At 50.3% G+C, this 71,783-nt stretch overlaps 1 protein-coding gene across 1 annotated transcript; it reads left to right on the top strand.

Annotated features, from left to right (window-relative positions):
• The first annotated feature begins 17,313 nt into the window (after positions 1-17,313).
• Positions 17,314-42,151, top strand: LOC144373480 (obscurin-like). The gene is given in 28 exon segments (XM_078036530.1): positions 17,314-17,326; positions 18,296-18,374; positions 18,624-18,742; positions 19,010-19,171; positions 19,835-19,867; positions 20,092-20,190; positions 20,378-20,596; positions 21,026-21,086; positions 21,314-21,384; positions 21,916-22,038; positions 22,207-22,346; positions 22,893-23,093; positions 23,244-23,323; positions 23,710-23,789; positions 23,792-23,861; positions 24,719-24,875; positions 25,263-25,287; positions 25,290-25,378; positions 25,469-25,633; positions 25,769-25,927; positions 26,115-26,292; positions 26,743-26,856; positions 31,441-31,608; positions 31,871-31,973; positions 32,266-32,395; positions 33,170-33,281; positions 38,092-38,134; positions 40,511-42,151. Coding segments are annotated over 28 exon segments (4,134 nt in total). The 3' UTR covers positions 41,652-42,151.
• Positions 42,152-71,783: the final 29,632 nt, after the last annotated feature.

Here is a 71,783-nt window from a genome sequence, read left to right as displayed (position 1 = left end):
CTCTCCTGTGGAGTGTGACTGAGGCTGCTGGGATGGGTGAGTGGACCAGCTGCCAGGGTGAAGGTGTGGAGGGACTGCAGGGGCCTCCCATCTGAGCAGGGCTGAGAGCTGGAGCCACCAGGAAGCCACCTGGATACCTGTCGGAAATAATAATAAGTAATAACGACCCACTAAGTTGCTGAGGCTGGCTAAAAACTTGCCTCTTGCCTCAGCCTCCCAAGTAGCTTGGATCACAGGTGTGCACCACCCCACACACTTTAAATGCATGCCCTCAGTCCCCATGGTGATAGGAGATAGGTATCTACTATCTTCCTTTGCAGGATATTGATTGAGCAGATTAGCAATAATGGATCTCTTCCTTCATTTACTCATGCAGTCGTTCCCTCACACGGTGAACAGTGAATGATGACTGAATGCCAGTGGTGCTAAGCGCCAGGTGCATTATATATTGAAACAAAAATAGGCCTGCCTTCATGAAGGTTGCAGTCAAGTGTTAGAGATCCTGACGGATAAGTGGTCATTAATTAGGCAAAGAGAGGGAGGGAAAAGCATTCCCGGTAGAGGGAACATCATATGCGAAGGCCCAGTGAGAGGAGGGGGCGTGGGAGTGGGAGCAACAGGAGCAGACTGATTGATGGATTGCCAAGAGGCAGAGAGCCCAACAGTTCAGACCTTCCAAGTCTCCGACTGTGTTGGTCAGCTTTCTGTCACTGCAACAAATAACTGGGATGACTGGCTTATAAAGGGAAAAGGTTTGTTTTGGTCACAGTTTTGGAGGTTCAGTTCATGATCAGTGGGCTCAGCTGTTGAGGCGGCGCATCATGATGGAGGCCAATGCTGGAGCAGAACCCTCACCTCAGGGCTAGGAAGTGAAAAACAGGAGAAGAGGGCAGAGCTGGGCCCGCAGTCCCCTTCAAGGGCATGCCCAGGGACCAGAGGCCTCCCGCGAGGCTCGAGCTCACAAAGTTTCAGTCACCCACACCTTCACCACGCCAGGGACCAGGACTTTAACACCTAGGCCTTGGGGAGACGTTCCAGTCTGAAGGACAGCGCTGACACTTCCAGCCATCCTGCAAGACAGCTGCTGCAGAGGAGCAAACCCAAACACAGAAGGGTAAATAACCTCCCCAAAGACACACAGCACTACCATCAGTGATGTGACAATGGAGCTGGGGTAGGACCCAGACCTCTCTGGAGTCCTAAGCAGCTCTCGTCCTTAAGTGAAAGTGAGAAACTAATGTGACTCCTTTTTTGAAAATAAATAACAGCAGCTTGTACCCAAGGCCTGTCCTGAGGAAGGGGGGGGGCATGATCCTTGTCCTTGGAAAAATCCATAGAGCTTTTCTAGGCAGATAGCCACCCTGCTGAGTTGTTTGCAGGAGAGATCTGCAGTGCCAGATGTCCCTGACTCAGGTTAGGTGAGGACCCATAGCAACCTCTTAGCAATCACCAAACAGCATGAGACAGGGAAATACCTGGGATGCCAGATAACCCCCCAGTAGTTTATGGTGGTTGATAACATGTTGGGAAACCATGTAGTTTAGCACGTACTCCCCTCGTGGCCAGACCCACCAGTTTAAAGGAAACCCCTTCTTGTACTAACCAATCACCCCACCCAACTTGTTCCCACCAGTGAATGTGCTAATCAATGTTAAGAGTTGTTTGATTTTCCCGCAGTTTGGAATGATTTGCTGTATGTTGTTGTTATGCATAGAGTATCCCCCCCAAAACCTATAAAATCTCACTGAACAAAGGACTGGGACTCACTCCCTAGGACTGCTGTGTCGGGAACGGTTGTGAGTCCAGGCTCAAGCTTGCAATAAAGACTCTTGTGTGACTGCATCGGATTCAGCTCCTGGAGGTCTAATGGGATCCCACGAATCTGGTATTACAAAAGAAAGCAGATGTGGGGCAGATGTGTCGTCTGGGGACCACCCAGGACTATTACTTTTTTCTTTTTTTGTACTGGGGATTGAACTTCTGGACATTTACCCTCTGAGCCACATCCCAGCCCTATTTTGTATTTTATTTAGAGACAGGATCTCACTGAGTTGCTTAGCACTTCACTGTTGCTGAGGTTAGCTTTGAACTTGTGATCCTCCTGCCTCAGGCTCCCAAGCGGCTGGGATTACAGGTGTACGCCACTATGCACGGCCCCCATTCAGGACTTGCAGCTTTAACCACATAGGAGTTTCCATAGTGGAGGGAATGAAGAGTGCACAGTTTTCTTGGCCAAGGGAATCTTAGTGATGCTCAGTCAAAAGAGATGCCATGGGGGATGGGATCGTGGCTCAGTGGTAGAGCGCTTGCCTTGCATGTGTGAGGCCCTGGGTTCGATTCTCAGTAACACACACAAATAAATACAATAAAGGTCTATCAACAACTAAAAAATATTGAGAGAGAGAGAGAGAGAGAGAGAGAGAGAGAGAGAGAGAGAGCTGCCACGGTGAGACACAGAGGAATCACCCAGCAGAGGCAGAGGACAGGACTGACCCTGGGGGCCTCCTTCCAGCCAGGCCAGCTTCAGGTCAGATGGCTCTGCTGCTTCTTTATTCAAGCAGAATAAAAATTCCTAGAAAAAGTAAGTCTCCCAACTGTCCCTCCATCCCCCATCCCCCTGCCATCTCTCTGCCCCAGAGGCCAGGCTGTTGACTAGTCTCAGGCGTATTTAGATAGATAGACAGATAGACAGATGTGTAGAGCTGGACACGATGGCACACACCTTGTAAACCCAACTACTCAGGAGGCTGAGGCAACTTCGAGGCCAGCCTGAGCAACACAGGAAGAACCCATTTCAAAATAAAAATTTTAAAAAGGGTTGGGGAAGACCCAGAGACAAACCCACATAATTACATTTGTATTAGATAAAGGCGCCAAAAACATGCATTGGAGAAAAGATAGCATCTTCAATAAATGGTGCTGGGAAAACTGGAAATCCATATGCAACAAAATGAGATTAAACCCCTATCTCTCACCATGCACAAAACTCAAAGTGGATCAAGGACCTAGGAATTAAACCAGAGACTTCAAAGTAGGCCCAATCATCAACATAAGACTCATATAGCGCAAAAATTACAATCAAGACTCAATAAATGGGATGAATTCAAACTAAAATGCTTTCTTCTCTGCAAAAGAAACAATCAGTGAGGTGAATAGGGAGCCTACAGAATGGGAGCAAATTTTCACCACACACATCAGATAGAGCACTAACCTCTAGGATATATAAAGAACTCAAAAATCTTACAACCAAAAAAACAAATAACCCAATCAATGGGCCAAGGAATTGAACAGATACTTCTCAGAAGGAGATATACAATCAGTCAACAAATACATGAAAAAGTGTTCAACATCTCTAGCAATTAGAGAAATGCAAATCAAAACTACTTTAAGATTTTATCTCATTCCAGTCAGAATGGCAGCTATTAAGAACACAAACAACAATAAGTGTTGGTGAGGATGTGAGAAAAGGCACACTCACACATTGCTGGTGGGACTGCAAATTGGTGCAGCCAATATGGAAAGCAGTGTGGAGAATCCTTGGAAAACTGGGAATGGAACCATCATGTGACTCAGCTATCCCACTCCTAGGTCTATACCCAAAGGACTTAAAAACAGGATGCTACAAGGACACAGCCACATCCATGTTTATAGCAGCACAATTCACAATAGCTACACTGTGGAACAAACCTAGATGCTCTTTTGAGGTGAATGGATAAAGAAAATGTGGTATATATTCACAATGGAATATTACTCTGCATTAAAAGAGATTAAAATCATGGCATTTTCAAGTAAATGCATGGAGTTGAATATAATGCTACATTAAGTAAGCCAATCCCCCCCCCAAAAAAAAACAGATGCTGAATGTTTACTCTGATATAAGCAGGCTGATTCATAATGGGGTTGGAATGGGGAGCATGGGTAGATTAGATGAACTCTAGATAGGGCAAAGGGGAGAGAGGGAAAAGAAGGGATTATGGGGGTGGAAAGACAGTGGAATGAGGTGGACATCAATACTCTAAGTACATGCATGAAGACACGAATGGTGTGACTCTACATTGTGTACAACCAGAAATATGAAAAATTGTGTTATATGTGTGTAATATGAATTGTAATGCATCTTGCTATCATATGTAACAAATTAGAATAAAATTTTCAAAAAGGGTTGGGGATGTATCTCCATGGTAAAGCACCCCTGGGTTCAATCCCCAGTACTGTTAAAAAAAAAGAGAGGCATCTACATGTATATGTGTGTGTAACATGCACGCGCGTGCACACACACACACACACACACACACACACATATGCATATACTGCATTTGTTGGGAAGCTTTTGGCTACAAGTACAAAAACAACCTACAAATGTGTGATGGACTTCTCAGCAAGAGAGGAGATAATAGATGCCTGGATTGCCTGTCCAGAAGCTGTCTAATAGGAACCTCAATTTTTTTATTTGAACTTTTGCTTTCTGATTCCCCCAAACTGATTTTTTTTTCATTTTCTAAACAACTGGTTGCTTAAGCCAAAAAAAAAAAAAAAAAAAAAGAAAGAAAGAAAGAAAAACCACATTCAAATCACTTTGGATTTCTCTCTTTCGCTCACTTTTCACATCCGATCACTCAGCCGGCCCAGCTTTCCTGCAAATGTGGAAGTAGATCAACCCTAAAGAAACGAAGCTTACAAGCTTACGCCAGGACTTCAACTGGTGAGAGCTGCCAAAGCCCTAGCCAAGTGTCCTCAGGGTCATAGGCTCCCCCAGCCCCCCATAGAGGTAAGGTCCTGCAGCTGCAAGCAGACCACTGTCCCCGACTGCCCCGCACTCCCAGGACAGGTGTCAGGTGGCACTGGGGGGCCATGGGCAGTGTCACCTAAGGGGAAGCTGAAGTGGGGAATCCATCTCATTCAGTTCCGTGGGAGGGGATCATGTCGCTCACGATCTCTTCGGTATTGTTCATTGTCCTGGTGTAGAGGTGACTTGCAGAACACTCCTGCTGCACATGGTGCTCACTCACCCAGTGTCAGGATTCACAAGTCTCACTGCTACGATGGCCAGAGCAAAGGAAGGACAGAATCTGGTTCTCTGGATTTACATGCCCCTGAGTGCATCCATGGGGACTCCTTGACAGCCCAAGTACTTATGTGGAAATCATGCACATATAGGTCACGTGTGGCTCTGTGCCTGCTGCCCAGAGCATCCCAACAGCACTCACAGACCCCAAAAGTGTTCGGGGAAGGAGATGTACAGCTGGGCGTGCCTCTGAGGAGGGGGACATCAGTCCCCGAGAGGGACCAACTTATTTTTCCTACATATTTTTATTGTCCTTGAATTTTGTTTATCTTGGGCCAGTTTTCACCATTTCAAAATTAGGTAATAAAACTTCAAAAGACAGTGGAACGATTGGGTTTTACATTTCTTTTAAGTGTGTGAAAGAAATCCATTCAATCTGGCAAGACTGGCTCTTGCTGAAATAGCCTCAGAAACCTGGGAAAGTAAGAAGGCAGTGTCCTTGGCAGGTTCACTCACCAAGGGGTGGAGACAATGACGTGGCACTTGCATCTCAGAATCAAGGGACATTCAGAATTCTTTCTGCCTGCTCCTTACCCCCCATCCCATAGACTCCCCCAGCCCAGCCTGACATTTCAAAGGATTTCCAGGACGGGACCTGGCGCCACTGCACCTCCCCAAGGGTCTGAATGCCTACTTTCAATGCGACAGGCGGGACTCCTCTTCAAAGGCTGTAGAGAAAATGTGACCAGCAGCTAAGGGACCTCAAAGACAGTGTTGTCAGTTGTTTTACAAGTCAGGAGGCACAGGTCCTGGGAGGAGGAAGGGCTTTGTCAAGGTCACACAGAGTTCATTGGTGGCAGGATAGGAGTCACCAAGCCTTTTCCTGCTCAAAGGGCCTCCCTGGTCCTCAGAATGGGGGCACCAGACGATCCCCTAAGAAAAAGGACCTAGACACCCATGGAGTCAGCCCACCCAAGTTCAAGTTCTCAGTCATCCATATCCTAGTTTGGTGGCTTTGGGCAAATTGCATCATGACAAAAGAAAAACAAGATTCATGTCAGGACTGTTTCCTTGTCAGGAGCCTGTTTCCTTGTCTACAAAATAAAGATCTCGTAGGGCTGGCCTAAGGGTTGTCATGAGGATTGGTATCACAAGTCCATAATCTTTGGGCAGAAGTCATTGTTTCCAAATTTAGACATGTTTAGATTTCAGAGGGGGGGGTGAGGTTTATGAGCCACGTATCCTACCGTGTTCCATCACCATTTCTGTGACTCGTGATTATTCAAACTAGGGCTCCACGAGAGTCCAAGTAGCCTCAGAGCAGCCCGGGATTTGTCCTAGAATGAGTCGTAGCATCAGACTTGGTGGAAGCTGTTGGTTTTCATAGTCTTTTTTGGGCTTCAGAATTGAGGGATTGTAATAAAAAATGACAGCCGATCTTCACTGTGCGGTTCCCTGGAACTCGGCACCTCGTGGGTGAACTTGCTGAATCCACAGAACAAACCCACGTAGTGGATCCTAGTGCAGCCCCCGCGAGGCAGGAGAACCCTCGAGCAGGGCCAAGGGATGCACCTGGGCAGCATGGGGTTAAGTGAGATCATGATGTGAACTGCCGGTGACAGCACCCAGCCCATGAGGACAGCGCCACAAACCCTGGCTGTCATTCCCCTCGTTCAGCATCCCTTTATGTTAAAAACATTAGAAAAACTAAGGATAACAGGAACTTACCTTGACATTGTAAAAGCTATCTATGCTAAGCCTCAGGCTAGCATTATTCTGAATGGAGAAAAGTTGAAGGCATTCCCTCTAAAATCTGGAACAAGACAGGGATGCCTTCTATCGCCACTTCTATTTAATTTAGTCCTTGAAATATTAGCCAGAGCAATTAGACAGACAAAAGAAATTAAAGGCATAAAAATAGGAAAAGAAGAACTTAAATTATCACTATTTGCGGGCGACATGATTCTATACCTAGAAGACCCAAAAGGGTCTACAAAGAAACTACTAGAACTAATAAATGAATTAAGCAAAGTGGCAGGATATAAAATCAACATGCATAAATCAAAGGCATTTCTGTATATCAGCGACAAAAGTTCTGAAACGGAAATGAGGAAAAACACTCCATTCACAATATCCTCAAAAAAATAAAATACTTGGGAATCAACCTAACAAAAGAGGTGAAAGATTTATACAATGAAAACTACAGAACCCTAAAGAGAGAAGTAGAAGAAGATCTTAGAAGATGGAAAAATATACCCTGTACATGGACAGAACTAACATCATCAAAATGGCGATATTACCAAAAGTTCTCTATAGGTTTAATGCAATGCCAATCAAAATCCCAACGGTATTTCTTGTAGAAATAGATAAAGCAATCATGAAATTCATATGGAAAAATAAAAGACCCAGAATAGCAAAAGCAATTCTAAGCAGGAAGTGTGAATCATGCGGTATAGCGATACCAGATTTCAAACTATATTACAGAGCAACAGTGACAAAAACAGCATGGTACTGGTACCAAAACAGGCGGGTGGACCAATGGTATAGAATAGAGGACACAGAGACTAATCCACAAAGTTACAACTATCTTATATTTGATAAAGGGGCTAAAAGCATGCAATGGAGGAAAGATAGCATCTTCAACAAATGGTGTTGGGAAAACTGGAAATCCATATGCAACAAAATGAAACTGAATCCCTTTCTCTTGACATGCACAAAAGTTAACTCAAAATGGATCAAGGAGCTTGATATCAAATCAGAGACTCTGATCTGATAGAAGAAAAAGTTGGCTCCGATCTACATATTGTGGGGTCGGGCTCCAAATTCCTTAATAGGACACCCATAGCACAAGATTTAATAACTAGAATCAACAAATGGGACTTACTTAAACTAAAAAGTTTTTTTCTCAGCAAGAGAAACAATAAGAGAGGTAAATAGGGAGCCTACATCCTGGGAACAAATTTTTACTTCTCACACTTCAGATAGAGCCCTAATATCCAGAGTATACAAAGAACTAAAAAAATTAGACAATAAGATAACAAATAACCCAATCAACAAATGGGCCAAGGACCTGAACAGACACTTCTCAGAGGAGGATATACAATCAATCAACAAGTACATGAAAAAATACTCACCATCTCTAGCAGTCAGAGAAATGCAAATCAAAACCACCCTAAGACACCATCTCACTCCAGTAAGATTGGCAGCCACTATGAAGTCAAACAACAACAATTGCTGGCGAGGATGTGGAGAAAAGGGTACACTTGTACATTGCTGGTGGGACTGCAAATTGGTGCGGCCAATTTGGAAAGCAGTATGGAGATTCCTGGGAAAGCTGGGAATGGAACCACCATTTGACCCTGCTATTGCCCTTCTTGGACTATTCCCTGCAGACCTTAAAAGAGCATGCTACAGGGATACTGCTACATCGATGTTCATAGCAGCAGCACAATTCACAATAACTAGACTGTGGAACCAACCCAGATGCCCTTCAATAGATGAATGGATAAAAAAAAAATGTGGCATTTATACACCATGGAATATTACGCAGCACTAAAAAATGACAAAATCATGGAATTTGCAGGGAAATCGATGGCACTAGAACAGATTATGCTTAGTGAAGCTAGCCAATCCCTAAAAAACAAATACCAAATATCTTCTTCGATATAATGAGAGCAACTATGAACAGAGCAGGGAGGAAGAGCAGGAAGAAAAGATTAACATTAAACAGAGACATGAGATGGGAGGGAAAGGGAGAGAAAAGGGAAATTGCATGGAAATGAAATGAGACCCTCATTGCTATACAAAATTACATATAAGAGGTTGTGAGGGGAATGGGAAAATAAACAAGGAGAGAAATAAATTACAGTAGATGGGGTAGAGAGAGAAGATGGGAGGGGAGGGGAGGGGGGATAGTAGGGGATAGGAAAGGTAGTAGAATACAACAATTACTAATATGGCATTATGTAAAATTGTGGATGTGTAAACGACGTGATTCTGCAATCTGCATTTGGGGTAAAATTGGGAGTTCATAACCCACTTCAATCTAATGTATGAAATATGATATGTCAAGAGCTTTGTAATGTTGTGAACAACCAATAAAAAAACCAGAAAAAAAACTCTTCTGTGTTTCACATTCAATTGTTTTATTTCATTCATTGATTCATATAATAAATATCGTTTGAGCAAAACCTCATATTTGGACATGACCAGAGAAAGCTGGACTTTAGAGAGGAGGGCTGCAAGAAAGTCATGAGATCCAGGAAGAGCAGCAGTGAACACTCACATGGTGTGTCTGAGTAGGCTGGGGCGGGGGGAATCTCTTGGCTTAAGTATTAAAACTAACATTAATTGTTTTTAAGATGTGGGAAGGGAAGCCACACCACAGAGGCTTGTGTCATGCAATAGTAAGTAAGTCTTGGGCTCTAAATTCTAAGTACTTTGGCTTTAACAGGCCATGCTAAAACAGGATTCTATAAAACTGCACTTTTCATCCTGATTTTAGCTTGAGAGCCCATGGTCACAGGTCCTCTGCACTTCCACAAGTGACACCCTAACTATTTCACTAAGGTTCAGATCTGTGGGTCCCTGCTGTTACAAGATTTTCCCCTTCAGAATTATAGGGAGGTTCAGAAACTTGGTCCATGCACTGGGACAAAGAAAGTGTCTTGGGCATCTGGGGAAAGTTGCCCTTTGCCGACCTCATGGAAGCATTTTGCATTGTTGCTGAATGTGTGTCCTCCTTCTGGACACCAGGCTGGAGGAGGTAGGGAGGAAAAGGGTATGGGTTCCCTGCCAGTAGCGCTTTGGCTCTTCTGTCTGGGAGAACATTCTCCCTAGACACTATTGCCCAAATCTTACTGGACAGAGTAAGCCAATGACCCTCACTTGTTACAGAGGGGCTGGCCTTACCATTCTGCCTCTAATCCAGGGAGGCAAGGAACAGGCAGGAGTAAGTGGCTTTGGAAAGCCCCATCCTTTTTTTGCTGCAGCAGTTTGCCATTAGGGTTTGGGAAGGCACCATATGAGGCCAATCTATCTATCCCAGAGGTAGACAAATTGAGAATGAGGATCTCAGAAAACAAAAAATTCAACTTAAAATAATGCATTATATTTTGAACACTGAATACTTGACAGTACATTTCATATCTCATCTCCTGGTACTTGCAAATGCTAGTCAACACTCAGAGGGAAAATTCATGTTTCTCATGTCAAATATCCTTGCAGCTCACATCTCCTCCTGTTGTGAACAGTTAAACTGATCCCTATGAGGACAGTCTGCTCACACTATAATCTTCTGTGACACTAAACCTTAATCTGTCTTAAAATTTTCTATTGCTTTTTACTAAAATATTCTCCTGGAACTTTTTAAGTGCACATTCATTTCCATGGATGAGGATAAATTGCATGATCAGAGGTCCTCCAGCCAATGCTGACGTGCCTGCCCAGCCCAAGTCCAAGGTAATCACTCAGATTACTTGTTGCCATCTATCTAGCTAATTCAATGTCACTATTCTTCCTCTGGTCTAAGAGAATTTACCCTTTCCTAAAATGAGCTTTATCTCATATTAAGATATGAGGGGGGATAGCCCATGTGGGGGAAGTTGGCATCACTGAGGCCCACCCTTCTGCTGCCAGGCTTCCAATAAAGGGGCCATCAAAGCCTTGCATTAGAAGAGAAAGCCCACTTTTAAAAAGTGGCTGCAACCTGCTACTTAATAAATGAAAATCATGATGATTTGACTTTGCAAATGGTGGCCTTCTCTAAATACCCTGTTCTGCCTTCAAGTCTATCCTCCAACCCCACCACTGACCTATTCTTGGCCTAAATCTTACTTGCCATCCAGATGACAGTTTTGTTGTCACATCCTTCTGCAGGCCTTCTCTGTCCCCGTGGCTGGAACCCCCACTCATCCGGAGCATCCTGTAGAGTAGATACAGCTGTACCTCTTTCAAGTACAAATAGAATGTAAGCAGCCTGTGACCAGAGGTCTCTGTAGCCAAGTGCAGAAAAGCAGAAGGGAGAAGGGAAAATCAGTTTTAACAATACATCTTGTCTGACCAAACAGCGTTGACTCTCCATACTTGTGGTTTCTGCAACTAAGTTAGGATTAAAAAATATTCAGGGAAAAAATGGCATATTTATTGAACATGTGCAGATTTTTTTCTTATTATTATTCCCTAATCAATGCAATATAATATGTAAATATATAACAACATAATATTAATTTATAATGGGTATTATAAATCTAAAGGAAATTTAAAACATACAGGAGGATATGCATAGTTTATGTCCAAATGCTTTTATATAAAAGATAGAAGCATTCCCAGATTTTTAGTTTGGGATGAGTCCTGGAGCCAATCTCCTTCAGATACAGAGGGATGACTATATTCAAAGTAATGTGATTGGATACAATCAGCATGAAAAAATAGCACTGGGAATTTTACATCCTTTGTGTAATTCCAGTGAGTGTTTTATACTCATAGCATCTCTCAGTTAACACTATTTAACACTACTCATTTAACACTACTTCAGGTGCTGGGCAGCTACATATGGTCCATGGCACCTGTACCACATGGCCTACTTGGAGTACATTTGTGCTTCTAACCCACTACCCTCAAGAGTGGGGTTAGACTTATCCTTCACTACTGTACCTCTAACAGCTTCCTAAAGCCGCTGCTCGGCCGCGGGGGCGACGGGGTCGGGTGGCGAGCGAGCGCGCGGGTCTTTTGCGCTGGTGCCGGGCGGCGCTGGCCCCGCCCCTCCGCCCCTGTGCGACTGCCCGCCCCGCCCCCGTTGCTGCGCTGGTTCCGGGCCGCGCGGCCCCGCCCGCTTCATGTGGCCCGGCCCGCGGCGGCCGTCGGCTGGGATCGGCGAGGCGGCGGTGGCGGCCCGGGAGGCTCGGGAGGCGGCGGCGGAGGCCCAGGCGGCGGCGCAGGGAGCGGCAGGAGCAGGCCCGGCCCTCGAGCGGCCGCCCGGCTGCAGCATGTGCGCCCGCCGGGGGCTGCTGTGGCTGCCGCGCCGCTTGCCGCTCGCCGCGCTCTTCTTCTTCTCGCTCTCGTCCTCGCTGCTCTACTCCGTCTACGTGGCGCCCGGCATAGGTAGGAGGGGGCCTCCCGGGACCCGACCCCGACCCGGCCCGGCGCGCCTGAGGCCGCCGCACCTTCTCGCCCGTTGCGCCCGGCCCCGGGCCCCTCCCCGCCGCGCCGCGGACCCCTTCCCCCCCTCCCCCCCGCGCCGCGGACCCCTTCCCCCCCCTCCCCCCCCCCCCCCGCCCCACGGACCCCTTCCCCCGCCCCGCCCCGCCCCGGCGCGGCTCCCGGCATTCCGCGCACCGACCTGGCGCCGGCGGCAGCGCCCCGCCGCCCGCGCATCCTCCCCCGGCGCCGGAGCCCCCTGCCCGCCCGAGCCGCGCTCCCGCGCCGGGTCTCCAGTCCCCCGGTCCCCGGGTCCCGCCGACCCCTGGCCCGCCCGCGCTGCCCACTCCCCCGCAGCGTCCTGCTGCCTCTGGCCCCCGAGTCCGAGCCCGGGGAAGCGGGGTATCCGCGCCCTCCTTTCTTCCACTCGCCTGCTCCCAGCCTTGCGGGCGGGGAGGCGGCGGCTCCTCGTGTCAGCCAGCCGGTGCCTGCTTTGGGGACCGAGGGGAAGTTTGAATTGGCCCCAGAGGAGGGACTGTGAGTAGGGTCTCCGGGAACCGCTGCCAGGTGGAAGTGGCGGGAGCGTGGTGAAGACAGGGAAGGGGACTGGTTCTTCTCAGAGGCTCGTCCTCCAAGGAAGACAGCCCCGAGGAGCGCACCTCGCCCGCACGCACTGTGAGAACCCAGCAAGCGGAGGACAGAGGACATCCAGGTCAAACCTGGATCCCAGCCCCTGCCCGGGATGACCTTGGGCAGGTGACCGAGCCTCAGCTTTTCTTCTCTGTAAAATGGGGGTACGAACCCCAACCCATAAAGATTTAAGGGTGGAAGTAGGTAAATGCTTTTTAAAGCTATTATCACTATACCTGGTGCATGAGAGTTTTCAAAATAAGTAAAAACATTGATTATGTGTAAGTTTCAGAAAAGAAGGGAGTAGGTGGAAGATTTAAAGAATATCTTTACCTGTCTTGGCATCACCATGGAACTCAGATAAAACCTCAGTATTGGGCGAAAAATGAGCAGAAGATGCTGTTGGGGGGTGAGGCAAGGACAGTAAATTCTGCTAAAAAATTCTGATTATTTGGGTGTCAGAGATGATGGTTTAGCTATAGGGAAAATGCCTTTTAGTATTGTAGTAGTAATGAGTGCCATTGTCTGTTGACTGCCAATACTGAACTAGCAGAACAGAGAAATTTCCAGATAGAGTAGGAGATTCTCTCCTGATTATTTAAAGAAGCATATTTTCCCTTGATGGTTAATATTGATGTTTGGTACTGTGAACTGGATCTGGGAAGCTGGAACAGGCAGCATGAGATTACCCTAACCATTTATTTACCCAGTGTAAATGCATCCCTCTAGGGAGGTAGAATATGTGGCTTGTTGGCAATGAATGATTAGATGGTAAAAAGATAGGGATTCTGGCAGAGCAAGAATAGATGACTAATTAGTGGAATTAATTGAGAAAATAATTCATTAGCATACTGGATATTAGATTTCTTAAAAGTGGATCCAAAGTGATGGGTTTGGACCCAGAGGCAGTGGTAGAGCCATTCTCCCCCTCCATTTGTGAAAGTGACAGGTATTTCTGGTCTGGTTCCATAAGTCAGCTATATCTAAAGGGGAGACTGTGTCCCATGGAGGAGATAATCACCCTTTTGATTGGAAAGGTTTGGAGCCAAATTCTTCTACAGAGTTGAAAATTAGGATTAAAAATCCAAGGTCAAATATTTTCTCTGATCTGTAGAAGCTAAGCCACAATGGGAGAGGGGGGTGAGGGGGAAACTAGAAGTTCTGTAGATCAGACAGAGCCCACGGATGAGCTGCCAATTAGCAGTGCATCCAGTCCCTGCAGGATAGCAAGTCCTGTCAAGGAAACTGGACACGGTAGGCCTGTCCCTTCCTATCCTGTAGGCCCAGGGCTCCCCTCTCCCACCCAGGTTCTGGAGGGGCCCAAGGAACAGAATCTTTATGTCCAGGTGGAGGACCCTGTGGCTGTGCAGATAGTGCAGTCCCTCCACCAGCTGCTGGAGGTAGACCTTGACCTGTGGCAAATGCTGTGCTCAGGGAGGGGCCGTGGCCCTCCACCTTGACTCATCCTGCTTGAGTGCCCCAGTCTAGCATCTGGGACAAGCCCAAAGGGGTTGAGGAGAGGTAGCACCCTGAGCCCTAAGTGCCAAAGGGTAGGTGGCACCCTGAGCCCTAAGTGCCAAAGCCAGAGAAATCCCCAGGAACAAGCAAGGTTGCAGGAAGCCAGGCAGTGCAGCTGGGCACAGAGCCTGGGTAGCCACGGGGCCTGGGATCCAGAGAGGCGGGGCCTGGGCCACATTTGGGGCAGCTGTATCTGGGTGGGGCTGGGACCCGCATGCAGCTCAGGCCAGTGGCAGGCAGGTGCAGAGTCACCTCGGCTTCTGTCACCACTCTCTTCTTGAAGAGGCGATCCAGCAGCTCCTCTGATGAGCACCTGGGGCCTGGTCAAGGAAAGCAGCTGAGGCTGGAACCCACCAGGAGGTGGCCAGGACAGGGTTCCTGCGGTCTCAAGGGTGGGGTACTGGTGCTCAGGTTGAGGGGAGGTGCCATGGGCCCCTGGAACCCCAGACAGCATCCAGCCCAGATGAGGGGGGCTGCCTAGGGACTGAGGCCACAGGGCAGTGGTAGGGTGGGGGCACCTGGCCTGTCTGCACAAATCCCTCCTCAGGGGAGAGACAAGAACACAGGAGCAGATCCAGCCACAAGGCCCTCCACACTGAGACCCCAGTCAGGGACCTATGGGCAGTGGGCAAAGACCTGGAGTAACCTGTGTAGGATACACCTCGCCTGACATCTGAGAGGTCACCCATGGGAGGAGACCCCTGGCCATCTCCACCGAGGACATCTGGACCCTCAGGAGCAGCTCAACCACTGACCCTGCCTGGTGACCCCCATGGACAACCCTCAGAGAGAAAGAACCCCCTGCCCAATACCATCAGGAGTGTCAGGAACAGGGCTGCTTGTCACATAGCATTGGCCACAGGAAGGTGGGCTGAGGCCGTCACAACCTGCCAGGCCCAGGGAGCATATGCTCCTCCAATCCCCAGCCTGGTGGCCACTGTACCCCTCCTCAAACCCCAAGGGGCCAGGAGAAGAAAGGATACAGTTCCAAAATGAGGATGAGAGTCTTCCGGGTCTCAAACTGGTCCAGCAGCCCAGTGACCAGCGGGTGGCTGACCGTGGCCAGGATATCTCGCTCCTGGTACACCTGGGCCCGAGTTCTGCTCCGCAGGGGGATGAACTTGGCAGCACAGAATACCTTATTTCCTTTGTGCTGTACCCTTTTTACAAAGCCAAACACGCCTCTGGGGAGGAGGGAGGGGGATCAGGATGGTGACGCTGTGCCACAGGTCCTGGGCATCCCCGGGGCCAGAAGGGCTGGAGTGTATCTGCCAATCTCCTCCTTGACCTCATAGAAGGAGTGCAGCTTCCTTCAATGGCTCTGCTCTTCTGAATCTGGCTCACTGTCTCCTGTGGTCAGCACAGAAGGTAGTTAGGACGGCAAAGGCATTGCCCTGGCCCTCGTCCCCAGTACTGTGGAGCTGGCAAGCTGTTCCCTGGGCCTGGGTCTGTGGCCCATGGGAACCTTGAGCTGGGGTCCCTGTGGGGACTGGGGATGCCATGTGGAGACCGAGCGGCCCTGGGCCTGGGAGGCTCTGCGGCTTACCCCCATGGACCAGCAGTTCCACCTTGCAGAGCACCTGGCCAGCAGCATTGTGTGCGAGACAGGTGTAGACGCCTGCATCTTGCTGGGCCACATCCTTCAGTAGCAAGCAGTGAGTGGTGCCATCCTTCTGCTGGCTCAGCCGGGCACTGTCCTCCATTTGGACACCGTCCTGAAACACCAGCAGGCCAGGACGCCATCAGCCCATCCCAGCATCAGGCCCACCTGCCCTTCCCTGGCACCTGCTGTGTGTCGGCCCCAGGTCCAGCCCCATGCCCAGCCATGATGGGCTTGGGTATTGCAGGAGGGGCCACACAGCTAGGATTGTGTGGTGCGGTTTTCGTACACACATGCACACACAGGTGCCTCCGGCCTCTGAGGGTCCCACCCTGCCTCCTTGGGCCAGCTCTTACCTTGTACCATGTCACAGTGGGCTGTGGGTGCCCCTCAATGACAGCCTCAAACTGTGCCGTACCACTCGCCTGGACCTGCACATCCTCAATGGTCACCTGCATGGTTGGGGGCCCTGGGAAGAGGTGGAAAGGGGGACATGAGGAGGGATTCCCAGGCTGCACAGCCCATACATGTGGTCAGTGAGGCTCTGAGTACACTCCAGGGCAACAGGCAACAGGGCCCCCTGGTATCTGGGAAGTTCTTCCTTCCATCCAACCACTGTCTCCCTGCTTTGCCCTCAGCTGGCCCAGCAGTCACGAGAACAGTCAAGCCAAGGCAGGCAAAACATACTAGGGGGTGATGGCTCTCTCCAGGACTGGGTCCAGCAGACACCGGATCTGTAGTGCCTGCCTCTCCTGGAGGAGAGCTCCAGCCCCCACCCCATTGTGGCACAAGAGAAGGGGTGGGGAACCTGGGCTGAAGCAGGGAGGGATCTAGCGGGCCCCTCTACCCTCCAAGCAACTGCCCCCAGCCCAGGCACTGCAGAGCCACCCTCACAGCACGCCCTGACCCCTGACCCCCATACTTGAACTTGTAGCACTGGTGTCTAATTAATTAGCAAATAGACACCAATTAATTACAGGGTCCCTGTAGCCTTGGTGGGCAGGCTGGCCAGGAAGACCAAGCTTTGACAGGAAGCCTGGAAAGGGCCCCACCCCATCCACTGGGGATGGCGTGTGACACAGCTGGAGTAGGGTGCCCAGGCTGTGGGCCTCAGGGAACTTCGGCCTGATGGAAACAGAGGTGCTGGAAGGGGCTGTGCCCACCAAAGCTTGCCCGACATGATCTCACATCTGGCTGCTCCTGAGGTGTCCTTAAAACACCTTCAGCCTAGGCAACAGGACCCTTGGTTGGCTTCTGTGAGCTGCCCTGGCAGGTTAATCCTGCCCCAGGGAGACCATGGGTCCTGATTTATATCCACTGGGTCCACCCCAGCGAGGAGCCTGGGCTTCTGACTAGCCTCTGAAGCAGGTTGTCTTGCCTGTCCCCAGGCAAACAGGGTCAGAGCTGAGTTGGGCTAGAGGACATGCAGCTGGCAGGTGCCCTGGCCACAGAACTGCTGCTGGTGTGTGTGGGGTCGTGGTGGAGGCTCCCCTGCATACAGGCATGCTTGGAGCTGTGGCATGGTGGGCACTGATGGCTGGTCTCCTTCCAGAGCTGAAAGAGCTCTTCACGTGTTTCTGATTCCGGGCTGCATCAGAGGCATGACCTCGGTCTTTCCCTTTCTTGGCCATGTTTTGGGGGCACTGTGTCTGGCCTGATGAAGGCTAGGGTCTCTGCTCTTTCTTGCCTGCTTGGGCTTTGCCACACGTATGCAAGTGCTGCCTGATGTGAGTCATAAAGACCCACATGTGTGTTTTCTTCTGGAAACTTGGTGGTAGCTCTGAAGTTGAGGTCTTTGGTTCCCTTGGAGGGAATTTGTGAGTTTGAGGCAAGGCTCCAAGTTCACTCTTTCTTAACACCATTTGTAAAAGACTATTTTCTTCCATTTTATTGTCTAAGAAATCTTGTAAAGTCCCCCAATTTTACCTGAATGTCACTGAGAACGTGGCAAGAAGGGCCAGGGGTCTCGGGTCCTTGGCTAAGGTGCAGCTGCCATTCAGCTCCCACTGGCCCCAGGCCCAGAGCCCCACCTCCCAACCATCCTGCTGGGGTAGCGTCTCAGCATGGGCACTCTGGGGACTCTCGCTTGGCCCACAGTGGTGGAAGTCCAGCTTGTTGCCCCTTCTTGGCCAGAAATTCAAGTCTCTTTCTCTTGGTTTTGAGGCTTGTGTCTCCAACCTCTCATGCCCTGGTGGGATGGAACCAGAAGGTTCTGCCACTGTCCCTGTCTGCTGTTTCTGGAGATTCAGGTCATATGACATTTTGTGCTGGGCCTAAGAGGCTTGCAGTTAGTTATTGGTGTGGAAGAACGAGGCTGGGAACAGCAGGGGTGGGCAGGCCCAGGAGGACGTGTCCCCCTGAAATCCCAAAGTCCTGAGCCTCCTCCACTCACTTTTCCTCCCCAGTGACCAGCACAGACTACGACACTGCCGCAGACGCCACGGAGACCTCATCCTACTTCAGTGCCCAGGGATACCTGTCTAGGTGGGGCCACACAGACAGCGGCCCAGGGCCTCCCGGGAAGTGGTGATCTGGGCTGGGTGGCTTAGATTGACTTTCCCAAGCCTGCAGCTTTCAGTCAGACCCTGGCCGTTTTTGTCCCTCTGCTCCTCCACTCAGCATACAGGGAATCTCAAACCTATCTGCCTCTGACCTTCACCCCGTGGGCCCTCCTGCCTGGACCCTCAGCCTGCTCCACTTTATGGCTACCCCCTTATTTGTCTTTTTTGCCAGCCGGGAGCAAGAGGGAACCGAATCAGATGAGGGGCAGCTGCCCCAGGTGGTGGAGGAGCTGAGGGACCTCCAGGTGGCCCCTGGTACACGCCTGGCCAAATTTCAGCTCAAAGTGAAAGGTGAGGTGCTGGGGAGTGGGCACCATAGCTGGAGGGAGGCCAGGAGCTGTCTCCCATTGGTTACACGTGGGAAGGGCCTGACAAGTGGAGGTCAGGAGGTCATGTGTGCCTGCTGCTGGACAACAAGAGGCTGCCACCCCACCCCCACACCAGAGGCTCGCTGGCCTCTGAGCAACCTCTTTTCTGGGCCTTTGTCTGTCTCCCATCGAAAGAGTATAGTGCCCATTGAGAATGGTCATGTGCTGACCACTCTCCTCCATGGGGTAGGCTACCCAGTCCCCAGATTGTACTGGTTCAAAGATGGCCAGCCCCTGTCTACATCTGCCCACATTCGCATGGCTGACAAGAAGACACTGCACACCCTGGAGATCGTCTCTCTCACCCGGGAGGACGTGGGCCAGTATGCAGCCTATATCAGCAATGCTGTTGGTGCTGCCTACTCATCTGCCCATCTGATGGTCTGAGGTGTGTGCCCTGAAGGAGTGAGCAGTGCCACATGTACTGCATGCCAGGCCCCATCAGGCCGGGGCCCAGCCCATTGCCCTATGCACAGTGGCACAGATGGCAGAATTGCCCCACAGGAGCGGGTGCCCAGTGGGGCTTGGACGCCCTGAGTGATGAGCAGGCTCTTGGGGGAAGCGGACGAACACTGGGCCCAGCAGACCTGCACAAAGCCCCAGTGGCAGCTCTGACAAGAAAACTCCTGTGTCTTTATTTTCCCAAACGTTCTGAGCACTGAGAGCTGACTCCTAGTTTGACCCATACTGGTCCTGCGGAGAGACTGTTGCTGGGTCCTCCTCCTGCCTCTCAGGGTGCAGCCCCAGCTGCCATCTCCCAGTGCCCATGTGGTTCTAGGCGGGGCCCCAGATTCCCAGTGGGCACAGGGAGGGTGGGGATGTCACACGGATGTACACTGGAGTGTGAGTTCTTTGGCCTCCCGGCCAAAGTTTCAGGCAAGGTAATGGACCTTTGACCATGGGTGGGGCCATTCCCAGGTCCCCCCACTGGGCAGTAGGACCAGGACCTCCCCACATGTAGGGAAGCAAGGGAATCTGTGCATGCTGCACATCTGACTCCCTCTGCACTTTTCAGGTCCTGATGAACCAGAAGAGAAGTCATCATCAGGTGAGATGGCCCTGTGGGCAGACAGAGGCTGGGTGGATTGTGGGCGTGAGGCCAGAGTGGACCAGCCCTGGGCCTGGTAGCGGTGGAGGTGCAGGAAGAGGGCTCTCTGGGGCCACAGGCACAGGTCGCAGAGAACTACCTGGGGTTCCCAGAACAAGGACATCAGGTCGTGGGAGCTGAAGGAGGGGTGCCGGGTGTCTCCATGGCTATCCTTGCTCTCCCAGATGTGTGTGAGCAATTGGTGCCACCCCGCATCCTGGAGAGGTTCACCCCCAAGAAAGTGAAGAGGGGCTCCAGCATCACATTCTCGGTGAAGGTGGAAGGTGGGCATCCTCACTCCCCGGAGAAAGATCACCCCCCCAGAGTCCCCATGCCACCCTCCCACAGTCCACCCATGCCACCCTGCGTGGCCTCCTGCTCCACTCCTCATATCACTCTTGCCAAGCACCCTCTTCTGGAGGCCCATAGCCAGTGGGGCTGTGTACCCACTGAGCCCTCTCCTGCCCACAGGATGCCAGGCCCCCACCATGCACTGGCTCAAGGAGGAGGCCGAGAGAGGCGTGCTGTGGATTGGCCCAAACACCCCAGGCTACACTATGGCCAGCTCTGCTCAGCAGCACAGCCTGGTCCTGCTAGATGTGGGCCGGCAACACCAGGGCACCTACACGTGCATTGCCACCAAGGCCACTGGCCAGGCCCTCTGCTCTGCCAGCCTGCATGTCTCAGGCAGTGAGTAGGGAGCCTGGGTGTGGTGAGGGACCAGCTTGGGATGTATGGCCTTCACCCACCTGTGATCCTTCTCCTGCAGAGCCCAAGAGCAGTCTGGGCCCAGTGGTGCAGGCCAGTTTGGCCTGGAACCTCAGCCCTGCCTGCATGGTGCACAGATGGCCTGCAGGCCCTGCCCAGAGCCCTCTGTTCAGCCCCTCTGAGCGATGGTGCTTGGAGGGCAGGCCTGTCCCCCAACCCCATGGGTGACCAAGTGCTGAGAGTGGACAGGGAGGTGGGCGCTTAGGCACAGACCCTTGCCAGGGCTTCTTAGGGACAGTGCAGGCAGGGCCCCCAGGGTGGTCTAGATGTCCTGGGTAGGGGTCCCAGCCCAGGACTCAAGGTATCGGAGTACAGGACTGGTCCTGACAGCTCCCCTGGATCTCTGGACAGTGCCCAAGGAGGAGGAGCAGGAGAAGATGAAGGAGGCTCTCATTTCTACCTTCCTACAGGGGTGAGTGGGTGCCCTGACTGATTTACCCAGTGGGCTAGGGTGGTGTAGCCCTGTGGGTGGCCACCCCCTTCCCTGTGCAGCTTCTCCACACTATCAAATGAAGTTTTTATGGGCCCCTTCTGGTGTGGAGCCACTGATTGTGGTGTCCTGGCCCCTAGGCCCCCCTCTATGGGGAGCAGAGTGGTGGGGTCCAAGCTGGGCTTGCAGGACACCCCTCCTCCCCTCAGGACCACCCAAGCCATCTCAGCACAGATGTCAGAGTCTGCTGGTCTCACCGGCCTTGCTGGGCAGAGGAAAGGTATGCCCAGGTTGGGTGCAGGGGAGGCCGCCCTTTGGACCTGAGCAGCCTGGGCTCTAGGTTCCTGTCCTCTCATGGCCAGCTCCCAGCTCTGGTTGGAGTCAGAGCTATTTCTGACCTCTGTGGTCAGGGGGCCCTTGCCCAGTGGGCTATGTTAAGAAGAGCCACAAAGTCACCTCGGCCCCCACAGCCCCAACCCTGCCTCAAGCCTGATGCCAGGCTGGACCCTGCCCAGCCCTGTCCTCAGCTCCCTCACCATCTGCCTGCAGCCCTGCCTGCCACCTGCTGCCCCTTAGCTGTGCTTGCCATTCTCTGGCCACTTGCTGCCTCTTCTGTCCAGACCCGCTCCCTTCATTCTCATCCCTGGTCACAGGCTCTGCATCCTGCTGACCTCACTGGTCTCTTCCTGCTGGCACCACCTCATGGTCTCCCTGCCAGGGCCTGGTCTCCTGCTCACCATCAGCCCCTAGGAGAATTGCAGTGAACTTTTGGGGGAAGCATGACCCCACAGTGTTGTGTTTGTTCCCCCAGGGGAGGCCCTGGTGGCTGAGGAGGCCCATAGCCACCTGTCCCTCACTGAGGTGGGTACAGAGGAATTCCTACAGAAACTCACCTCCCAGATCACTGAGATGGTGTCGGCCAAGATCACACAAGGTGAGGGGGCCAGGATGGGACCTCCCCAACCACAGGGGAGGCTGGGACCCTGTGTCCTCGCATGGGGCCTAGCTAGGACTCTGTGCCTGGGAGCCCTGGAGACTGGCTGGGTGGTAGGCAGTAGGGGGACAGCCTTCCAGGGACATCACAACTCTTGTGTTCGCCCAGCCAAGCTGCAGGTGCCTGGAGGTGACAGTGATGAGGAGTCCAAGACTCCGTCCACCTCCCCCCGGCATGGCCGGTCACGGCCCTCCTCCAGCGTCCAGGAGTCATCCTCAGAGTCAGAGGATGGGGACTCCCAAGGAGAGGTGGGTGGGCTGGGACCCTTAGGAACAGGGCTTGGGGCCTGACTTGCTGAAGAGACAATGGGGGGCTGCAAGGGCCTGGTGCTACCAAGGGAGGGGCATGACCCCCAGAGACACCAAGGGACACCAGAGGTTAGAGCAGAGGGCAGGGTCTCTGCACGTGGGTTCCTGCAGAGCACTACCTCTGATGTCACTCTCACTGCCATCTGTGGAGAGTGCACCTTTGCCTCCAGAGCCCACCACCTCTTGGGTTGCAGGGGGCAGTGGGCAGCAAGGCGCTGTGAGCAACCACAGTCTAGGCGCCCATCCACGTTGGCAGGAGCCAGCCCTCTCACTGCCATCTGTGCAGAGTGACCCTGGGGGCTCCTGCCCTGTGGCCCTGGACTGGGTACCTCTTCAACCCCTGGACTCAGCACCCTCCCCTCTGTGCTCTTGGGGGTTTTAGGGGGTTGGGAGAACCTATCCCTCCTCAGAGGTGGGGGGCAATGGGGGGCCTTGGCAGGCCTCACCCCTCTGGCCCCAAGACTTAGGCCCATTTCTCTTTATCAGATCTTTGATATCTATGTGGCCACGGCCAACTACCTACCCCTGGGGGCCGAGCAGGATGCCATTACACTGCGGGAAGGCCAGTATGTGGAGGTCTTGGACTCAGCCCACCCACTGCACTGGCTTGTGCGCACCAAGCCCACCAAGTCCAGCCCCTCCAGGCAAGGCTGTGTGTCACCAGCCTACCTGGACAAGAGGCTCAAGGTATGGTAGTCCGGAGCTGGGGAAGGGTGCCAAGGCCCTGGGATCCTGGCCCTTCGCCAGAGAAACCTGGAAGTAAGGGACAGGAGCCCGGTGGCCACAGAGGAGGTGGAACAAACTGGTGCCCTGGAACAAACACCTGTTTCTCAATAGCTGTCTCCTGAGTGGGGGCCCAGTGAGGCCCCCGAATTCCCCGAGGCCGTGTCCGAGGATGAGTACAAGACCAGGCTGAGGTATGTGTTGGGGAGGGTTGAGAGTGGAGCCACAGCTGGCTGCTGGGCCTCAAGGGCCAGCTGGCGTTCTGCCGTGCTTCTTCATGGGGGACCTGTGCTTGCTGAAGCTGTGTGAGCCTCCTTAGGTCACGGTCCTGCCCCTGGTTTCTGCAGCTGTGCCCTCCCAGAGCCTCATTTGGGAGGGCTTCCTGGGGAAGAGGTGGTGCCCTTGCTCCACCACCTACCCACTTTCTGAAACTGGGTTACAGGCTCCTGATCACAGGAACCCCATTTAACTGCAGTGCAAGGGAGCAAGCTCTCCATGTGTCCCTAGTCCCCATGTGGAGACTAGGGACAGTGGGAGCAGGGCAGCTGCTGGGCACTCCCTGATGCCACTCTTCCACCAGTTCTGTCATCCAGGAACTGCTGAGCTCAGAGCAGACCTTCGTGGGTGAGCTTCAGTTCCTCCAAAGCCACTACATACAGCACCAGCAGCCGTGGCCAGCCAGAAGGCAGTCATTTTTCACAATGTACAGGACATCAGTCGCTTCCACAGCAGGTAGGCAAGGCCACACACATACATGTGAGGTGCACGCACAGCTGTGGGTCAGGCCTCGTGGAGGGTGACACTCAGCAGCTGGGGTAGGAACTCGATTTACCCATGGGCACATCCCACTTGTGTGATGCCCCAGTGACAGACGCTCGCCATATGGGTTGAAGGCTGAAGAATACCTGCCACCCATGAGCACTCACACAGGCCCATGTGCATGCACATGAATGTACATGGGCACACGGGAAGTCCCATGTGCACACCACATATGCTCACGCACCCAGCCTCAAGTGTGCATGGACATGTGCTTGATATGTGTGTGCACATAGTGTACATGTGTGCACACATACATATGTGATTCCTGTACAAAAATGTACATACATGCTGGATACACATAGATATGTGCACTCACATGCATGCTGATCTCCATGCACATGTACTCTTGCACACTCACACAAGCATTTGAGTGCATGTGTGTGCCATGCGCACATCCACAGACACATTCAGGCAAACACATGCACACATATTATACACACATGCCACACATGCATGGTCATATCTGCACACTTGTGTATACATGCAGAGCCACATGCATACACACATGCACCCACACACGTGCACATATACATGCATGTACCCACATATACATGCTCACATACTACACATCTGCACACTCATGGGCAAGTGTACATACCCATGCACTTCTGTACGTGCCCACATGTCTGCACACCCAGCTTAGTATACTCAGTCTCACAGACCCAGAACCCACTCCTGGGCAAGAACCATAGCCTCTCAAGGACAGGGCCCAGGACTGGGCTGTGAGCTGTGCCTGACCCTGTCCCTGACCCTGTCCCTCTCTGTGGCAGCTTCTTGCAGGACCTGCATCGCTGTGACACAGATGATGATGTGGCCATGTGCTTCATCAAGAACCAGGAAGCCTTTGAGAAGTACCTGGAGTTCCTGGTGGGCCGTGTGCAGGCAGAGTCCGTGGTTGTCAGCACGCCCATCCAGGAGTTCTACAAGGTGCCCATGCCTGGCTCCATGGCGTTGGCCATGGTACCCCTCCCTGGCTACTCCCAGGCCTAGTGCTGGCCTTGACTCCCACCAGAAAACTCACTGACCTGAAAGTCCCCTGAGGCTTAGCCCTTGTCCTGTGCTCATGGCCTTAGTTCATATTCCCTGATCTCTTTCCCCACAGTCCCCAGGGACCTTTGAGCCCTGTAGCTCTGTGCTCCTGGGCTGGCCACTTCACTGCCCAAGTTCTGTGCATGCGTCCGGCTAGATGGTAACACAGCCATTGTCCAGGTTCAGGGCCAGGTGTGAGAGTGCCCCTGGGATGTCCTCTACTGTCAGGATGCCCTAACTGGAGCTGTGCTTTCTTGCCTGAAACCCGCCCTGTGGTGCCTACAGAAATGCACTGAGGAGATGCTGTCTGCTGGGACCCCTCGCAGCCACTGCCACCCCCACTGCAGCACTACCTGGAGCAGCCGGTGGAGCGGGTGCAGAAGTACCAGGCTCTGCTCAAGGTGGGAAGCCCTGTCCTGCCCCAGCCCTGAATGTCCAGGCCAGGCCTTGGGGCTGAAGCGGTCTGGGTCCTGACCCTTGGTCTGCCTCAGGAGCTGATCCACAACAAGGCGCGGAACCAGCAGAACTGCGCCCTTCTGGAGCAGGCCTACGCAGTCGTGTTAGCGCTGCCCCAGCGTGCTGAGAACAAGCTGCACGTGTCCCTCATGGAGAACTACCCCGGCACCCTGGAGGCCCTGGGGGAGCCCATCCGCCAGGTGGGGGGACTTGTGTCTGCTGCCATGTGGTGGGGTGTGGCTTTTGTGGGTGCTGGGCTCATAGATGACCCTGGGGTCTGCGCCCAGGGATGGGGCCAGGCAACCACAGTCCAACCACATCTACTCACACCCCAGGGCCACTTCATTGTGTGGGAGGGTGCACCAGGAGCCCGAATGCCTTGGAAGGGCCACAATCGCCATGTCTTCCTGTTTCGGAACCGCCTGATGATCTGCAAGCCCCGACGAAACTCGCGCACTGACACCTTCAGCTATGTGTTCTGGAATATGATGAAGGTCTGTGGTGCCAGGGGCTGGGGGTGTCATGCAGGCCAGTGGAGGTTTCCCTGTTCCTGGGCTCCAGGGTGGCCACTGGAGCAGAACTTGCCATTGTTCTGGGATGACCTGGGCATAGCCCTACTGGACCCTGTCTGTCTAGGGATGCTTAGCTCTGTCCTCCCACTAATGTTGCACCCCTCAACAGCTAAGCAGCATCGACCTGAACGACCAGGTGGAAGGGGACGACCTTGCCTTCGAGGTGTGGCATGAGCGGGAGGACTCTGTGTGCAAGTACCTGCTGCAGACGTGCACAGTCATCATCAAGCACTCCTGGGTGAAGGAGATCAGCAGCATCCAGCAGCGCCTGGCCCTGCCTGTGTGGCGTGAGTGTCCCTGGTGCTGTGCTGGTGTGGGGACCTGAACATCACTTAGATGCCCAGCGGGCTGCACCCAGGCCGGGCACGTGGGAATGGGTTGCTTTCTGCACTGGTGGCTTGGTTCTCCCCTTGGTCAGATCTAGCTGAGGGACCAATGGCTTTGGCCTCCCAGGGAGCCCCATAGCAGGTGTTGAGCTGACCCTGGGACACAAGGGATGTAGTGGGGACATGGCATAGCTCCAGACTTGGAGTATCTGACCAGGTCATGTTTGGGTGTGATGGTCTTGTACCCTGGTCTGTCCCTGCCTCGTGCAGCCACACCCAGCTTAGTCAGTAACCAGGCCCTTGGATGTGAGGCCACTGCTGTTGTTGGGGGCAATTTGCCAGGGTGCACCCAGGGGACATAGGCCTGACATCCCACCCTCAAAGTCCTCAGACCCCCACATGTGTCCTCAGGTCCTCTGGAATTTGAAGAGGAACTGGCTGACTGCACGGCTGAGCTGGGGGAAACTGTAAAGCTGGCTTGCCGCGTGACTGGCACACCCAAGCCTACTGTCAGCTGGTACAAGGGTACCTGCTAGGGCCTACAGACTGACCCTTCACAGGAACCCCTACCAGGGGTGGGCTGCACGGGGGCTGAGGACAGCATGGGGTCTGGTCAGTGGGCTGGGCATGGGGAACAAGAGACAGTCCAGGCCTGTTCAAGGGCAAACATCCTGGGGATGGACAGTGAACAGGTAAGTCAGGTGGTGCCATGGCCACCCTAGGGAATGAGCAGGGTGAGGAGTCAGCACAAGGCCGAGACAGACATGCCTGAGGGCAGCCGAGAGAGCACCAGGACCACAGAGGGGGCCACAGGCAGGCACCTGGGTGCAGGAGAAGCCTGTAAACTTAATGGGCCAGGAAGGGTGCTGATCACACTGCGCCTTCAGGGTCACAGAGCACAGGCCTTACGTGGCTCACGGATGGGAGCTGCCAAGGTCAAGGGAGGTCAGGTGTCTCCCAGGCCCGTCTCACTTGACACTGCCACAGGCTTGGGGTCCCGAGACCATCCTCACTTCCTGCACCTCCATAGGCTTGGGGTCCCGAGACCACTCTCACTTCTGACGTCCAGTTCACTGGTCCCCAAGGTTGCCTTCAGGTTCAGTGATTCACCAGAAGGTCTTGGAGTTCAGAGCTATTATGCTCAGGGTTAGGGTTTACTTCAGCATAAAGACAAGACTGCATCCCCTGAGAAAAAAGAAGAGCACTTCGGGAGGGTCCAGTGTCACCACTTATGAGCTCCCAGCCTCCCGCTCCCAGTGCAGTGAGGAAGAGCACCTTCTCCTCCCAGTGACACCTGAGAACACAAACAGACCTATGCCAACCAGGAGGCTTAATGAGACTTGACGTCAGCATTTGTCACTGGAACTCTGTCAGACCTGCATGGCTGACCACTCATGTGGCTGACCTCAGGCTCTAGTCCTCCTGAAGTCAAGATTAATGGCCTGAAGCCCACTATGAATCTCACGTTAGCATAGAAGACAGCATGGAGCTCCACTAGGAAGCTCATTGTTAGTGTAGACGCCAGTGTGGCCTGGGTCATCCATCAGGAATCTCCTCATTGGTGTACATGCCAGTGTGGCCCAGGAATCTCGTTACTGCCATAGACACCAGCATGGCCCTAGTCATCCACTGGGAATCTCGTCAAAGGTGAAGACACCAGCATGGCCCAGGTCACCCACAGGTATTTTGTCATTGGCGTAGATGCCAGCATGGCCTGGGTCACCTACTAGGAATCTTGTTGGCGTAGTGCTGGCTTGGCCTAGAGCATCCATCAGGAATCTCATTATTGGTAGAGATGCCAGCATTGCCCTGGTCACCCACCAGGAATCTCATCATTGGCATAGAAGCCTTCGTGGCCTGGAGCATCCTCCAGGAATCTGTTCATTGGTGTAGACACAGCATGGCCTGGGTCACCTTCTAGGAATCTCGTTGTTGGCATAGACACTGGCATGGCCTGGGTCACCTATTCTCAGAATGGCCTGAGAATCCCCCCAGGATTGTTGGCATAGATGCCAGTGTGGTCCAGGTCACCTACTAAGAATCTCCTCATTGGCATAGATGCCAGCGTGGCCCGGGTCACCCACCAGGAATCTCCTAGTTGGTATAGAGGCTAGCATGGGCCAGAGCCTCCTCCATGAATGCCATTGTAAAATAGAGTGTCCAGTCTGGTCCTGAGCCACAAACCCCTAGGCTAGCCCATCTGTTGTGGCCCAAGGTTCCAGAAAATCCGAGGCTCTTCCCTGGCAGACTGTTCTCGGGTCCCAAGGCACCTTGCTGGTGCCAGGGATCAACATGATTCCTTTGGGCAGCATGGAGCATTGACTACATGGAAACCCCATGGTCTTGTGAGCAGCAGGGGGCATGGTTCAGATCTGTCATCTCTCACCTTGGCTGTAGTGCCAAGGGTCTGCTTAGGGACATGGCATCATGTTGGTGGTGGCCATGGTTGCATCCTGGATGCATTTTGAAGGCAGAGCCAGCCAGATTTGCTGATGGGTTGCATGGGGTGTGTGGAAGAGAGATGGCATCCAGGGAGCAGCACAGGGGTTGTGGACACCAGAGGCCACTGGTCCTATTCACAGAGGTGGGGCAGACCCACAGGGAGGCAGGCTGGTACATTCTGAGCTGGGCAGGGAGGAAAGAAACCCAGATTTGTGAGGTTTTGAAGAATCCAGGTACCCATTGGGCTCCAGGTGGTTATGGAGGGGATAGCTTGAGAATAAATCTAGAGCTTAGGAGAGATGTCTGGCTGGAGGTGAGAGATGGCAGGCAGGTCCTTGGCATATAGTGTGTCTGAAACTATGGGTCAGGTCTAGTGCACAGCCCTCAAAACATTCCCAGCAGCTCAGGAGACTGAGACAGGAGGATGCAAGTTCAAAGCAGCCTCAGAAACCTAGCAAGGCCCTAAGCAACTTAGTAAGACCCTGTCTCTAAATAAAATGTAGAAAGGGCTGGGATGTGATTAAGGCCCTTGGGTTCAATCCCTAGTGCCAGAGAGAGAGAGAGAGAGAGAGAGAGAGAGAGAGAGAGAGAGACTGAGGTCAGTTTGAATGTGGAATGAGCGTGAAGAGATAAGGCAGGCTTCAAGGCTTGGGATCTGGGATTCACAGAGTCAGAGAGGTGAGGAACATAAGTGAAGGGGCGGCAAGCCAGAGAGATGGGAGGGACCCCAGGAAGCTAGCGAGGAAGGGCAGCCAGGCAGAGAGGGCCCAGGAGTGCCAAGAGCTCTGGCCAGCCCCCAAAACAATGAATGAGTCCAGCTTCCTTTCCTGGGTGATGAGGCTAGCGAGCTGCCGTGTCAGTGGGCTTCAGTTTAGCTAGACCATGCGAACCCAAGCCCATGAGTGGAGACCCTTGGATCCAGATTCTCATGGAGTCAGCTGCCTTGCATCAGGGAGTGGAGTGGAGAGCAGAGCCCACCCTGCCCTTGGGGGACATCCACTCATTCACGAAGCTCTCTTCCTTTTGATGAATGCTGGGCAGCCCTTATCTCTTGTTCCTCAGGGAGTCCAATTGGCCTATCCCTGAGTGGAAGATCACAAGGCCTCACTGGGTTGGGCATCTGGTTTCCTCCAAAGCCCCACTGCATGCTGAGAGCTGATTTTCAAAAGTGGTATCTGACAGCCATGTCTGGCAGGGGATAAGTCCCAGACCCAGGGGACGCTTCACTCATCAAGGGCTCTAGCCGTGAAACGGTCTGTCTCAGGAACGTTCGACGTGTCCATTTCCTGATGTGCCAACAAGACACCTGAGTCTGGGTTACTTATAAAGTGAAGAGATTGTTTTCAGATTGAAAGTCCAAAGGGCATGGTGCCATCTGGTGGGGTTCCCCTTGGTGGCCTCATGACTTCTTGGAAGTCTTGCCAGGGGGAAGGAGCAGTTGCAGTGACAGGAAGAGAGGGGATCAGGACCAGGCTGGTTTTATAGCAGCTTGCTGACCTCTGGAGACCAGCACCCATCCCTTCCAGTCAGTGCCCTCAGTGACTGAATTCACTTCTGCTGGGCCCTACCTCTCAGGAGGGGAGCGCTCCCAGGGCACCCCATTCGGAGCCACCCATCTGGAGCTGCTGGGCTTGCACGACCTATGTATGTGCCTACAACCTGGGCCCATGGGGGCAGCAAGTAGATAGAGCTGGTGGTGATCACTCTAGTAGCCAGCTCTCTTTGACCATTTCTGATGGCCATACAAGGACATCAAGTTGCAATTCATCTTCTCATTACCTTGGCTGCCTCTGTGCTATAGCAAGGCCTGGCACTTCTTCTGCCAGCCACGCAAAGGCTGGAAAGTTGGGGTGTGGCATCCACGCTTTACTGCCATCCACTGTTTGCGTGGAGCTGTCCCAGCTTAGCTGGTTAACTGTCAAACCAAATGGCCATGCCACTTGCAGCAGCCCCTGGGTCAACAAGGGCACATTGCACTAGTGGCCTCAGGAAGACCAGCAGGATGCCTGGCTCCCCCTGAGCAGAAGGCTGGTGCTAAGGGTCCACTATGTGAACTCAGAGTCACGTGCAGTTTCAGGCCAGAGTTCAGATGCAGACATCATCGCCATGGCACCCAGAGGTCCCTGTCCACAACTGGGTGGCCTGGTGCCTGTGTCCAGCACAGCCATGGAAATTTGAGTTCCTTCTCGAAGCCCCCTGCAGATTGGATGGGTAGAAGGGCCCTCCATCCCTCTGCATGCTGTGATGAGGGACGAGGTATGGGTGGGAGGGAAGGGGTGTTAGGCAGTGGATTATGTAGCTGTAGGCTTGGTGGGATTGAGTGAGGATGGGCCCATAGCCAGGGAGCTGGGCGTGATCAGCACATGGGAGGTCCGCAGGGAGTCACACTGGGGCGGTGGGGTGACCATGGACTTAGCTGTCCATGTGGATGTCTTCTGTCAGGTTCAGGTCTCTTCATTTGGCCCTGCCTCTAGCTAATGTCCAAGGTGGACATAGAGACACAGAGACAGAGGTCTGGGCCACACCCTCTGTGTAGAGAGGGTAGAGAGAGAAAGAGAGAGAAACAGAGACAGACCCAGAGAGGTACAGACCAGCCCCAGCCTCTCATCCATCTGGGCAGGCTTACAAGGTCCCTGCCCGACAACAGCCCTCACTCCTCCTTTCTAGATGGGAAGCCAGTGGAAGTGGACCCTCACCACATCCTCATCGAAGACCCAGATGGTTCCTGCACCCTCATCCTGGACAACCTGACTGGGGTCGACTCTGGCCAGTATATGTGCTTTGCGACCAGCGCCGCTGGCAGTGCCAGCACCCTGGGAAAGATCCTGGTGCAAGGTGAGCCTGGAGGCCCGTGGGGCAGGGAGACACCCTGACCAAGCCCACCATGTGGCTCTGGTGGATGGGTGGAAGGGCCCTCCATCCCTCTGTTCACTGTGATGAGGGACTGGGTGTGGGTGGGAGAGAAGGGCAGGCAGGCGGGCATGGGAGGGTGGAAGCCCTATGTGGTCATGGGCTCACTTAGGGCTCAGGAAGAATGTGGGGGCTCGGACACCCCCAGCTCCATCAGAGTGGCTCTTTGTGTCTCTCCACCCTGCAGTCCCGCCATGGTTTGTGAACAAGGTCCGGGCCTCACCCTTTGTGGAGGGAGAGGATGCCCAGCTCACCTGCACCATCGAAGGCGCCCCACACCCTCAGATCAGGTGGGCCAGCACATGGTGGGGCACCAGGGAAGGGGCTTCAGGCTCCTGTCTGCAACACAAGGGTTGTGCAGCTGTACGGGGCTGGGCACAGTGACTGATCACTGAAGAGAGGGCATTGTGGGGCTGAGACCCACTGGGCATGGGGCCTCTGCCACAAGATAGCATGGCCAAGCTGGATGTGGGCATCCAGAGGGTGGGTTCACCAAGGACTGTAGCATCTGGGCCAGGGCAGCGGCTCTGCAGCACAGGAAATGTCACACCCTGCCTCATGGACTCTTGTGACGGGTTCTAGGTGGTACAAAGATGGGGCCCTGCTGACCACGGGCAACAAGTACCAGATGCTGAGTGAGCCCCGCAGCGGCCTGCTGGTGCTTGTGGTCAGAGCAGCTGGCAAGGATGACCTGGGACACTATGAATGCGAGGTAAGATGGGTGGGCAAGGAGCCTCATGACCAGCTGTCCACTGGGGCTTGACAAGGGAAGGGCCTGGGCCCTTGGCACAGGCCCGGAGACACCAGGCCACTGTAACCCATCATCCCCAACCCACCACACCATGTCTGGCCTTGCTCCTCTTCCACACGAGGCTGAGCCCTGCCACCTGTCATTGTTCCCACCCTCTCAAAGAAGCCCTTTGGTTTTTGCCTTTCTAGGGAACCCAGTGCTGACCTCAATTTTCATCCATTTATGTAAAAAGTAGTGTTAGTTTCCACCTTTGCCTGGTGTCACATAGGTGGGACCCTACAGAAGGAAGAGCTGCCCTGTCCCTATTCATTGTCCAGAGGCCCAAGGCTGGGGCTCCTGAAGGCAAGGCCCAGTCTGAGCCTCTGGTCTTCAGGGCCTGTCCTGGCACACCGTGACATTGAGCAGGTGTGTGCCCGTTACAGGGCCTCCGAGAGCCCCAGGCTCCAGTCTCTGGCTCTTGTCTAGAGGCCAGCCTCCTGCATGTGGGCCCCACATGCAAGTTCCAAGAGGCAGGGAGACCCAGCCAGCTCTGCACTTCAGGGGCTCAGAGCCACACACAGCCAGCAGCCATCTGCACAGTGCAAGATGCCTGGGCGAGGCCCTGGCTGGGAGCCCTGTCCCCTTTGAGGGACACAGTCTCAGGGGGGACCTAAAACTAAAGACCACCAGAGTGGTCGAGAGACAGCTATGTCCCTTGAGGATAGGGGTCCTGAGTGGTTTCTGTCCATCCTGCAGCTGGTGAACCGGCTTGGCTCCACTCCTGGTGGTGGGGAGCTGTACATGCAGAGCGCTGTGCTGCAGGCCCAGGAGCAGCGCCACAGGGAGAAGACTGTGGCTGCCATAGAAGGTAGGTGCCACCAAGCCTGTTGCCCATGCTGCCTAGGTGGGTCCTCAGGCTTGAGCCTTGTGTCACAGCTGCACAGCCAGCCAGGACTGGGGGGCAGCAGACTCACCATGTCTCAGAGTGGGTGCACTTCCTGCAGGGGTGGCTGGGCAGGCATCTTGGGCAGATGACCTGGCTAGAAGAGGAGGCTGTGGGGAGGAGCCCAGAGGCTGCAGGCCACGTGGTCTCAGCACCTGTGGGGCAGGCAGAGGTGGCCAGGAACCCAGAATGAGTGCTGGAAAGGCTGCTCTGTGTTGGGGAAGTGTGAGCCCTGCCCCTGGCCTGCAGGACAACCCACAGAGTCACTTCTGACCCAGGGCACCCTGCCTGGCAGTGGTCACACAGGCCTCCTGCAGGCAGCAGCTGGGATGGGCTGCACTTCTAGAGAAGGGGGTTTCCCCCTGAGGGCAGAGGCAGGACAGTAGGACATCTGGGGAAGAGCGTCTACACTGAGGGCAGAGGGCAGGACAGTAGGACGTCTGGGGAAGGGTGTCTACACTGAGGGCAGAGGACAGGACAGTAGGATGTCTGGGGAAGGGCATCTCAACTGAGGACAGAGGCAGGACAGTAGGATGTCTGGGGAAGGGTGTCTACACTGAGGACAGAGGACAGGACAGTAGGACATCTGAGGAAAGGGCATATCCACTGAGGGCAGAGGGCAGGACAGTAGGACGTCTGGGGAAGGGCATCTCCACTGAGGGCAGAGGGCAGGACAGTAGGACGTCGGGGGAAGGGCATCTACACTGAGGGCAGAGGGCAGGACAGTAGCACGTCTGGGGAAGGGCATCTCCACTGAGGGCAGAGGGCAGGACAGTAGCACGTCTGGGGAAGGGACATATACACTGAGGGCAGACGACAGGACAGTAGGATGTCTGGGGAAGGGCGTCTGGGTAGAGGCAGTACAGTAGGACGTCTGAGGAAGGCATCTCCACTGAGGGTAGAGGCAGGACAGTAGGAAGTCTGGGGAAGGGGCGTCTACACTGAGGGCAGAGGGAAGGACAGTAGGACATCTGGGGAAGGGGCCTCTACACTGAGGGCAGAGGGCAGGACAGTAGGACGTCTCAGGATGGGGTGTCTACACTGTGGGCAGAGGCAGGACAATAGGATGTCTGAGGAAGGGGCCTCTACACTGAGGGCACAGGTGGACAGTAGAATGTCTGGGGAAGGGCGTCTACACTGAGGGCAGAGGGCAGGACAGCAGGACATCTGGGGAAGGGCGTCTCCACTGAGGGCTAAGCTGATGAGTGGAGAGTCAGATATTGGTCTGGCCCTTTCCCACCAGGCTGAATTGGCCTTGGAGAGTCCAGAGCATTTGTGGTTTAGTGTCCCTGCCCTGGCCTAGGTCACTCCCAGGGTCACAACAAGTCACTCCTACAAGGCCCCATCTGGGTGAGCCAGTACCCAGGCCACCAGGATGGGAGGAGGGCCACTGTTATATATCTTGGCTCCCAGGTGGAGTTGTCCCCCTGGAAGGGCTGCCTTGGCAGGTGGGGAATCCTTGTCCCTAGGGCCATCGAGCAGAGGCTGGACCCATGTTTGTGGAGCCACAGCTTCCACAAGAGGGTGGTTGGAAAATGTGTCGTCCAATTCCTGAGCACAGGCTCCTGTGGAGTGTTCCCACTGCAGTCTGTCCATCCCAGGGACCAACACACAGGGTCTCTGTCCCTCTGGACCTTCAGAGGACCGGGCCAGCCAAAGCCCTAGATCCCAACCCTAGGAACTTCGAAGCCCCTGTGGCCCTCATGGACTCTTTCTCCAAGGGCAAGTCCCTGTGTGAGGGCTTGTGACCCTCACCTGCCATATTGGACCTGTGTTCCTGGGGACCCGTCACATAATACTGTCCTACAACCCGGGGACAGTATCACCATACATATATGCTTTTACCACCACCGGCTTGTCCACTTCCTCTGCATTGCGTGTCTCGTGGTTGGGGACGTGCCCTTCTCACTGGGGCAGGAGTGTCCTCTGCAGCTGTTCTCTTGTTGGTCACGATGGGTCCCTTTCTGGAAGAAGGCAGGTGTCAGCGTGAAGAGCAGGCCTCCAGAGCCCACTGGGGCCAGGCACATCACTGAGAGCTGGTTCTTGAAGGCCATGCAATCAGAGCCCTGTGCCTCCTGCTTCCTAATCCTGTCCTGCTGCTTTGTCTTAACCAGTGGCTCCGCAGCCAGAGGGGCCCTGGCTGTCTCCTGTTGGTGGCACTGACCTGGCTTGAGTGTCTGCACCAGGTCAGGATGCTACTTTGCACGGCTGCAGCCCTCCTGTAACAGCAGACTCACTGGGGCCCACAGCTGGTCTGGGGAAGTTGGGGACCATGAATAAAGTGCCAGCTTAGCAACCCAAGGTGTCCTGGAGCAGCAAGATGGAGCAGTAAGCCGGGTCCCTGCCAGGGAGGACCCAGGTGGAGGCCCTGGGCTTTCCTGTCCTTCTGTGCACAGGAGCTTGCCTGCAGATGGCACACAGGTTGTCCCTCTTTGTGCCCAACTTAGTCTAAATACATACAGCTTCCTGACTGGATTCCTATTCCCGCCATCAGTCACTTCCCTGTAGAAAAGCCTGTGCAAACAATTCACACATATAAATGCACACATGCCTCAGCACAGCCTGTGCAAGCAATGCACACATATAAGCACACATGACTCAGCACAGCCTGTGGAAGCAAAGCACACATAAATACACACACACCTGAGCACAGCCTATGCAAGCAGTGCACACACATAAACACGCACACACCTGAGCACAGCCTGTACAAGCAATGCACACATATAAGCACACATGCCTGTGCAAACAATGAACACATATAAACACACACACACACCTGAACACAGCCTGTGCAAGCAATGCACACATATAAACGCACACATGCCTGAGCACAGCCTGTGCAAGCAATGCACACTTATAAATGCATACACACACGTGAGCAGACTGTGCAAATAATGCACACGTATAAACACACACATGCCTGAGCCCAGCCGGTGCAAATAATGCACACATATAAACACAAACACTGCCTGAGCACAGCCTGTGCAAGCAATGTACACATATAAACACACTTGCCTGAGCATAGCCTGTGCAAGCAATGCACACATATAAACACACACAAGCCTGAGCATAGCCTGTGCAAGCAATGCACACATATAAACACACTTGCCTGAGCACAGCCTGTGCAAACAATGCACACATATAAATGCACACACACCTGAACACAGCCTGTGCAAGCAATGCACACATATAAATGCATACATGCCTGAGCACAGCCTGTGAAAGCAATGCACACTTATAAATGCATACACACATGAGCGCAGCCTGTGCAAGCAATGCACACATATAAACACACATGCCTGAGCACAGCCTGTGCAAACAATGCACACATATAAACACACACAAGTCTGAGCACAGCCTGTGCAAACAATGCACACATATAAATGCACACACACTCCTGAACATAGCCTGTGCAAGCAGTGCACACTTATAAATACACACATGCCTGAGCACAGCCTGTGCAAGCAATGCACACATATAAACACAAGCCTGAGCAAACACATGTACATGTGCTGATGTGCATATACATTTATACACACTTGTGTGTGTGAATGTGTGTGCAGCATGTCTGAGCATGCATATGTGTGCAGACAAGTACACCTGTGTGCACATTTGTATGCAAGGTACATCCATGTGCAGGCACACAAATGTAGCCAGTGTGACCTCCAATGCACACACACAGAGACAGTGTCTAATTCTTATGCTCATCATCTGAGACAAGCTTGAAATGCCAAAAGTTGCCTAGGGAAAGCCTATCTCAGTGTTGCAGTGCAGTGAAGCAGAAAGTCCCCTGGTCCAGGAGATGTGGGACCATGTCCCAGTACAGGCCACTTGGCTTTGCTGGCCACCTCCTCCACCTTCCCATTGAGCAGTGAGAGGGCTGCTGAGCCTGGAGATGGCATGTAGTAGTCAAGCCCAGGCCTGCCCAGAGGTCAAGGGAAGAGGCCTCAAGGTGGTTGGGAGTAGGTGCTGCCTGGTTCCAGATGAGTTTAATCCTCCCTGGAACTCCAGTCCCCAGCAGCAAGATGGAAACATAGGCCCCATGGGCTGGCTTTGGTAAGGGCAACAGCTGCGAAAACCAGGAAAGGCCACGCAGTTGAAACAGCTGACCTCCACACTCAGACCTCAGGCACCCACCACATGCAGGGGGCTCAGATGTGCCACATGCAGCACTCTGGTGCCCCCTCCCCTGGAGACCACTCACCACATGTGTGGGGTTCAGATGTCCACATTCAGGACTCTTGGTCCCTCTCCCCTGGAGACACCTTTTGGACTTGAACTTGTTTTGTGGCAAAGGTATCAACCATCCTGGCCCCATTGTGGCTGGTGGCCCACTGCATGGCCACAAGCTACTCTTCCATTTCCCTAGGCCTCAGGGCTATGTTGGGCTACATGTTTGAGGAATTCACAGGCTTATGTCAGCATGAGGAAAAGCCTGGGCCCTTTTGAGTAGGCAACAGATGCCAGCTCGTTCTCCCCACAGCCCCTGTGGTGCTCAGGAGAGAGAGTGGGCTATCCTTGTGGTGCCTGCTGTCACATCCCAGCCCCTCGGGGCAGATGCTCTCACCTGTCTGTAGCTGAGGAAACTGGACCTCCTAGCTGAAACAGACTGCCCAGGGACACATGGCCAGTGCTCCTAAGCCCAGCAGACGGCTGCACTGCAGTGCCATCAGGGAGTAAGCCCCAGGCACTGGCTTCTCTGTAACCCTTGCTATTCTGACTGTTTTCTTTGTAGTCACTGTGCAGGTGACTAAAGTCCCCAAGAAAACCGTCATCATGTAAGTGCAGGCGTGTTCCTAACCCATCCTCGGACTGCAGTGCCCTGCATGCCACTAACCTTCCTGAACCTTGCGTTGTGTCTTGGCCACTTGCAGTGGCTGCACTAACAGCCTGGCTCACTTCTGGCCACCAGTGCCTTGCAGATTTCTCACACAGCCGTGGCCTTAGGTCCCTCCACACGTCATGGCTCTCTTGCTCTGCACACAACACAATGGCTCACCAGAGTTGCACCACTAGGGTGGGGCTGGAACTGAGCCACTTCCCTCAGAAGACTAGAGACAGACTCTTATCCCTTGGTACCCCAGGTCTGGGACGGTATCATCCAACAGAACTTGCTGCAGTGGTGAGAGTATTCTCTCTACACTGCCCAGTGTGGCAGCCACTAGCCACGTGTGTCTGTTGAGTACTTGAAGTGTTTAGTGCAGCTTAAGAAATGAATTTTAGGGGCTAGAATTGTGGCTCAGTGGTAGAGCACTTGTCTGGCATGTGTGAGGCCCTGGGTTTGATCTACAGCACTGCACATAAATATATAAATAAAATAAAAAGATCCATTTACAACTAAAAAAAAATTTTAAGTGAAGGAATTTTAGCAGTCTCCAAACCCAAGCCTAACCAAGGTTCAAGGAAGTGATGAGGCTTAGGGTGGCTCCCAGAAGTCAGCTGAGAGCCAATTTCCCCAGAGCCATGCCCATGGGCTCTTTGTCCTTCAGTACCTTCATGCTGTAGAAAATCTGGGCATGTTGGTGAGCTGACTTGGGGGATCAGAGCTGGGTGAACTCACAGAACATAGGCTTGCTTATGACCTGGACAGTCCTGGAGACTTGCAGAGGAGGTATGCAGGTGGAGGTGGGGGGAGCTGTAGGCAGGACTGGCTGAGGATTTTATAAGTTACAGGCTGGGATGCTCCAGGATAGAAACCTCCATTCCTCAGGGGCTGAGCAGCCGCCAGAAGGGCCTGAAGGTAGATGTGCTACAGAAGAATTCTGTCATCAGAATTGATGAGGCCCTGGGTTAGCTCTTCCCTGACCTCCCTTCTCCCCAGAAGTAGGCTTCTCCTACTGTGCCACCCAACAGATGGGAACAGTTGGGTGGTAGAGTGCCATCCTGGGTACAAGCAGGTGTTCTAGGGCCTCAGACAGGTTATTGCTCCCTTCCCTCCACAGGGGGAGCATTGTAGAGATGGAGCCAGATCCCATTTGGGAAGCTTCAGAGGCAACCTGAAGGGGACTGGGGATTAGAAACATTCTGGGAAGTACCCACCTTTGTCCTGCAGAGAAGGCTGTGCCCCCTCAGCTTTGGCCCTCAATAGGCCACCAGGAGCCTCAACCTCCCCACCAGTCAGTGGAGTAGGAGATTCCCTTCCTCCTGGACAAGGGATAGGGAATGTAGGGTTCATCACTGCTGTGCACCTTGAGGGTGCCCATGTGTCTCTGGGCCCGTCCCTGGGAGCAACTCTTCCTGGAGCCCCGAAGTTAGAGCAAGAAATAAAAATAAGTGCTGAGAGAGAGAGAGAGATAGGCTGTGCCTTGGTCAAAGCACCAAGTCTTGACCATGGACTTGCCTCCCTCAACTGGAGCCTGCTCCCTGCTCATGGCCCACTTTACCTCAGCACCTGCTAGAGCCAGGATCACTGGCAGCAGAGGAGGATCTGGGCTAACCAGTGCATTGCTGACCCTTGGATCTGGGCATTTTTGAGCCTTTCCCCCTGTCCATGCCTGTAAAGGGGATCAGAACCACCGAGGGCCCTTGCTGAGACAGGCCAGGGCTGCAGAGTCGCTGGCCCTCCCAGCATGCACTCCTGAGCTGTTGGCCTTGAGATCTGCCCCTCCCACCTTGGGAGATGCCAGCCAGGCGGGGGACATGGCCATGTGGAGCTCAGTGTTCAGCCATCTTCCCCTTGGCCTGATGGGGCCTCACTGGCCTTAGATCCAGAGGCCAGGAGCACAGGCCACAGGCCAGCAGCCTGTCACTTGCCAAAGACTTCGTGGCATGTGGGCACTTCCTGGTAGCAGGCTGGGCACCCTGCCTGAGGTACAGAGCAGAAAGCCTGCTGAAGAGGGGGACGGGGAGACAGTGCAGTCCTGGTGTCCAGAGGCTTCAGCTTGGGTGATGTAGCATGGGCCTTCTAGGTGCCTCCACATGTCTTGAGCAGAGCAGAACTTGAGCTTAGCCATGTGAAACACTGTGCTTGGTTTCCTTGGCTTCCTGCCAGGGGCTCTGCAGGTGGGGCTGAAGAGCATGTGTAGGAGTTTGCACACTCACCCTCCTCACCTGTTTGTACCTTAACTTGGTCTCTGGCATGTGCTGATGGCTTGGAGCTGGGTGAGGCTGCAGATCTCTGTGCCCATCTCTTCTTGGGCCCTCTCCCCTACCAGAGAGGAGACCATCACCACCATGGTGAAGAGTCCCCGTGGCCCACGACGGTCCCCCAGCAAGTTCCCCTCCCGCTCTCCTTCCCGCGGCTCCACCAGCCCACAGAGGCCAGTTCTGTTGGCCCCTGACCTGCTGTTCCTGCCGGGGTCCAGGCAACCTCACAGGCCTGAGACAGAGCCAGGCCGGAAGCCCACTGTACCCACACTGTACATGATGGAGGCTGAGGCCCCCTCCGGAGCCCTGCCAGGGGGCACAGGGCCCCAGCCCAAGTGGGTGGAGGTTGAGGAGACTGTTGAAGTCCCAGTGAAGAAGTCGGGTCCTCAGGCTGTGTCTCCCACCAGGGAGATGCCCAGAGGCATGGAGGCACTGCTCTTCACACTGCCTGGTGGGACGCCAGGTGGAGACCCCAACGCCAACAACTCCAACAACAAGCAGCTGGACCAGGAGCCCCATGCCCAGGGTCCAGCTGTGGTCTGCATTGGGGAGCCCCTCGTCTTCTATGTGGATGCTGGGGGCAGTGTGGACTGGGCTGCTTCTGGAGCAGTCACCCCTGAGCCAGAGGAGACTGGGGCTTCCCTCAGGGACAGCAGCATGGAGTGGGCAGGAGGAGAGGGTGATGGGGAGACCCCTTTCGTGGTGGAGGAGCCCCAGGACACGGATGGCCTTTGCAGCCGTGACCCCAAGATCCTCACACACAATAATCGTGTGCTGACCCTGGCTGACCTGGAAGATTACGTGCCCCAGGCAGGGGAGACCTTTAGCTGCCCAGTAAGCAGCACCTCCGACGACATGCCCTGTGAGGTCTCCGTGCTCCAGAGAGAGATCAGTGAGCCCACCGTGGGGCAGCCCATCCTGCTCAACGTGGGGCGCCCACCCAGACATGTGGGTCCACCTGGCTTCTTCAGGACGGGATCCCAGGTCCACAGCCCTGAGGACCTGTCCTTTCACGTGCGAGGGGTCCGAGCTGGGCCTGTGGGCAGTGCTCCTTGGACCTCCTACTGCACCCGGGTCCAGCACTCTACAGATGGCAGGCAGAGCAGCTTTAAGACGGAGGTTTCCACCCAGCTTGGGTCTGTGGGAGAGACTGTCACTCTGCATATTCCCCCAGATGGAGATGAGGCCCCTGGCCCCTCCCAGGGATGAGGCCACATACCCTGGCAAGACAGGGAGGCCAGGGCACTCTTACTGTGCTGTCCTTGCAGCATGGGGCCTGCACCCTGCTGGGCAGCAGCACCTGCTCTTCTGAGCTCGGGGTTCAGCCTGCCATGCCCTCTGTCCTGGGCCCTTCCTACCTCACTGGACTTTGGTCCTCAACAAAGAGGACCACAGTGCCTACAATGCCTACAATGCTGGATGCACTGAAGTCCTTCAAGAGAGCCCTGGCCAGGGACAGCTCAGAGACCAAGCTCTGGGTTGTCCCTTTTGGCCTGCAGGAGCCTCCAGGCTCTGGAAACAGATGTGGACTTGGGCCTGTGTCCTGCTCCTACTGGGCACAGCCTTGCCTGTCCCCAGGCTAGGGATGGGACCCAGACCCCCAAAGCCACACCCAGGGCCTAGTGGCCACCAGCGGCTCTGCAGGGTGGACACAGGGTCTGTGTTGGGAAGTGTACCTGTATTCTGGCTGATAGAGCAATAAACCAGTCTGCGCCTCCTCTCTGCTCCTCTCGCTCTCGCATTCAGTACCCTGGGATCCCCTCCACCCATAGCCCTGGTTGGGCCTAGACCAACTGCCCTGTTCCTTCACTCCAAGGTCAAGCTGGGAGCCACATGGGTGCCCTGTATTGGCTCCTATGTGCCCAGATGGGCTGTGGCAGCACATGGGCCTGTCTTGTTCCCAGGCAGGGGCTGTGGGGCTGGTCCTGTGGACACATGATATGACCAGAATCACCCATAATTGTCCCTCTGGCCCACCAGGAGCAGTGCAGGCTTTCCTCTACCTGGCAGCTGAGGCTAGTGTCAGGACAGATGTGATGTGGGGGTGTGATATGGTGGTCCCAAGTTCTTGGCATCTAGAGGTTTACCCCTTTGTCCCCAGCTGAGGTGACCCAGGACAACCTAGCATCTGTCAGAGGGGTGGGAACCACTCTGTGCCGAGCTCCAACCGTGAGGCTTCCCAGGGATCCACTGACCTCTTGGATGTGGAAGGGGAGGGTGGGTTCCCTGACCCCACAGAGGGCATCCTGGAGCTGCCTCTCCATTTTGGGTGCCCCTCCTGGGCAGGGGCTCAGGAGGGTTGGGGAAGGTTCTGGGAAGGGACCTTCTGGGGATGGGAGTGGTCAGCATCCTCAGGCTGCAGATGGTTGGCAGGTGGGAAGGGCATGGGCCATGCCAGGCAGGGGCCTGGAGAGTTTTTCAGGGATAGGTGGAAGGGGCCAGGGAAGGGTAGCATGGCCTGGACTAGCTGTAAGTGGAGGGTGGATGGTTACTATGCAGATGGAGTTGGGTAAGGATAGGGCAGTGGGTCTGTCCCCAGGAGGGGGGCCAATGGCTCTGGCCACCTGGACACCAGCCCCATGATTCCCTTGGACCTTGACATGGTATCAGGCTTCCCCCAGGTTTAGAGCTGGGGTTCAGAGTCAGCCTTGCAGGACAGCCAGCCTTGGGATGAAGTGTGTGCTAGGATTTGGGGCACATGAAGGGTGAAGGATGGGTTCCCGGTCCCCTGGCCCAGGAGGTGGAGGAGTTCTCCATGGGACACCTGGGTGAGGACAGGCCTGAGCTCCAGGGGAGGAAGTAGCTGTCCCCAGTGTGGGTTCTGGGGCTTCTCTCTCTGTGCCAAGCCTCCATTCCTCACAGCCTCCTGAGTGGGTGGGTGAATGAAGCAGGTGGGAGAGGCCAGCTTGGGGTCAGCCCACTGGACTGTCTCTGACAGGGACTGGTCTCTGGAGGCCCCTACCTGGGATCAGGCCACACCAGACCCTGGGCCTTACCATCTGCTGCTAACCCACCTCTTCATAGGTGTTACCCAGGAGGGCTCCGCCCAGCCCTCCCTTGGAGCCGACCAGGAAGTCCCATCTGTGCTGCAGAGACTGCTGGGCCCTGAGGCTCCAGGCCCTTCTGCAGGGGACTTTGCCAGCCCCACCCCCGGCCCCAGGGAACCACTGGCATTTCAGGAGGCTGGCCCCCAGGCTCCAGAAGCCTCGGGCACACCAGGTAAGCCCTGCAGGGAACTGGCTGCAAGGACACATCCTGTGCTGACCCTGTCCTGGCCAAGGAATGTCCTTGGGCTCTGAATTTGCACATGGCCACCCCAGCGTTCTCAGCATGGTGTCAGTTAGGTGTAGGTCTGGCCCAGTGTCTCTCTCAGGACCAAGAGTAAGGCAGCTTCATCTTGTCTGTCACCACCACCAGCTGTGACAGATTGGTGCCCACAGGGGATGGAGAGGCAAAGGCTAGGGATGGCATCTCTGTGGGAGGCTGCTGGATCAGAGTGGCCACAGAGTTCTGGTGTCCAGGAACGCGGTGATGGAGCAAACCCCTGGTGTTGCTTGGCCTGCCTTGGCACTGGTGTTCACTTTCTCTGCTGCTGCTTTGGGGAGCAAGCCGAGCCCCTTCCCATCCTGGGCTCCCTTTCCCTCCACTCATTCCCTGTGTCCTGCCTGAAGATGGAGGGGTTCCCCTAAGTTCAGCCTCCATCCAGCCCTGTCCTTGGAGGCCCAGCACATTGCCCCTCCCTGCCCACCCAAGTGCTGGCTCCAGCCTGAGATGCCTCAGTTCACCTGCAGCCAGCCTCAGGGCCCTGGAGAACCTCCCCAAGGGCACCACCGCCTGCTCTAAGTGACCACCTGGTCACCCTAAGCCCTACTTTTCTAGCCAGTCTGCTAGGCTATCCTCTGTTTTGTCCCTGGCCACTGATAGAGTGGGCCTTGTCTGTGTGCTATGGCCACAATACAACTTGTAGTGCTGGGTGACGTCACCTGCAGTCTCTCCTGCCCGTAGGAAGCTGCCAGAGCCTATGGCACCCATGGCGTGGGATATAGCCACTTTCCTGGGTCACCGACCTATGCTGTCAGGATGTTACCTGGATGGTAGCCTAGCTGCTGGGCAGGGACACTGAAGTGGGTGTCCCTGGTGGGGCAGGTGCCTGCAGAATGGACCCCAGCCAGCATGCACATGCTGAGCCATGGGCTGAACCTGGGCTTTGGGGACAGTCTCACCCATGGCCCCCAGGTCCCTGCAAGCAGTGGTCTTGCTGAGCATACACACACCCTGGCCTGGTGATGTGGGGGACAGCTGGGCAGTGCAGGGCCGAGGAGGGTCCCTTGAGCCCCAGCCCAGCTCTGTCTCACGAGGCTCCTCATCTCCCAGCAGCTGAGATCCCAGAGGTGCCACAGCCTCTCATCCAGGAAGTCCTGGAGCAGGAGACGGTGACTGGTTCTGGGGCCCAGGGACAGACCGTCCCCATCCGGTAACCTCCCCCAGTTAACTGAGTCATGAGATGGGGGCAGTCCTGCCAAGGACAGCTCATGGGTGGGCAGGTCCATCCACTCTGGCCGTGTGGTACTCAGAGGTAATGGGGTGGTCCTGTGGCCTCTTGTGCACTCCTTGACTGCCCCAGGCCAAGCCAGTAGGCAGGAAAGAAGGCCAACCTTAGGGAAGGAGGCGCAGGAAGCCCCCACAGCAAGGACCAGGGTCTTCCATCTTCACACCTCATCCCCCCGCATGTGGGGAAAGCCTAGGACCCCATCTTGTCACCTCTAGCCAGCAGAAGCTCACCTAGCTCTGTGATTCCAGGGTGGAGGGTGCTGCCTGGCCAGGGGCAGGTGCCGGGCAGATGCTCTGGGATGTCCACAGCCATGTAATCACAGAGACCACACAAATGACCTATGTGTACCAGCCCATGTGCTAATTAATTAGACAAATAGAATTTGTTAATTAATTAGACACCAATTAATAAGACACCAAATAGAATTCACACATGTGCAATTAATTAGACACAGTGTAGGCACTGGGCAGATCACCTCCCCTGAGCCCTGGTAGCAAGGGATGCTGATACGTTTCTCTACCATCATGAGACCATACCTAGAGCCCACTCTGAGTGGGAGGCCAGTGAGAGCCCCCAGCATGTATGGATTGGCAAGCTTGCGCCTCCTGCCCACCCCTCCAGGGCCCAGCTTGGACCTCTCACAGGTACAAAGCAGGGGAAGGTAGGTGGTGATCTGGGGACCATGGCCTCAGGGGGTACTCAGGGCTGAGCCAGGACACATCTGATCAACAGCAGCCCTGAGACTTTAGTGACCTGGCCCACACACCTGCAGGTTAAGCCACCTAGGAATGGAGGGAGCATCCTAAGACTCTGGGGGTGGGACAGATTCATAGCAGGACCCAGCCCAGGATGGTCATCCACCCTGGTGTCAGGAGTGTGACCCAATCTGCAGAGAAGGGACACACCTTCACACACACAAACCACCCACCCAACACCGAAAGTCGAGTTGATGTCACTGCGTCTCGGGCAGCAAAGGTGACTTCCCCAGCGTGGTGTAGCTGTGCATTGTGTAGCAGCAGGGTGTGGTGGCTGCCATCAGCAGTGAAGGTCCAGTCATTGTCAGGCTGTACCATAGTTCCGTTGATGTACCAGGTGGCTTTGCCCACTGGCAGGGCCTCTCTGAGCACACAGGTAAAGCAAGCCTGCGTGCCGGCTTGCACCACCACATCCTTGGGGGCCTCCAGGACTTCCAGGCGCCAGCCTGCAGTCAGGGGTGGAATGAATGCTGGTGTGTAGGAGGGTCCAGAGTGGGCAAGCCCAGCATGGCCCACTGGGTCTCCCACTGAGTGGGAGTGGACAGAGACCCCATCTCCACCAGCTCTCCCTACCTGCAGAGCCCCACGCTGGAGGGGCCTGGGAGACACATGCCCTGCACTGGAAGCTGCACTCCAGTCCTGGGAGCGCTGCCCAGCCCCTGGAGGAGTCTTGGAGACCCCTTTCAGGCTCCCCACATCTCACTCCATTCCCTAGCCGCTTGTCTCAAAGACTGATATCCTGCCTCCAGCCAACTCTCCAGGCCCTGCCCTCTCCCAGGTGTTCACAGCCCGCAGACTCACACCACCCAGCCGGCTCAGTCACAGGCATAGACAAAACCTGTCCTCATGTCCCAACAGCACGCCTGGCCCTGCTGCTGTGCAGGTACACTCCCCCCATGGCCCTGCTGATGGAGGCCTCCCTGGTCCTCGGCCCCTGTCCCCACTCCCTCTCGGGTTCTCTTGGTCATGGGTCCCCCAGAAGCACAAGCTCAGCAGCAGCATACCCTGATCAGGCAGCTGTGCAGGACCCCAGCACTCTCCCAGAGGCCACCAGCCCAGGTGGAGGACTCTCCTGCAAGCTGCTCCTGTCCCAGGCCCCATCCCCTGAGTGAGCAGTCCAGACAACTCTTTTTGGAGGTAGAGTGGGGGTTCCCAAGGAGCAACTTCCCTTCTGGTGGGAGAGTCCTGGAAGCCACCTTGGGCTGCCCAGAAAGTGGCCCAACCTACTGTGGGAGAGGTCTCACCGACCTCCACCCCATCAGCTCTCATTGCCATTACCTCTGACGGTGAGGAAAGCAGACGTGACCATGTCCCCAGCCAGGAAAGTCACCCGACAACTGTCCTGTGGCCTCAGGTTTTTGAGCAGCAGTAGGTGTCGCAGGCCGTTCTCGAAATATACCACCTCTGCGTTCTCCGAGGTGTGCACGGGCTCATCGTCCAACAGCCAGGTGTGGGAAGCCACCTCAGGCCGGGACAGCTGGCACTCAAACAAGGCCTCCCCGCCCTCAGGCACATCCACATTCTCCAGGCCCTGGACCACAGTGTTCTTGGCTGTAGGGAGAGAAAGGCTCAGGGACTGCTGACCTCACTGTCCCTTGGGAGAGCCAGCATTTTCAGGAGGGCGGCACCCAGGCCTGTAGTGTTCCCTCCACACCCTGCCCACCCTTTGGGCCCCTCACATCAACAGTGGTCTCCTGACCACAGGAAACTCACAGGTGTTCACAGACCGCAGACTCACACCACCCAGCCAGCTCAGTCACAGGCATGGACAACCCTGTCCTCGTGTCCCAATAGCACTCCTGGCCCTGCTACTGCTCAGGTACATTCCCCCCATAGCCCTGCTGATGGAGGCCTCCCTGGTCCTCGGCCCCTGTCCCCTCCTCCCTTTCAGGTTCTCTTGGCCATGGTTCCTCCCAGAAGCACAAGCTCAGCAGCAGCATGCCCTGATCCAGCAGCAGTGCAGGCCTAAGGCAGGTTGCCTGCCACCTCCCAGGCATGTTCCCACTATGTAGGTCCCCTGCAGTGCATAGCTGGCTGTTGCTGCCTGCCACTCCACCATTGCTGCATGGCCAGAGCCACGCCAAAGCCGTGCTGGACCTGGGCTGCCCGCCAGGTGGCCTCACCTTGCACTTGTAGCAGTGCCACCACGCCAGTGCCTGCGGCCTCACAAGAATAGATGCCACTGTCACAGGGCAGGGCTGGCCTGAAGGTCAGCCTGGCCAGAGTCCAGTCCTGCTCTATGATGACACGGTGCCCATCTGCGTGTACCTCCCTCTCGTCCATGTTCCACGTGGCCTGCACCGGCCGTGAGTATTGGCAGAGGAGTTCGGCAGAGCCACCCTCCTCCACTGCCAGGTCCTGCATGGCACTGACCACCTCCACCTTAGGATCTGTCGGCCAACATGCCGGACATGCATCAGCCCTGAGGAACAGCACCACCATGGCCCACCCACCCCACTCAGTGTTAGTGGCTTCAGTGGCTGCAAGCATGGAGCTTCATGGTGACAGTTTAGCAGGAGCTGCCTGGCATGTGGCTAGGAAGGGAACCCACAACGCAGCCCAGAGCCCTCCATCAGACACACCTCACCCATGAGCATAGTGCCTAGGCTTCACCTCTGTCCAGGCAGAGCTCCTCTGGCCCCACATACCTGCTGGCCCCCAGAAACATACGCCACTGGAAAGGCTCCTCTGGATGTCCTAGGGCCTGCCCCAGAACCCAGAACCCCTGCCCTGCTTGCTCCTCTCCAGGGGCCTTGCTGCCCACCCAGAGCCCACATTCCATCTCCATTTGTTGAAATCTCAACACATTTTACATGACAGCACATAGCAGGAACCAGACAGAGCTGTTGGGAAGAGGCTAGGGAGATCCTAGCAGCTGTTACTCTCCCTGTCTGGCCAGCTCCTCCCCAGAAGGGCACAGATCTCAGCTGAGCTCACAGCAGAGGAGCAGATGTGAGCAGGGACAGGTAGGCCAGGGCCAAGGGCATGGGCCTCCCCTCAGAAACCCAAAAAGTCCCCCAAAGGGACTGGCCCCCGTGGCTGGGGATGTGCAGCTAACTAGGTGACTGGTGGCCAAGCAGGCGGCAATGCACTGGCCCTACCTGGCAGGTGGCAGTGGACCTAGCCTCCAGCTAGATCTCCCATTCAAAAGTAAGAGCTGCCCACTGTGCCTCCTGGGGGTGCCCAGGGTAGGTGGCACATGTATAGTGATGCCCAGCCTCTGGCTCTGGGGACAGTGTCCTCCTTCAGTGCCCATCTTCCCCCTTTCCCCAGGAGCCCGCAGGAAGCATGTGGCAGCAGGAGCAGAAGCACCAGCATGGGGGAGTCCCCAGTGGTCAATACCTTTGACCAATAACTTGGCTGTGGAGACCAGGGGCCCTGTGCGGAAGGTGATGGTGCCTGAGTCGGCCACCCCCAGGCCCGAGAGTGTGAGGGAGTGAAAGGTCCCATCACGCACAGTGATGGCACTCTGGGGGCTGTCCTGTAGCAAGGTGCCATCCAGCCACCAGCGGGCCTCTGGCCCACCTGCACGAGACACCTCACAGGAGAACGTGGCCACCTCCCCTGCGAAGACGTCCACACTCTGCAGGCCACGAACCAGGCACAGTGCAGCCTCTGCATAAGAGGACAAGAAGGAGGGCTGGGTTCATCACTTAGAGGCTACCTGGGTCTACTGGTGCAGGTGTGTCTTATGATAGCAGGTTTTGTCTTTATGCCCAGTTTCTGGCCCAGAGCTCCTAACCCAGCAGAATCTCCTGAAAATGCTGCAAGTCCTTCCATTATATATAACAGGCTCTTTTTTTCTTTTAATCACACGTGAGATTATGTTAATGGGGTGACTCAGGCCCAGCCCTGAGACAGCTTCAGGAAAGGACTCGTCACCAAGAAGATCAAGTGATTACAGGGTTACAAGGCTCAGCCCCATCCTCTGAGAAAGCAGGGTGGTTGGACATCAATCTCCATAAGACAAACTCTTAACAAGACTAGATGAGCTTCCACAATGCTGAACACAGGCTGGGAGGGCAGCGTGGAGAGGACATGGAATCTGTGTCCTTTCCCATTCTTGTCTTTCACCTGGCTGTCCCTGAGCAGGATCCTCTGCAACAAGCTATCCAAGATGAGTGTGTCCCTGAATTCTGTGAGTTTCCCTAGCAAACTGGTCAAGCATGAGGAGAGGACAGTGGGAGCCCTCACTTGAAGCCACTCAGAAGTTTGGGTAGCAACCTGAGATTTGCCATTGACATCTGAAGCTGGGGAAGCCTATGGACTGAGCCCTTAGCTTGCAGGGTCTGTGCTAAATCTGCGTAGATAGTGTCAGAACTGAATCACAAGACACCCAGTAGGTGTCCACTGGAGAACTGCTTATGTCTATTGGAACTGTCTGGTCAAATGTTCTAGGTTGAGGAAGTATGACAGGAAGAGAATAGTGACCATTCTCTAGAACAGATGTCAGAAATGGGATGTGCTGGCCTAGTTCTGAGACCCACTGGTGTGGGGCCACCCTGGGGCCTGCTGGCACCATCCAGACCAAAAGGATGACCTGAGCCCTGGGGTCTAGAAATCCACCCTCATCACAGAGGGAGGCACAGAGACCACCACGGTGAGCCCAGCTCACACCCCATCAGAACACTACAGGTTTCACCCAGAGGAGACCATGCCATGCATGGTACCCTGATCATCAGGAGAGCAGACAAGCCCCAAGCCCCATGACTGGAGCTCCTTCTAGTGCGGATGCCTCGTCTGACCCAGGTTAGGGCAGGAAGCAGAGGTCCCAGCACCTGCTTCTCCCCAGGGGTGGTGGCTGGCCTCAAAAGGGGACCTCTCTGTCCTTGGGGGCACCTTCAATCCCAAGAGGGCACCTCATCCAGTTTTCCTCTGAAGTCCCTCAGCCCCAGGGTTCAGGGCCCTGATGCTGGATCCAAATATTCCTGTTCCTGTCACACAGAAGGTCCAAGCTCAGGGCCTTTCCAGATGAATCATGGCTGCCCTCCTGTGCCCTCCATACAGTCTCCATCCTGTCTACCTCCTGATGGACACTCAGGGTGGTTGGAGGAAGAGGATACCAGCATCCACGTCTAATCCTCCCATCCCCACAGGCCAGCCAGTAGGACCAGACAGAGACTTCTTCCACCACCTGCTGCCTAGGGCCAGGCAGGGAGGATGTCACCCCCACCCTGTGCTTCTCTGAGCGCTTTCCACAGGCCATCCTGGGGCCTCCTTGTGAAGACAGAGACACTGTTCAGCTTGGTAAGGCCTAGATGCCTTTACCCCAGGAGGCGGGTCACAAGGGGCAGGTGAGAGTCACTGGCAGACACCAGAGCCCATCAGGACAGTGATGTGCGGGGCAGCCCCCATGCCCACCCCAGCAAGCCCTCCCTCAGGAGCCTCTCCACACTCCTCCCCTTCAATGCACCCCACCAGCACCTGCCTTCCCCAAGTGTACATCTGCACCTCCTTCTCCTGCTCTGCCAGCTCCTGGGTCTTGCCCCGAGCAATAGTTCCCAGGCCTACCTATCACACCCCTACCTGGACATCCATTCACACACCTAGGCCCAGGGCCCTCCCCTTGAGATCACTGTCCTGATGCATAATGAGCCATCTTTCCCAGGCTAGGGACTCAGAGCCATGTCACTCCCACATAGTCATCGCCCCAGGAACACACAAGGCCCTTCCTGCACTGCTCCCATTCAGGAAACCCATGACACTTCATCTTCATCACTCAACCTAAGGCACTAAGTAGCCTTTCCCAGCCCCCAGGCCACAGAGCTGACCATATCTGTTTATTCTTTAGGTTTGTGGGGAGGAGAGCATGAGATTCAAACATACACTGTCTCCATGTCCAGCTCCACCAAGCAGACGGGGAATCCCTGAGGGCAAAGCTACCTTTGGACCTCAAGGTCCAGGACTTGACCATGGTAGGGGCTTGCTCAATGGTGAGTAGATAAGTGGTTTGATAGTGGCTGGTAGATGGTTGATGGGTGGATGGATGGATAGTTAATAGGTTAGTGGATGGACAGAAGGATAATTAACTGGTGGTAGATGGATGAATGTGTGATAAATGGATGTACAGAGGATGAGTGGAAAGGTATGTGGATAGCTAGATATGGAAGATAGGTAATAGATGAATGGAAAGTGGAGGGATAGATAGATGGATAATGGGTGCATGAGTGGACAGTAAACAGATGGTGGTAGTAAATGAATGAATGGTAGATGGATGGATGGTTGATAAATAAACGTATGGATAGAGATGGATGGATGGGAGGGTGGATGGAGAGGTGGTTAATGGGTGGACGGATGAATGGATGATTTGTGTGGACCGATGGGACCAGTCTGAGAACCAGGAATAGGGCAGTAAGGGAATGCACTCAAGAGTGACCTGTGGAGTCAAGGTACAATCCAAGTTGAAGATTCCTAAAGTCCTGTTTGCATTCTGGGGCCATGTGCACCATGCCTGAGTCCACACAGGTGTCACGCATCAGCTGTTGCATCCACACCTTTGAGCTTGTGTGGTATGCAAGAGCGTTTCAACATGGATGTGTGTGGGCCCACATGGACCATATCAGAAGGTCAGGCATTGGAAGATGATGTCCAGAAGACCCTGTCTCAACCTCAGGGTCCAAGGCAGCAAAGCTCTCCTACAGAGAATACCAATCCTGGCCTGTGCTCCCCCTATACACAGTATTCCTCAAGATCTTCACCAGCCTACCCCACTCCATGACTTGAGGGATCAAGGACTGGAAAATTGCTAAGTCTAGGGTTTCTTCCCCACACCAACACACACACACACTCACACACACCAGCTGCCACTAGGCAAGATGCTATGGTGTCCAGAAAACAGGCATCCACAGGCCAGGGCCTAGGTATGGAAGAGAGCTGCCCACCTGTGACTTTCAGCTGGGCTTCTGAGCTGCATGAACCCACTCGGAAACTGATGGCTCCCGCATCTTCAGGGGTCACCTGAGGACACAGGGAGGAAGATGCTCAGTCCTGGCCAACTCATCCTGACAGGAAGGACTGGTCCATCTAGCCAGCCCCCAGTGATGGGGCTCATCACCTCCCTAACCCGACCCCCTAATGGATGGTCTTTCTGAATGGAGCTGGAACCATCCCTGTTCAAGTGGAACAGGTCCCAGAGCCCCACCTTGTGCAGGGTGAGCAAGTGAAGCATGCCCTGCTCCATGGTGATGTCATTCATCTCGTTGGCCTGCAGAGGTACCCCTCCCAAAGCCCAGCGGGCTTCCTGGCTTGCAGCTCTGGACAGCCGGCACCGGAAGTGGGCATCCTGGCCTTCATTCAGCTGCATGTCTTGCAGGGGCTCCAGGATGGTTACCTCTGGGACTAGACACAGGGTAGGCATGGGTGTCAGCCTCTGTGTCCAGGATGCTCCCTTCTTTAGCATAGCTTCCATATCCTGGGGGTCCTCCCTGGTGACCCCACCCCAATTCCTGAAGACAGTACATGGGGGTGTGTTATCAGTCCTTCCTCTAGCCAGGGCATGGGGAGCACCAGTCAGATGCATGGACGCACGCACGCATGGACGCACGCACGCACGGACGCATGCATGCACGGACTCCGCACGCACGGACTCCGCACGCACGGACTCCGCACGCACGGACTCCGCACGCACGCACGGACTCCGCACGCACGCACGCACGGATGCTCGCAGGGATGCACGCACGCACGGATGCTCGCAGGGATGCACGCACGCACGCACGGACACACTGCGAACTACTTCTGTGCAGTGGGTTTCCTGAGGCCTAGAAGTTTCAGGCAGATGGTGAAGAAGCAAGTGGCTTCACGTAGCTGAGGACCTACCTTCGGAAGGCTGCCTGGCCTGCTCTGCTCCTGGCCAAGAAGCTTTGTCACCCTCTGGGATGAAGTCCCTTCTGGCTTTCCACTTTGCAGTTCCTGGTGAGAATGTGAGGCTTCCCACAAAGGCAGCCTGGTGCTCACCACGGTGCTCCTGTTGGACATTGTGGATCCCAGTGGAGAGCCTCAGGTAGGGAGGGCACTAGTGTGTCCAGCAGTTTGTGGAGTGCAGCACTGGCTGGAGGGGCATCATGGGACCAGAGCTGGGTAAGTAATGCATGGGGAAGAGGCAAAGTGTGTCTCTCTCCCTGTAAGGAGGTTCATGGATGCGCCGACCCTGCTGAGTCCTGTTTGGGATAGGAACCTTGCTGGATAGTTCTTAGGGAACTTGGAGCAGGGTGGGGTAGGAGGTGGAAGGGGTAGGAGATGGGTGAGGTAGGAGCTCCGTGGGGTAGGAGCTGGGTGGGATAGTGCAGGGGAGGGGATGCCCTGTGCTGTCCCTAAGAGGCAGTGCCTGAAGGGGTGACCATGCTGAGGCTTGTGGGGGAAGGGTCCTGGCTGGAGATCTTAAGGGACCTGAGCTGGGTGGGGTAGTGTCTGGGGAGGAGGCACACTGTGCCTGTTGCCACTAGGCATTACTTGGTAACATTTCTGGGCAAAGCCCCACCCTCAACACACAGGTGAGTTCATGAAGCACACAAGCTTGGGCAGGCATATTGCAAACTGTTTCTGTGCTCTGCATTTCCAGGCATCCAGAAGTGGCCAGTAGACAGTGGAGAAGCATGTCCTCAAGTACCTGAGATCCTTCCTGCTGAACCTGGGAGCAGAGCCTAGGTAGGGAGACTTCCAGTGTCCTCAGCAATGTGTGGCATATGGCCCTGGCTGGAGAGGTGTTGGGGGACCAGACTGGATGGGGTAGGTGCTAGGTGTTGTAGTGTGTGAGGAGGGGGCACGCTGTTTCTGTAAAGTGGTGCCTGGAGAGGAAGCTCATGCTGAGGCCTTTGGGGGCACCGCCCTGGCTGAAGAGGCTTCAGGGGAACGGAGCTGGGTGAGGTAGTTGGTGGGGAGGGGGTACACTGTGTTTGTACCTGTGAGGAGATGCCTGGAGGGGGCGCTCTTTCTGAGGCCTGTGGGAACAAGGCCCTCACTGGAGAGGTGTTAGGGCACCAGGAACTGGATGGGGTAGTACATGGGGAGGGTACTTGCTGTGCCTGTTGCTGCAATGCAATGCCTACAGTGGGTGCTTGTGCTGAGGCTTGTGGGGGTGCAGTCCTGGCTGGAGAGTTATTGGGAGACCAGAGCTGAATGGGGTGGAGCTTGATGGGGTAGGAACTTTTGTGGGGAGAAGTGCACTGTGCCTGTTCTTGCTAGGGGTTAGCTAGAGGGGGCAGTTTTCCTGAGGCTTGTAGGGGCACAACCCTGGCTGGAGAGGTCTTAGGGGACCAGAGCTGAGTGAGGTAGTACCTTTGGAGGGCTGAACTGTTTCTATAACTGTGAGGTAGGGCCTGGGAACATCCCTGCACATAGCCCCGCCCTTGCACACATGTGCATGCAGTTTGCACACATTCACTGATTCATGCAGGGACTTATCCCAAACTGCGTCTGCACAGTGGATTTCTGGGCAGCCTAAAAGTGTACTGTAGATTGTGGAGAATCTGGGGCCTTCAAATCACACAGATTCTTTCTACTGATGGCTGCCTGGGCTGCTCCAGTCTTGCTCCTAGACTATGTCACCCTCTGGGAAGGTGTCCTTGCCGTCCTTTCTCATTCATGGGTGAGGATGTTGGGCCTCCCACAGTGGCAGCATGGCCCTCACCACCACCTCCTGTTGGTCTTTGTGGACTTATGAGGACAGTCTCAGGTAGGGAGGACTCCAGTGTCCCCAGTGGCATGTGGCATATGGCTCTGGGAGGAGAGGTTTTAGAGAACTGGAGCTGGGTGGTGAAGGAGTTTGGTGGGTAATGTGTGGTGATGGGGCACACTGTGCCTGTCTCTGGGAGGCAGTTACTTGAGGGGATGCCTGTGGGGGCACAGCCCTGGCTGGAGAGGCATTGGGGACTGGAGCTGGATGGGTTAGAGCTGGGTGGGGTAGTGTGTGTGGAGGGGGCATGCTGTGCTGGCCCCTCTGAGGTGGTTCCTTGAGAGGAGCCTCTTTCTGAGGCCTGTGGGGGTTGGACCCTTGCAGGAGAGGTGTCCTGGGACCAGAATCTAGGTGGGTTAGTGTGTGGGGAGGGGGCACTCAGTGCCTGTGGCTGCAAGGTGATGACTGGAGCAGACACAGGTGGTGAGGCCTCTGGGGGCGCCACCCTGGCTGGAGAGGTGCAGAGGGACTGGCAGCTATGTGGGGTAGTGGCTGCCTGCTCTGAGTGAGTGCCTGGAGGGGGCACTAGTGCTAAGGCCTGTGGAGGTAGGGAAGTGGGGCATAGGAGTTAGTGTGCTGTTCCTGGGTGCTCTTGACATGAGCTGAGTGGGTGTGGCAGAGGTTGTAGGGCAGTGGGGCAGAGGCACTTGGGTGCTGTTCCTGGGTGCTCCTGGAGGCAGCTGAGTTTGTGTGGTAGAGGTTTTAGGGCTGGTACCTGGCTTCAATAGTGGGGCCTTGTTGGGGGAGTAAGTGTGAAGGGAAACTGGTTGGGGGCTGGTCTGAATGGGAGGATGTTAAAGGGAGAAAGCGGAACACCTGGTTTAAATGGGAGTATGCATGTATCATTTTTAAAGCTGTGTGTATGGTGTATCATTTTAAAAGCTGTGTTCTCAACTTTATCTGCCAGTGTTTTCTTTTGTTTGTCTCCCCAAAAGAATAAATTGCAAGTTTTTAGTATAAGTCTATTCTCTACATTCTGTACATATAATTTATGTGTTTTTCTTGTAACTTATATTTTATTACAATTAGGTGATTTGTAATGATTCATTGTTTATATATCAATGACTTTCATATTTTAAATCAATCATTTTTATGGAAACCATTTTTGTAAGTCCTCATTTACTTTGCTTTTTAGTTCACTATTTCCCAGTAAGTACAATTACTCATCCATTGGCATTTCCCTTTCTGCTGTGCAAAGGGTATATTCATTCTGAAATACTTTGATGTGTATTTTGTCCAGTGTGTGTTACTCAAGCTTCATGGAAATTTAATTATCAGTTGTTTTTGTCTTAAAATGGGAGATAAACTGTAGTTGAAATGGTCAGGTTTTTAAGGCATTTGTCTTCTGGTGACATTTTGCTCTGTTGAGACATGCATTTTGTAAGTACATGTCTTTATAGTAACACACATATTTCATGTCAATATTTTTGTTCATAGAACCAGTTTTAGTAAAAAAAGGTTTTCTATTTTTTCACTTCATCATTCGATATGTTTGAGCCTCTGTTCATGTTCTATAGGTGGGAATTTATTATGATCACCATCTGATAAAAGAAGCTGGTAGCAAAGTTAGGGTTAATTTCTATTTTTACCACAAGGTCATTTGTTATAACGAGGTTTTACTTAGGGGTTTTACAAGTTGGCATCAAAGTAGGCAATTAAGAATATTAACATTAACCAGCACTATTATAATTAATTATTTTTTTACTTTTGGGATTTCACAGTGGGATTGAGATTATATGAGGAGTATCATTTCTTAGAAGTATTTTTAAGTGTAGCAGATGCAACCAAGCTTACATATTTCCATTAAAATATGTAGCACTGAATTCCTGGGCTGGGGTTGTGGCTACACCTCAACATATACGTGTGTGTGTGTGTGTGTGTGTGTGTGTTTGTGTATGCTTTGAAATCCTGTCACTTTAGATTTTCAATTATGTAGAATACCTTTCTGAGTGTTGATTATATTTGTATAAGTTCATTTCATATTTTTTTTCTATTTAGAATACCTCAAAATGCAAATGAGGGCTCTCATGAGGAAATTAAATGTGGAAATTTTGGTTTCCCACAGCAGTTCTGTGATGTATCCCAGGGCCTCCAAGCCCCAGCTAGTGGTTTGGTTTAGAATGATGATGGTATAAATGGAGAAAAGGGATGCATACTTGATTGTTTTATTTGTTCATATGAGTTATAATTGAGAATAAAATGTATTTTGACATACATAAATGGAGTATAACTTCTCATTCTTTTGGTTATACATGATGTAGATTCACACTGGTCATGTAATAATGTATGTATATAGGTTAATAATGTCTAATTCATTCCACTATTCTTCCTACCCTCTTACCCTCCTCCACTCCCTTCACTCCCGTCTGCCTTATCCAAATCACCTGTATTCTTTCCTAGAGGGCATCCTCCTATCTCAGTCTCTAAACTCATGGACATTACAGGTGTGCACCACAGTGCCTGGCTTTTCTTCTCATTTATTCTGAGGTCCCAGGCAATATTTCTTCTCTCAATGATTTATATTGTTTAACATCTCATAAGTACATATTAGTATGTACAATGTAATTACTTTGATTCCTGGGTAATATCTATCTCAACTTTTATCATTTTTATTGTAAATATATTTTAAATATCCTCCTTTCTATCTAATTTCAGTTATTCAATGCTGTATTCACCCGCCTCTGCCATAGAACACAAGAACTTATTCATCCTAACTGTAATGGTGTTCTGGTTGACCAATCTCTCTCCATCCTCCCACCCTCTACACTCTTTCCAGCTTCTGGTAACAACTATTCTCTCAACATCTATGAGATTGACTTTTGTAGAATTCACATATAAGTGGAATCAGGTAATATTTGTTTTTCTGTGCCTGGATTATTTTATTTAACTTAATGTCCTCCATGTTTATTTCTGTTGTTGCATATGACAGGACTTCTTTTAATTTTGTGGTCAAATAATATTTGTTTGTATATATCACATTTTCTTTATCCATTTGTCAGTTTATGGGCACATCTGTTGTTTTCATTTCCTGGCTATTATGAACAGTGCTGCAATCAGTAGGGTAGTGCAGGTGTTTCTTTGCCATGCTCATTTCATTCCTTTTTGTATACCCCCCAATAGTGGAATTTCAAGATATGTGGTAGCTCTATTTTTATTTTTTGGAGGACTCTCCATACTTTCTTCTATAATAACTGAACTAACTACATTCCAACCATCACACTCTTCAAAAATGGTTTTTGTGTCTTGCCTACCACATTTATCCCAATATTTCCCTAATATTATGACTTTCCAAGTATGAAAATATCTACCTAGCCAAACCCTTATCTCACTGTCCTAAATACTGTCATGTAAATAAAAAAGTTTTTACAACTGTTTCTCAAACACACAATGACAGTTTCTGTCTGGAACTTTACTAGATTTTTATGGAACTATATCTTTGACTTTCTCAATAATTTACATAGTTTATTCCAGTATACTTTATTTTAAGTGTTTACTGTGTTATTATAAAATTGATTTGTCATTTTTACTTTACCGTATTTGTTAATAATACCTCAATTTTACCTTTATATCCCAAGGGATTGAATCTAGGGCCTTGTGCATGTGAGGAAAGCACCCTACCAACTGAGCTATATCCCCAGCCACAGACTATATTATAAAAATGAAGAATTTCATAGATACCATTGAATTTATGTATTGAGATGCAAGAATAAATAAAATGGCCACATGAGTCATGAATAAAGAATAATTTGAGATTATTCAAAAATAATATCAATAAAGATGATATAAATTAAGATTTACTAATAATTAACATATTTTATGCTGTCAGTGATGAGAAATATAATAATGTTTTCTGATAAATAAAAAGAATCAGTATTTGCATATTTTCCTTTCCTAGAATGTTTATATGATCATTTGCTTTTTTTGTTACACCATTCTTTTGTTTCCACTTGAAAGACTGCCTGTAGCAATTCCAAAAAGGAAGGCTAGTGGTAATTAACTCACACACCTTTTATTTTTTTGCCAAAAAGTTGTTATTTTTTCTTAATTTTTAAAGGAAATTATTGCTGGTGCTCTCTTCTCAGTTGTTAAATTGTTTTTAGTTTGTGTGTGTGCATTCTTTTTCTTTGAAAAATTAATACATCATATCTGACCTAAAGTTTTCTTCCAAAAAATCTGCTGTTTTTCTTTTTTTTATTGATTGTTCAAAACATTACAGAGCTCATGATATATCATCTTTCATACATTTGCCTCAATTGGGTTTTGAACTCCCTTTTTTACCCCAAATACAGATTGCAGAATCACATCTGTTACATACTCACATTTTTACATAATGGCATATTAGTGACTGTTGTATTCTGCTACCTTTCCTATCCCCTACTATTTCCCCTCCCCTCCTCTCCCATCTTCCCTCTCTACCTCCTCTGCTGTTGTTCAATTCTCTCCCTTTATTTTCCCTCCCCCTTGCCCCTCATAACCTCTTTTTTTTTTTTTAGAGAGAGAGAATTTTTTTTAACATTTATTTATTTTTTCTTAGTTCTCGGTGGACACAACATCTTTGTTGGTATGTGGTGCTGCTGAGGATCGAACCCGGGCCGCACGCATGCTAGGCGAACGCGCTACCACTTGAGCCACATCCCAGCCCCCCCTCATAACCTCTTATAATTTTTTGTATCATTGAAGGTCTCCTACCATTTCCATATGTTTTCCCTTCTCTCTCCTTTTCTCTCCCCCCATTCGTCTTTGTTTACTGTTAGTCTTTTCCTCATGCTCTTTTTTCCTGTTCTGTTCTTAGGGGCTCTCTTTATATCAAAGAAGACATTTGGCATTTGTTTTTTACGGCTTGGCTAGCTTCACTTAGCATCATCTGCTCTAATGCCATCCATTTCCCTGCAAATTCTATGATTTTGTCATTTCTTAGTGCTGCATAATACTCCATTGTGTATAGATGCCACATTTTTTATCCATTCATCTATTGAAGGGCATCTAGGTTGGTTCCACAGTCTAGCTATTGTGAATTGTGCCGCTATAATCATTGATATGGCCGTATCCCTATAGTGCGCTCTTTTAAGGTCCTCAGGGAATAGTCCGAGAAGAGCGATAGCTGGGTCAAATGGTGGATCCATTTCCCTGCTGATGTTTTTCTGAAAGCTCCATCTTAGGAGATAAATCACTCTTCACTTCTTATATTCAAAATTTTTTATTTTCATTTTATTTACTTGTTTATTTATTTATTTTCTAGTTGCTGATAAACTTTATTTATTTATTTATATATGGTGCTGAGAATTGAACAGACTTTTATTTATTTATTCATATGAGGTGATGGGAATCAAACCCAGTGCCTCACACTTGCCAGGCAAGTGTGCTTCTGCTGAGCCACAGCCCCAACCCATCAAAAATCTTTATTTTTAAATTTTGATTGTTACAATTTTCCTCACTTTGGGTCCTTTTTGTATTCATCTTAATTATTTTTCTTTGAGTTTCTTGAATTTGGGTATCCATTTTCTTTCTCAGAATTGAAAAAAAATGTCTTTTATTTTTTCAAATGAGTTCTAGTCACCCTTCTCTTTCTCTTCTTTAGAGATACATGCAAAACACATATTTGTCCTTGTGATGTTGTCTCATAAGTCCCTTAGAGTTTCTTCACATTTAAAATTTTATATTTTTAATTTTGTTTTTGTTTCAATCAATAATTTCAAAAAAATATTTTATTTCAATTATTGTTTTATTTAAATACTGTCATGTTGGCATTTTTACACTTTACATGCATTTTCCTGATTTTGTGTCATTTTTTTAATATTTATTTTTTAATTGTAGTTGGACACAGTATCTTTATTTTATTTTTTTATGTGGTGCTGAGGATTGAACCCAGGACTTTGTGTGTGCTAGGTGAGCGCTCTACCAATGAGCCAGAATCCCAGCCCTTTTGTGTAGTTTTCTGCTGTTTCCTCATAACACATGTAGGTATTTTTACAAGGACTATTTTTCATTTCATGAAATTATTCATAGACCTTAAAAGTCTTAGGATTGGTCTTTGTAGAGTTATCTCATTTATTTGATTTATTTGTGTTTCTGTGTTTCTTCATGTGTCTTGTTATTTCTGTTATAATTTTTTGTTTTGTTTTTGCATTTGAAGAAACAGCTACCTCTTCCAGACTTTGTGAATCAGTTTTGTATGGGGGACAAGTTTCACAAATTAGCCAGAAATTTTGGAAGCCCCTTGGATCTTTTATGGGAGTGGTTCTTTTCTGGAATTGAAAAATGATTTCTGAATTAGGTTTGCTGGTTTCTTAAGAAAGTCTTGTACTCTCTTCCTCCCCCTGGTATCTCATTGCTGTATGGTAGAGTCTGATGCTTAGACAATCCTTTTGAGCTCTCTCTGGTTCTCAGCCCAACTCAGGTATTGAAAGTAAGAAATTTCCTCATATGAGCCTTAAGACAAGTGAGACAAATCATTTCCTCAGACATCTGTCTCTCCCTAAACAACACCTATAATATTGGAAGCATATCCACCCTTCCTCCTAAGAAAGTAGTCATGAATTATGTTTGTCTTGCTGGGTTGGGCATGGGGTAGATAGCAAGTGAATGGAAATGGCCTTTTTTTTACCTCTTTAAATAAAACTGTGTATTCCTGGAATACCCCAATTTCATAACTGGCTTATGCAATGTTTCTATGAGATCATTGGACCATAATCTTTGTGTGTCAATATTTGTGAGGAAGTGAGGTCTGGGGCTTTATATTCTGAAAAATTTCAGACATCACTCAAGGAAAACATTTTTGTTTAATAAAAAAGTTGATACTAGGCTATTCATATTATAATGTGACTTTCATTCAAGTATAATTTCTTAAATGTGAGCTACATTGTAGCATAACATTCATTTTACAGGAAAGCTTCAATACATTTCGGCCACTTTTATCTTATGACCATTGAGTAACTACAAATAATAACATTTATGATATTTGTGGTATTGTTTAAATATCCGAAACCTTTTGGGTTTTCAAGTTGCAATATTCTTGTAAAATGTGTATTATTTAAATTATTTTTCAATGCTGAATAGGTGAATGTATCCAAATAAAGTCATATGCATTCTCGAATTTATAATTCAATTTTCTCAAAAAAGTTTAGTCAAATAGTATTTTTTGTGAGCCCTGAAATAAGGGAATCTGATGAGCACACTTGAGATTTTTATATTTTAAGGTGTTAGATTATAAACCAAATCTGAAATCAAAAAGAGTTTTCCATTTAATTTTTAATATTTGATATTTTTTCTCTCATTGTTTTATTGAAAATATTTTGCATTCCTTTAATTTGTTCCTCAGAGCCCCTATACATCCTAGATTTTACCTTTTAATTCTATCCCATATTTCATGAAATTCAGCTCCTATTCTCTTAACATCTTTTCTCCATGATCAAGTTTCTTTGCCAAGAATATGTATATTGCCTTTATTATGTCAATATCTATTTTTCAAATGATGTAGTCTGTTGATAATGCTTTCCATTAAATTTTTAATTTGGTTTATTGATTCTTCAATTTCAGGAGTTTCCAAATTATCCTTCTTCAAAATCTATATCTCCTTCTTGACATGATCTTTCACTTCTAATATTTTCTCTCTGATTCCAATCTTTACCTCATTTTTTTACCTCTTATGTCTTCTTATCTTTGAACTTTCTAAATTTATTTTTTGAAATTTCCTATACTGCAGTATCAGTAGAGTCTATTGTTGAATCATTCTGTTTTGGATGTTTTCTTCATATTGTTTATGTATCAACCCATCTATTCAAATGGATCTGAAACAGTGGGGTTTCTACTCTACCAGCTTTTAGTTATCCTGTAATTTTCCAGTGCCTCAGATATTAAGGGAAGTCAAATAACTGCAAAAACCTATGCATATAACATATAGGATTAAATTAAGTACTTAGTTCCTATTATGACATGTACAATGTTGATTGACACAATAAACAGAAATTGTAGGGTCAGCAATTTCTATCATTAAAGATAGTAGTTAATCATGAATTATGTCCATCAAAAACTCAAACAATTGGTATTACCTATGACTTCCAGTGTTTTAACTGCTTCTATTGCATTAGTGGTGGGGTGTGACATTATACAAACTAACCAGTGGTAAGAGAAGTTCAAAATAGAGATAATTAAGAGTAAAGAAGAATATATTAGGGAGACAAAGATTTGCAATTTCAAAATAGGGCTGATCCATAGACAACATATTGTTCATTATTTATGAGGGGGAAGAGAAGAAATAAAAATAAAAGAAAAATTAGAGGAAGAGTGAAAGAGAGAACAATGAGTCCGGCTTCTGTTGGTTTAACATCTATTTATTTATAGATTTTTAAATTACTGCATTATAGACATACACAACATTGAAATTCACCATGCTTTATTCATAGATGTACAAAGAGAGTTTAGTTTGTTTCATTCTACTGTTCATCCCTCTGTTTGTCCTCCATGCCTTCCATGTAACCCCTTTCACAGATATCTCTGTTGAATGCCCTCTTTTCCATTATGTGGTTGAGTATTCACATATGAGGGGAAATATTTGACCTTTGGCTTCCTGAGTATGGCTTATTTCACTTAGAATTGTGTTCTCATTTCATCAATTTTCCACCTAGTGCCATAATTTAATTCTTCTTAATGACTAAGTAAAACTTCATTGTGTATATACACCATGTATTCTTTATCAATTACTCTGTTGATGGGTTTGATGGCTGGTTCTGTAATTAGGTTATTATGAATCGTGTTGCTATAAGCACTGATGTGCCTGTGTTTTTATAGTATGCTGATTTCAGATATTTGGATATATACCAAGGAATGCGACAACTGGGTCAGATGGTAGTTCTATTCCAAGTTTTGAAAGAGCTATTCATCCAGTTTTCAAGAATGGCTGTACTAATTTGAAGTCCTACCAACACTGCATTTCCCCATGAATTATTATTTTTTTCTTTTAAAAAATTTTTTTCAGGTGTATGTACAGTAAAGTGTATTTTGACATATTATACATACATGGACTATAACTTTCCATTCTTGTGCTATATATACTGTAGAGTTACACAGTTGTGTAATTCATATAAGTACATAGGAAAGTTATGTCTGTTTCATTCTACTGTTTTTCCTATTCCCATCCTCTCCCTTCCTTTCATCCTTCTATGTCTAATCCAATAAACTTTATTCTTCCTTTCCCCCCAAATGTTCTGTCTGATATGTGGATCTCTGCACAATATTCTTGATAATTGGTATTTTAAGTGGAGTGAGATAAAATCTCCATGCAGTTCTTTTTGAATCTAATAGTTTTATTGAAGTACAGGGAAAGAGCAAGGACATTATAACAGACTTTCTCTTCCTTGCAGTTTTGATTGTCATTTCCCTGATGCCTAAATATGTTTTATGTATACTTATACACACACACACACACACACACACACACACACACACACACACACCACTTGTATTTTTTCTTTTAAGCAATGTCTGTTTTAGATTTTGTACCTGTTTCGTTTAGTAATTGGGGTTTAATATTTTTTAGTTTTTTTTATTATTCTGTATATTAATTTCCTGAGGAACAGATGAAAAATATTTTATCACATTGGTAAGCTCTTTGTTTACATTCTTGTTTCCTTTGTTGTGCAGAAGTTTTGAAATTTGATTTAATCTCATTTATTGACTGTTAGTTTTATTTCTTGTGCTTTAGAGGTCTTGTTAAGTTGATGATTTTGTCAATATGTTGGAGTGTTGGGCCACATTTTCTTTAAGCAACTGTAGAGTTTCTGGTTTAATTCCTAGATCTTTGATACACGTGGAGTTGGCTTTTATGCAGGGTGATAGGGATCAAGTTTTATGTTTTTCACATATGAATACCCTGTATTCATAGCACCACTTGTTAAAGTGTTTCTGTTTTCTTCAACATATATTTTTGGCCCCTTTGTCGCATATCAGGTCACTTTATCTATGCGGGTTTGTCTGTGTTTTCTTTTCCATTCATCTTCAGGTCTGTTTTGGTGCAATATAATGCTGGTTTTTTTTTTTTTTTTTTTTTACTAAAGCTCTGTGATATAATTGGATATCTGGTACCATGAAGATCTCAGCATCACTCTTCTGGTTCAGGATACATTTGGATGTTCTATGTCACTTCTGTGTCAAAATGAATTTGAGAAATGTGTTTTGTCTCTGTGTTATGAAGAATGTCTGTATTGTGAAGGATGTCATTGATATTTTGACTGGGATTGTACTGAGTCTGATCACTGGTTAAGGTAGTATGACCATTGGGATAATATTAATTTTGCTTTTTTCAAGATTATTGAAAGTATTTCCACTTCTTAAGATTGTCTTTGATTTGTTTTATTCACCATTTTATAATTTTCATTGTTGAGGTCTTTCATCTCCTAAGTTAGATATTTTCCAAAGTATTTTCTTTAGGGTTTTGAATGAGACATGTTTCTCAATTGTTTTGAAGAGGGTTTGCTATTGCTTATAGGACTACAATTGATTTATGTATTATTTTCTTGTATCATCTCTTTTAGTAGATTTGATATCAGCACTATAAATTTCTTGATGGAGCATTTTAAATCATCTAAGTAAAATGTTCCTGTCATCAGTAAACAGAGGCAACAGGACTTCTTTTTCCTATGTGTATGAAATTAGTTTCTTCTCTTGCCTGTTTGCTCTTGCTGGGGATTCAAGGAGTGGTGAAAGTTTACTTCCTTGTTTTGCTATTGTTTTGAGAAAAAATGTTTTAATTTTTTTTAATTCAATTTGATGTTGGCATTTGGTTTCTCCTTCTATCACTAGTGCCTCTGGTGTTTTAACCTGAATGGGTGCTGAGTGTTGTGAACAGGCTTTTCTGAATCTACTGATTATATCATGGTATTTTTGTACTTAAATTTGTTCATACAGTAAATTTTGTGTGTGTGTGTGTGTGTGTGCGCGCTCATGCATGCATATGTGCATATGTATATATGTACACATATATGTACTTAAATTTTTTTTTTTGGAAATGGGAATTGAACCAAGGCATGATTTTCTAATTAGGTTCATGTGCCACTATCCACTTTTTAATTTTTTTCCTATTTTTGTTAATGCATTATAGTATTACAGAACAATGGATTTATTGTTACATATTCACATATAAATCTAATATAAAAATAAGCAATATTATATTGCAGTGTTTCCCTTTGTTTCCTTCCCTCCCCCAGGTCCTTTTACTTTTCTAAATTTCTTCTTTTTAGATATATGTGACAGTGGAGTACATTTGGAGATATTATATATGGATGACATATACCTTATTCCAATTAGGATCCCATTCATGTGGTTGTACATGGTGTGGAATTTCACTGGTCATGAATTCATATATAAACATAGGAAAGTTATGTTCAATTCATTCTCATGTCTTTCCTATTATCATTCTGCTCTCTTACCTTCATTTCTCTTTGTCTATTCCAATGAACTTTTGTTATTTCCTCCTTGTCCCTTATTGTGTATTAGCATCCACATATAAAAGAAAATATTTGGCCTTTGGTTTTGGGGACTGACATATTTCACTTAGCTTGATAGTTCCTAGTTCCATCAGTATATTGCCAAATGCCTTAATTGAGTTTTATTTAAGGCAGAGTAATGTTCTATTGTGTATATATCTATATCTATCTATCTATCTATCTCTCTCTCTCTCTCTCTCTCTCTCTCTCTCTCTCTCTCTATATATATATATATATATATATATATATATATATATAATGTCCATATATTCTTTTGGATATTTGATATTTGAGAGACTAGGATGAAGGGTCAGAAGCTTGGAAGAGAAAAGCTATTGGTATAATTCTGTAATTCCCAGGTGTTCTTATGGAGAATAAAATTGACACTTTCACCCCAGGCCATCTGTTCAAGACTACAACAGTACATCTCAAGTAGGGTACATGACAGTCACTTGGAGAGCTCACTCAAACTCAGACTTCTGGGCCTCAACTCAGAGTGTCTGACTCAGGGCCCGGGGTGGCCCTTCTTTATTCCTTACAAGCCCCCAGGGTTTGCTAATGTTCGTGGAATAAACACTTCCAACTGATTGCCCTGGTCTAGAAATTTCAGGGGCAGTGAAGGTGACATAAGGTCCTCCTTGGGTCCAGTCTTCACCTTCTTTCCCTACCTCTTTTCCCAGTGCCCTATAGAGAAACCTACTGTAGCTCCTACTTAGATCACACCTGCATATGTCCATGATAAGTTGGAGCACATGGGATCTTCCAGTCTCATGGGCCTTCCACAGTTTCAGATTTTTTTTCCCTGAAGACTGCAAGCTCTATCTCTGTACTTCATCCACTGTCTTCATATCAGTTTTTAGAATCTCATCTTTTGGATTGTTGATTTCCATGTGAATTTTAGAACATCGTTTACTCTTAGAATTCCACACTGCATTTTCATGATATTTTATCCAGGACTTTGTGGACATAGGATGTTGCTGATGACAATGGGATTCCTCTTTTACCCTTTTATTAAAGGAAGCTACCAGTCTGGGACTAACTCCTCTACTGAGTGTCAAGGAAGAGACAAACATGGGCCCTTTTGGGTTCTTAGGACTACTCTGAAAAATAATACTTACTGGGTGTCCAAAAATATCAATTTATTGTAACACAGTTGTGGAGTCTAGGAGTCCAAACTGAATTATTATAGTATCTGCTCTGGAAGGTCTAGGGGAGGATTTTTCCTCGTCTCCTCTAGCTTTCAGTAGTTGTAGGAAATTCTTGGCATACCTTGATGTGTAGATTCATCTCTCCTTTTTCTGTCATGATTATCACATGTTGTTCTCTCTGCACAGGTATACTTTCCAAATTTCCTCTTCTAAGGTCATGAATCATTAGATTATAGCCCACTCTAATTGACTATGGACTCATACAACATTTTTATGTGCAAAAACCTCATTTCCAGATGAGGTAATAAGCTGATATGCTGGGAAGGACATGACTATTCAACCCAGAGCATGTATTGAGCACTGAATGTGCCCTATTCTCTGTATTCCCCATGGCAGCACTGTGAGGTACACACAGGCATCACTCACTCCGAATAAACTAGGATATGAAGCTCAGTAAAGTTGTGCTCCAGCCAGAAGCACATGGAACACACAAGGTTGTAGTCACAGTGTAGCTGTAGCATGGGTTCACCTGTCCATTGAAAGAACCAAAGGCCAAATAATCTTTATGATATGAGGATACTAACAAATAATCAGGAGGGAGAAGGAAGAATGAGATATGTGTAGACATGAGACTGCTTCCCAGAAATAGTCCCAGAGTACTGGACTTCAAATCTTTAAGTAGCTGCCTCTTTGAGAATCATAGAGCAGGAATTGATGCATAAAATAACAATGCTCAAATTTCTAATCAATTATCCCAAAAGTTGCAATATTACTCTTCTAGATTTAGATTACTAGAATTTCATTGAAGATCCTATGTGGGATTATAGTATGGAATTAAAAAAAATATTTTTCTTCACTATTTAGATATAAAATGACAGTAGAGTGAATTCTGAAATATTATATACACATAGAATATAGCATATAACTTATTCTAATTAGGATCCCATTCTTATGGTTGTAACATGATATGGGTCTTCACTGTGTGTGTGTGTATTCATAGAAGAACATAGGAAAGTTATGTCTGATTCATTCTGTCTTTTCTATTCCCATTTCCCCTACCTTCTTTTATTTCCATCTGTCTAATCCAATCAATATATATCCTTCCTTCTCCCCCCTGATTATTTGTTAGTATTCACATATCATTAAGGTTATTTGGCCTTTGGTTGATAGGGTCTATTATGCTGATTTTATGTCCTTTAGATTTATACTGAGAAGTGGGATAACTTGGTCAATTGGTGGCTCCATTACAAGTTTTCTGAGGAATCTCCATACTGCTTTCAAGTATTGGTTGCACCAATTTGCAGTCCAACCAGCAACGTATGAATGAACTTTTTTCCTACATCCTCTCCAACATTTATTATTACTTGTATTCTTGATAATTGTCATTCTAATTGGAGTGAGACAGAATGCCCCTGTATTTTTTTTTATTATTGGTTGTTCAAAACATTACATAGTTTTTGATATATCATATTTCACACTTTGATTCAAGTGGGTTATGAACTCCCATTTTTACCCTGTATATAGATTGCAGAATCACATCAGTTACACTTCCACTGATTTACATATTGACATACTCATGTCTGTTGTATTCTGCTGCTTTTCCTATCCTCTACTATGCCCCTCCCCTCCTCTCCCCTCTTCTCTCTCTACCCCCTCTACTGTAATTCATTTCTCCCTCTTGTATTATTTTTCCCTTTCCCCTCACTTCCTCTTGTATGTAATTTTGTATAACCCTGAGGGTCTCCTTCCATTTCCAAGCAATTTCCCTTCTCTCTCCCTTTCCCTCCCACCTCTCACCCCTGTTTAATGTTAGTCATCTTCTCATGCTCTTCTTCCCTACTCTGTTCTTAGTTACTCTCCTTATATCAAAGAAGACATTTGGCATTTGTTTTTTAGGGTTTAGCTAGCTTCACTTTTCATAATCTGCTCTAATGCATTCCATTTCCCTCCAAATTTGCAACTATACAAGAGGAATACAAATATATAGGGGGAAATTTCAATAGCACAACAGTTTCAGTAATCAGAAAGAAATGCGAACAGTATGAAGAGACAAGGAAAGAAAGGACCACAAGCAATGCAGGTCAACTCAACATTAGAAGAGGTAATATCTGCAGCAGATGGAATGTCAGATAAAGAATTCAGGAGATACATGCTTCATATGATCTGGAGTCTCAAGGAAGACATTAGACAGCAAAATCAGACAATGAAAGATCTCTTCAACAATGAATTACATAAACAAATCCAGGAAGCAAAAGATCAACTATACAGGGAGATAGAGGTTATAAAAAACAAACAAACAGAAATCCTAGAAATGCAGGAATCAATAAACCAACTTAAAAACTCAATTGAGAATACTACCACAGAGTAGAACACTTAGAAGATAGAACATCAGACAATGAAGAAAGTATTTCAACTTGAAAAGAACATAGACAGCTCAGCAAGACTGTTAAGAAACCATGAGCAGAACATCCAAGAAATATGGGATAACATAAAGAGACCAAACTTAAGAGTCATTGGGGTACAGGAAGGTATAGAGGTCCAAACCAAAGGAATGAACAATCTATTCAATGAAATAATTTAAGAAAACTTCCCAGACTTGAAGAACGAGGCAGAATCCCAAATCCTAGAAGCCTACAGGATGCTGAATGTACAAAATCATAAGAGATCCACACCTAGACACATTATAATGAAGATGCCCAACATACAGAATAAGGAGAGAATTTTAAAAGCTACAAGAGAAAGGAAGCAGAGTACATTTAGGGGTAAACCAATCAGGATAACAGCCGATCTCTCAACACAGACTTTTAAATTGGAGAAAAGTGTACAGCCACTAAATATAAAAATTATAAAGAAAAATGATCAGAATATGTTACATGAAAAAAATTGGCTAGTAACTAGTATGGTCAGGATTTGACTTTTCATCTTTTATTCCTCTTCTGTGTCTCCCACCCGGATATACCTACCCCCCTGTGAAACCATATGCAGCATCCAACTACCATATGCAACATCCATATGGATGAGGAGAGGGGTAGAAAGCGGGACACGGTCTCAAGGCAGGACCTCCATTACTAAGTGGACAGAGTCACAGCCTGAGTGTCAGTTTATGAACTGTAGATATTTTTAGCTTCATGTGGCTGAGCAAAATCCTCTTCTCATAAATGCCTCCTTATCTTTGATCCAAAGGTACCTCTATATGACCCAGCAATCCCAAGAGAAATTAAAACATGAGTATTCACTGCAGCATTCTTCAAAATAGTCAAAAGTAGAAACAATCCAAATATCCATCAACTAATGAGGGGTAAAATGATATAGCTACATAATGGCATGCTATAGTTAAAAGGAATAAAGTACTGATATATACTATAACATAGATAAACTTCAAAAACATTGTGCTATGTGAAAAAAAGCCAGAGAAAAATCATTACATATTGTATAGTTCCTTTTGTATGAAATAGCCAGCTAGGCAAAGCTATAGACACAGGAAGTAGATGAGTGATAGCCAGGCCCTGGGGCAGGGAAGACAAGTTGTGGCTGAGGAGATAGGGAATGGCTGCATATGGGAAAGAGATTTCTTTTAGGGATGATGGCAATATTCTAAAATGAGATAGCAGCAATTACTGCACAGCTCTGTAAATTTACTAAAATCATTTAATTGTACACTCAAAACAAGTACACTTCATAATATATAAATTACTTCTCAACGCTTTCTTAATGTATCCCTAGATGAAGTTGTACT

Source organism: Ictidomys tridecemlineatus, unplaced genomic scaffold, assembly GCF_052094955.1.
Source record: "Ictidomys tridecemlineatus isolate mIctTri1 unplaced genomic scaffold, mIctTri1.hap1 Scaffold_407, whole genome shotgun sequence".
Classification (NCBI taxonomy): domain Eukaryota; kingdom Metazoa; phylum Chordata; class Mammalia; order Rodentia; family Sciuridae; genus Ictidomys; species Ictidomys tridecemlineatus.
This window is presented reverse-complemented; position numbering and strand designations above follow the sequence as displayed.